This window comes from Choloepus didactylus, chromosome 6 (assembly GCF_015220235.1).
Source record: "Choloepus didactylus isolate mChoDid1 chromosome 6, mChoDid1.pri, whole genome shotgun sequence".
NCBI lineage: Eukaryota > Metazoa > Chordata > Mammalia > Pilosa > Megalonychidae > Choloepus > Choloepus didactylus.
The window spans coordinates 16,577,071-16,649,159 of NC_051312.1; the positions used below are offsets into that span (position 1 = coordinate 16,577,071).

The following is a 72,089-nucleotide window of genomic DNA, read 5'->3' on the forward strand; positions in this document are numbered from 1 at the left end:
CAATCAATCCTCTAGAACATTCTATACACCTTCAACATCAAATGTCCAATCTCTACCCTCTTTCTATCTCCTGATATCTTCATGCCTACACTCTTCTCCAAACCTCTCACTCTTGTCTTCCTATCTGTCTGTAGCACTCCCTTTAGTATTTCCTGAGGAGGAGGTCTGTTGTTCATGAACTCTTTCAGTGACTGTTTATGTGTAAATATTTTAAACTCTCCCTCATTTTTGAAGGACAGTTTTGCTGGATATAGGATTTTTGGTTGGCAGTTTTTCTCTTTCATTATCTTGAATATATCATACCACTGCCTTCTCCCCTCCACTTAGTCTTATTGAGTTTCCCCTGTATGTGATGGATCACTTTTCTCTTGCTGCTTTCAGAATTTTTCATCTTTGACATTTGAAAATCTGGTTAGTAAGAGTCTTGGAGTAAGTCTATTTGGATAAATTCTGTTTGGGGTACTCTGTGCTTCTTGGGCCTATAATTTTATGTCTTTCATAAGAGTTGGGAAATTTTCATTGATTATTTCCTCTATTATCCCTTCTGCCACTCTTCCCTTCTCTTCTCCTTCTGGGACACCTATAACATGTATATTTGTGCACTTCATGTTGTCCTTTAGTTCCCTGAAACAGTGCTCATATTTTTCCATTCTTTCCCAATTTGTTCCTCTGTTTGCAGGATTTCAGATATACTGTCCTCCATCTCACTGATTCTTTCTTCTGCCTCTCCAAGTCTGCTGTTGTATGTCACCATTGGGTTTTTCATCTCTTCTATTGTGACTTTCATTCCTTTTTGTCCTTTATGCCTTTTGTCATATTCTCTTTCATGTCATTAATTCAGTTTAAAATATTTGTTTGAATATCTGAAATAAGTTGTTTCAACTCCTGAATCTCATTTGAAATGTTATTTTCTTCCTTTGAATGGGCCATGCCTTCCCATTTCCTGATGTGGCTCATGATTTTCTGCTGTCTTGGCATGTGGTTTTCTTGACTGGTTTCTTCTGGAGTTTGTTTTCTCTCTTTTGCCTAAGGTATTCTTGTTGATTGACTCTGATCTCTATCTTTTCTTTGTTTCTTTCCCTGGCCAGTTGTCAGATAGGCTTTGCCCTGCCCCCCCATCTTCTCCCTAAAGTCAGGCACCCACCGTGGCCTGCCACAGGGTTGGAGGTAGGCACTGGGTACCCCAGCAAGTTCACTGTGTGTGGTAATATACATCTGCTGGCTTCCAGTGGTGCTCTGTTTTCCACTGGCTAGCAAGACCAGGGTTTGTTTTGGGGCTGTGCTTTAACAGTTGAGTCTTCCCTATTTCTAGCCAAGACAGGGCCCAGTTTCCATACAGCATATATAGACCAGCTCCTATGTTCCTAAGAAAGTGTCCTTTCACTTTCAGGACTGCCCAGCAGACTGTTCTGTAACTTAATCATCCTCAGAGGCTGTTCTGCCTTGGAGCACAGAGCACAGCCTGGGAGAAACTGTGGGACCCCTATGCCCTCACTTGAAGTGAATCCAAGTCAGCACTCCAGCTATCCCCAAGGCAAGGAAATGGCTACCAGCTGCCGCCTCTCTGTGGCAAAGTATGCCTTCAGCTGATCCAGCACTCCAGCTGTTTCCAAGGCAAGGAAACGGCAGCTGCCTCTTGCTGCCTCTCTTGAGGTAGAGGGAAGGGCTTTCAGACCCAGAGCTGGGAATGTGCCTCTGTCTGCATTGTCTCAGTCTCTTGCCCTTCAGTGATCTGAGCCTTGAAATGGCCTCCCCTGTCCACAGGGTCTTCAAACAGTGAGGGTATTTTTCACTGCTGTGAGGTTTTAAAATCTGTGTCCCAGGTGGGAGGGGTCCTGTCTGTTGCTTCTGTGCCTTTCCTGCATGGAGACCAAGTGAGGGGAGGGGAGATGATCAGCTGATCTGGGATGGGAAATTCCTACCTGGTATTTCTTTTCTTTCTTCAGTTCGGCATCTGCAGGGTCTTACTCCAGTATATATCCTCCTTCAGAGTTCTAAATAATTCAGAATTGTCCTTTATTGTGGAATCTCTGGAGAGAATTTTTCAGTAGCTGTTTACGTTGCCATGTTGATGATATCACCCATCTTCCTCTTTTTAAACAGAAAGCTGGAATCACAAGTTTTATTTCATCTTAAGATTTCAGTTATGGGTAACTGGCCAGAGTTGAGAATCCCATTTCTCCCATTATCTATATATCTTTTCACTGAGCTTCCTGGAAAATATCAGCATTAAGTAAAAGTCACTTCATTAAATTCATTGCATCAGCCCATATACCCACAAATCTCCAGGACACAGAACCTGGAATACAGACAATAAAAGAGATATATGCAATTTTTTTTACACTGGATCTTAGTCCTTGCAGCATTGAGTAATCAGTAAATCTATTCAGTGACTTGATTGCAAATAAGCCTAAATTTCATCATTGTAATGGAGACAGAAATAGAAGTTAGAGTGCCAAAATATCAGATATTACTGTAAGATGTGACACAAACTTTGAATAACAACTTCCATCATAATTCCCACTGAACTATAGATGTACAGATTATATTATCAGATTAGGAAGCCAATGATACTCAGGGATCACACTTCACTTTCCATCCTATTTCATGATTTAAATCATATTCCCCTCCCTAGACCATGACTTATGGAATTATAGCAATGACCAAAAACATATTAGATGATTAGCACTGAGAGAATCTTAGGCAAACCTTAACTATTGAAGACAGGTCTTTCCAGGAAGCACAAACAGTCCAATTGTATAACTGTATTCTGTCAAAAGGTACATCCCGTCTGTTCATCCTCATCTGGTCACAAACACAGAATAATCAACAATAACTCCCATGTCTGGATTATGGTGCATCAGAATATTTAGGTGAGAAGGTTTCTGGACTCCTAGGGGACTCTGGAATTACCAACCCATAGATAAAGACACATGAGATTGAAAGGGCCCTAATCTCAGAAGCAAAAATATTCTATACCTTCTGTTTCACAATAAATAGGCTTAGATTAACAAGTAAAGTGGCTACCCCAGAAGCACGGTGAACACGAACCTCCAAGATATGAACATAAGGTATTTCAGTGGCACTGCTTCAGCTTTTGGTCCATAATGACATATTAGCTAATGGAAATTATGTCCTTATACATGCAAAGTTAAATTTTATTAATTTCCGTTTGTGTACCTATTTTCATGGGTTATGTTGATTGGTTCTGACTTGCCAAATATATCACTTATCTCACAATCTGTGACCTTAGCAGTGCCCTCTCTTTTTTTTCAACCTCATCAAGGCATCTTTAATCTCTCTGTTCCTCAGGCTGTAAATCACTGGATTCAACATGGGAATGAACACATTATAAAAGACTGAGGCAAATCTATCTAAGCTGGAGGAACCACCAGAGCTGGAGCTCAAATAGACATAGACAACTGATGTATAGAACAGGGAAACAGTGGTCATGTGAGAAGCACAGGTGTTGAAAGCCTTGGATCTGCCTTTAGCTGAAGTGATCTTCATAATGGAGATGACAATATAACCATAGGATAGCATGATGATTACAGCATTTGCTATCCCATAGGTCACTGTTAATATAGCAAGAATAACTTTCACAAAGAAAGTGTCAGTGCAGGACAAGTTCAACAACTGAGGCATGTCACAGAAGAAGTGGTTGATAACATTAGGCCCACAGAAGTGTAGCTGAAGCAAGGCATACAGTTGGGATAAAGAACCAAAGATTCCAGCCATATAGGTTCCCAGTGCCATCTGACCACAGAGGCTGGGAGACATGATGGATGAATAGAGCAGTGGTTTACAAATGGCAGCATATCGGTCATAAGCCATGGCTGTCAGGAGACAAGAATCACTCAGACCCGTGGTTGAAAAGATGAAGTATTGGACAATGCAGCCCCAATAGGTGATTGTTTGCTGCTTCTGAAAGAAGTTGGAGAGCATCTTTGGGACCGTGGAAGTAACATAGCAGATATCTATGAACGACAGGTTACTGAGGAAGAAGTACATGGGTGTGTGGAGGTGGGAATCCATCCTTATTAAGATGATGAGGCACAGGTTCCAGGTCACAGTTGTAATGTAGATCAGCAGGAATATAACAAAGAGCACTGCTAAGATCCTGGGAAAATCTGAGAATCCCAAGAGGATGAAGTGGGTGATCTCTGTAATATTTCCTCCTATAGTCATTGCCTCGGTGCTTCTGAAATCAGAAAGAAGGCAAGGGAACAATTGCTGAGCCAGGAGAAATGATGTCATTATTACCTTCATATGTGTGATTCTTTTCCTCCAAAGATCACTTGAAAATAAATACTTAGATACCCTTCTGGTGAAAACAATCCATCTTTTCACCTCAAAGTAGTTAAAAAGTTGCTATTCAGTGTTGAAGTGCCAATTAATTTATGTGCTCTCATGAGAATCACTACTGATATATAAAAATTTGAGTGATAGCTCTAAAAACTGTAATATGAGATATGTTATGATTATTAAATATAGAGATCAACAGTTATATTAATAGTTCTTTAATGTCCTCTATTAATTCAATATATAACTATTATTTTATAATAGTAAAAGTTTAAGTGGCATCTTTCTAGAATTATTTTGAAATAGACTTTCTGCTCTATATTGAAAATGAGATTTTTTAAAATATATTTTTTAATTAACTTTTTTTTTAAATTAACTAAAACATTAAAAAAAAACAAACAATAAAAAACATTTCAAATAAACCTTAACAGGGGAGTAAGAAAAGACAACTAACCTAAAATAACTACTTTACTTCCAACATGTTCCTATTCTACCCCAAGAAAATACCCTAATATAGCAACATTTCTGTGAACTTGTTCCTACCATACCCATCAGAAATTAACAAACCATATTCATTCCTGGGCATCCCCAGAACGTTAAATTTACCCATGACAGCTTATCTGTTCTTATTGGGTTATTGTTCTCCCTTCATTAATTTTACTTTTAAGCACTGTTGCGCCTTTTCATGACACTTTACAACATATGCCTCATAATACATAATATGTGTAAAACATTGTATATGTATTAAACATATACTATATTCAACATCTACAAACTGGACTGAAAAATAACATCAAAATTTCAATTTTGATAAATTTGGTAGGATAGTAGCTTACATACCCAATAAATTTATGGAATAAGTTCTCTATGAAAACTTTCATTTTAAGCATCCTATAGTTGGGTGAGTTCAGTTCAATATAGACCTGAGCTATTTTCTCAATGTTAGGGTATTTTGGAAACAGCTTAGTATTGTGGTTAAGGGTTTGGGCTTTGAAGTTTGGGTTTGGATATGATTTTGTTTTTATGAATATGTCCCAGTGCCTTAAACACACTAAATCCAGATTAATTCCTACTAAGGTAAGAGCTCATGAACTTCAAGGTTATGGGAGAGTTATAAGAGGAAATGATTCAAGTGCTCAAAACAGTTCAATACATCATAACTGTTCACTTGTAGTTGGCTATAATTATCACTGGTTGCTTCAAGATGCCCACATGACTCATAATTCCTACTGTTGATAGGAATTTTAGTCATTCCTGAGTTTAATGGATTACTTTTTGAAAACTCCTGAGACATCATCATCCCTGTAGACAGTTTGGTGTTGCTTCCAGGCAGGTGTAGATTTGGACCCAGTGTTCTTGCAAGACAAAACACCTAGCATAATGAAGCATTTGCTATTCAGTTTGATTGAGTTCAGGTAAATGGGGTCAATGAATGAAAAACATCAAGCTATGATAGGCACTGAGATACATAAAAGGTCGAAGATAAGATTCATTTCCCAAATAGTAAAGAGTATAATTCTTACTTTTTGTATATATGGTCACCATGGTTTGGTCACTAAGAGAATCATAATAGATAATACCTGTTGGTCTTGATCCATTCAAAACTCTCATTTCTTGGCAAAAAGTCAAGATTTTTTTCTTAAAAAATTCATAATTATGGGGGAGTTGAATTTTTAGGTATTCAAAAGATTATTTCTGCAAACCTACAATTGCTCTGACAATACATGTATTCTTAAAAGTATTATAAATTTGAATAACTCATTTTTATTTTAAGAATAGATGTTAGAACATTTAGAGAATTAATGAATAATTTCTAGATTTGGCAATAATTTAACATACAATATTATTGACTTACATTGGAGGAAATAGCATAAACTCTTTCATTATTGGTGGGAGACCTGGCTTACTATGGATGAGAGAAAAAAATAGATGTGCATTTATATAATCTCTGGGTGGGAAAGTTATTTCTGATGTATAATTCCAGAAAGACAAACTTTTAAAGAAGAAAATGCTATAACAATTTACACCTTGGTAACGACATAAAAAAAGCTTATAGAAAACATTTGAAATATAATTGATGAACTGGAATAAAACACGTAAAAATTTAAAAGACAATATGGAGTTGCCTTTAGTATGTAAAAAATCATGTAATTAAAAAATAATCAGAGAACTTTCAGGGAGATGGTGGAATAGGAGAGGCAGGGCAAACTTCTCCACCATGGAACAACTAGAGAAAAGGCAGAAAATGGTTCCAGGGTATGAGTGGCCAAAGAGGAACTTCTACATTATACTGAGAGGACCTGGATGAAAAAGCTGGGAATTTATGACTGATAGGACTGGGTGAGTTTACTCAATTGTGAACACTGTTGGGACCAGCTGCTACATATTGGTTGCAGCAGTGAGGAAAGAATTATGCAATTCCACACTCCCATCTCTGCAACCAGCTGGGACATAACCTGTCTCAGCCCTGCAGCTGGGAGTTCCCATGTGGGAACTTTGGAATCAACAAAATTGTGTTAACCACACACTGAGACCTTACTGTGGCTCAAAGTGCTTACCTCCCAGCCCTGAGACAAGATCCTGCAGGTGCCTGATTTGAAGGGTGAGTGAGGGGGGCATCCCATCAAGAGAAAAGGTGGTGCATAGCTGAGCAGGAGCTGCTCTGGCAATTAGCAGGTGAGAGAGACATTCTATGTCCTGCTGCCTTTATTCCTTCTCCATGGAGGACTGTAGTGCCCAAGGCTTGCACTAGCAGAGAAGTAGGGACTAGGGAGAGAGCTTCACAGAAACACCAAGAGCCCCTCCATAACCACAGAGACCCACGGGTGTATGGTGGGCGGGGATCATGTAGGTTGCCCAAAAGCAGAGCCCTTTCAAGCTGGCTAAGGGTTGGGGAAGGTGAATACCTCAGCCCCACAGACTGAGGATAATACACTCAGAAGCCTGAAAATCATCAGACCCATCAAGATCTCAAGTGGCTTCTCTGCTAAGGTGCATAGTTCCCACCTCCCACACCCAGGGCTGGACTTTAATCTGGTCTGGAACCCACACAGCAGGCTGCCACATTCAGGGAAAAACAGACTTGAGAGGAAGTGGTGGCCCAAGAACTCTATCTGCTGGGAAGACAGGAAAAGTGCAGTCTGCCAAATTCCTGTTCTGACAAGTTCTCTACAGGTATCCAAATAGACGTGCATCTCCCACAAAAATGTTATCAAAATTGTGAAATGCAGAGAAATCAGGAGAAAACCACAAAGCACATGATGATGCAAGAAGATATGGCCAAGCCAAATGATCAAATTAAAAAGCCAGAGGAGACACAAAACTTGGAACAACTAATCAAAGAAGTGCATACAAATCTCTGAACCAACTTCAGTGGGTTGACTAAAGACATAAAGGATATCAAGATGACACTAGAAGAGCATAAGGAAGATTTTGAAAGAGTAAATAGAAAACTAGCAGATCATGGAAATGAAAGATACTGTAGATCAAATTAAAAATTACTAAAAACACACAAGGGCAGATTTGAAGAAGCAAAAGAAAGAATAAGTGAACTAGAAAACAGTGTAATTGAATGCAAAAACACCAAAGAACAAATGGTGAAAAGGATGGAAAAATTTGAATTGGATCATAGGGAAATAATGGACAATACGAAACATGCAAGTATAAGAATCATTGGTGTTTCAGAAGGAAAAGAGAAGAGTAAAGGCCTGAGAAGAGTATCTGAGGAGTTAAATGGGGAAAACTTCCCAACCCTTATAAAAGATATGTAAGTCAAAGAAGCTGATGAACTCCAAATAGAATAAATCCAAATAGACCCACTCCCAGACACATGCTAAGCAGACTGTCAAATGTTGAAGAGGAAGATAAAGTCCCGAAAGCAGCAAGAGAAAAGTGATTCACCACATACAAGGGTAACCACATGTGACTAAGTACTGACTACTCAATAGGCACCATGGAGGTGAGAAGGCAGTGGTAAGATGTATTTGGGGTTCTGGAAAGGGTGATTTTGCCCCAGAGGCAGAGGGCAGGCCTTCCACCTCAATACTCAGGAAGAGTGCTGCTGTCCCAGGCCTGGAGTAGAGCACATTCCCAGGGGTTTGGGGAGAGCCTAGCCACCACTCCACTATTCTGAAGGGGTTGAGCATGTGCCCCAGGGATGGAAAAAGTCTGGCTGCTGCCCCAATGTTTGAGGAGGGTGAGGCTGAGAAGAAGGTGGTCTCCCCAGTGTGTACATATGTTGGAGCACTCACCCAGGATTTGAGGGCTGCCATGAAGGCCTTTGGAAAGGTTGTACTCCTGTTCTCTGAAGTCCCAAGGTAAAAATGTTATTCTATAAATAACTCTTAGACTTTGAAATATATTGAAGTATGCCCTGCAGGTTTTAGGAACTGTTTTGGTCCTGTGAACCTTGTTTTCCTTTCCATTTCTCTTTATTGAAATGGGAACATTTAACCTATGAGAGTCTTTCCTTTGTATATTGGCAGCAGATAACTTGTTCTGAGTTTCACTGGTCCATAGTCAGGGGGGAATTTTACCTTAGGACAGACCACACCTGTAACTGATTTTGATAAGGTCTGGTACATACCTATTGTTACTCAAATGATTTAAATTTTTGTGATATTGTGAAGGGATGAGTGTATTTTGTGTTTGGAAAGAATATGTCTTTTTGGGGTCCAAGGGTTGGAATGTACTGGCTTGGATATATTATGTCCCACTAAAAGAGCCATGATCTTTTAACCCAATTTTGTTGGGTAGAAACTTTTGGTTGAGTGTTTCCATGGAGATGTGACTCACCAACTGTGGGCAATACCTTTGATTAGATTATTTCCATGGAGGTGTTGCCCTGCCCATTCAGTGTGGGTCTTAATTAAATCACTGGAGTCCTGTAAGAGCTCACAGACAGAAGGAGGTCAGTGCTGCAGCTGAAAGAGACTTTTGGAGAGATGCTTGGGTGCTGATGCTTAGAGATGCTTGGAAACATTTGGAAATGCTAGCCAAGAGTTCACTCTGGAGAAACTGAAAGAGTCAAGCCCAGAGACATTTTGGAGAAAGCCACTGAGAAACCACAAACCCGGAGCAAGGGAAAGCAGAAGCCAGCCATGTGACTTCCCAGCTGACTGAGGTGCTCCAGAGGCCTCGGCCATTCTTCAGTGAAGGTATCATCTTGTTGATGGCTTATTTTTGACACTTTTATGGCCACAGAACTGTGAATTTGTAACAAATAAACCCCCTCTATAAAAGCCAATCCATTTCTAGTATTTTGTTTAATGGCAACATTAGAAAACTGGAACAGCTTTTTACAAGAGACTCATCAATACAACCAATTATACAAATAAATTGAAAGTGAAATGATGGAAAAAAATATTACATGCAAGCTGTAACCAAAAAAAAGGGCAGGGATAGCCATAGTGATATCAGGAAAAATAGACTTTAAATGCAATGATATCATAACAGACAAGGAAGGGCACTATATGTTAATAAAAGGGACTATTAACCAAGAAGAAATCAGTTGTAAATGTTTGTACACCCAATTAAGGAGCTCTAAAGTACATGAGGCAAACACTGGCAAAAATGAAGGGAGCAATAGATGTTTCTACAATAATAGTGGGAAACATCAATACAGAACTCTCTTTTATAGATAGAAAACCAGACAGAGGATCAATAAGGAAATAGAGAACCTAAACAATGTGACAAATGAATTATACCTAACATATATATATATATCTGCATCCCCAAACACCAGGATAGTCATTCTTTTCTAGTGCTCATGCAATATTCTCCAGGAGAGATCATATATTTGGGAACAAAACAGTTTTAAATAAATTCAAAAAGTTTGAAATTATTCAAAGCACTTTCTTGGACCATGATGGAATGAAACGAAGCTGGAAATCATTAATAACCAAAGAACCAGATTGTTCAAAAATATATTGAGGTTAAACAAACCATTCTTAAATAATCATTGTGTCAAAGAAGAAACTGCAAGAGAAATCAGTAAATATCCAGAGATGAATGAAACCAAGAGTACAACATATCAAAACCTTTGGGATACAATGAAGGTAGATGGAAATTTATAGCTCTAAATGCATACATTAAAAAGGAAGAAAGAGCTAAAACTGGAGACCTAACTGAACGACCAAAGAAGCTAGAGAAAGAACAGCAAACTAACCTTAAAGCAAGTATAAGGAAAGAAATATCAAAGACTAAAGCAGAAATAAATGAACTGGAGAACAAAAAACAATAGAGAGAATCAATAAAATATAAAGTTTGCTCTTTGAGAACCAACATGCCTTCACAGGAGGATTTTACCAAGCTTTCCAAAAAGATGCAAATAAAATTATAAACGAGAGGGGGATCATTACCATGGATCCCAAAGAAATAAAAAAAGAGGCAAAAGAAGATACTATGAACAACTGTAAGCCAACAAACTAGACAATTTAGAGGAAACTTGCAATTTTCTGGAAACATATTGTCAACCTATACTAACTCGAAAACAAGTAAATGACCTCAACAAACCAATCAAAAGTAAAGAGACAAAATCAGTCATCAAAAACCTTCCTGCAAAGAAAAGCCCAGGTCCACATGTCTTCACAGGGAAATTTTACCAAACTTTCCAAAAAGATTTGACACAAATTCCTGCTCAAATTCTTCCAAAAATTTGAAGAAAAAGAAACATAACCTAACACATTTTATGAAGTTAACATCACTCTAATACCAAAACCATATAAAGAAACTACAAGAAAGGAAAACTACAGGCCAATCTTCCTAATGAGTGTACATGCAAAAGTTCTCAAAAAATACTTGCAAATGAATCCAAAGGCACATTAAACAAACGATAAATGATGACCAAGTGGGGTTCTTTCCAGGCATGCAAGGGTGGTTAAACATAAGAAAAATCAATCAATGTAATACAGCATATTAACAAATCAAAATGGAAAAATCACATGATCATCTCAATTGATGCTGAAAAGGCTTTCAACAAAATTCAACATCCTTTTCTAATAAAAATGTGACTGGGAAAGCCATGTGGATCACACTTCCCTTTGTCCAGTGTATGGATGGATGAGTAAAAAAATGGGGCCAAAAAAAAAAAAAAAAAAAAAAAAGAAAAGAAAAAAGGCACTCAGTGTTCTTTTTTTTTTACTTTAATTGTTCTTTTGCACTTTAATTTTTATTCTTATTATTTTTGTGTGTGTGGGAATGAAAATGTTCAAAAATTAATTTTGGTGTTGAGCACACAATTATAAAATGGCACTGTGAACAGCTGATTGTACGCTTTGTATGACTGCATGGTATGTGAATATATCTCAATAAAATTGAATTAAAAAATAATACTTTACAATGTTAAATTGGATACTAAAGAGAATCTTTTAAATGGCTGCTGGTTTTAAATCCACTCTTAGATTTTCATTTGACATGCTTCATTTTAAGAGAATTTGAGAGCATAACTTTAGGCAAAGTAATGTAATACATTTTGATTACAGCATAATAAATGTTTTTGTCCCAAAACCAAAACAACAACAAAAAAGGATGAATAATAGTTACCACCTCATATGGCTATTGCAGGATTAAAAGGCCTAAAGGGCTTTAAACAATGAAAACCCAGTAAGTGTTAGCAATTATCTTTCTCATCAACATTCTTCTCTGAAATAAAAGGAAAAACAAAGAAATGCTCCTGAAGTATCAAGGAGCTTTTCATAAAGATGTACTGTTAGCCATAGGAATATTAATGAATTATATTATTTATTTTTATCTTGTATTGTTTTATCTACCACCTAGTAGAATTGTAAATTCATGAAGCAACATTTTAATCATCACCAATAAATACCTTCTCACTGTTAAAACTAACTATAAACAATTCATGAAATTATTGAGATATTTTACTATTAAATGGTAAGAATACTAAAAACCAATATGTATAAAACTCAAGAAGAATATAGTTTATGCATTAATAAATGATTCACACCACTTTGGGCATGAAATTAAGAATAATTCATTTTGGTATCATTTTAATTCCAACTTTAGAAATTTTGGAAATCATTCTCCCTATTCACATTAAAAATACAATACTGCCAATACAAGTTCTCAGTTATGTTAACCAACATAAGTCAGATTCCTGGTAAATGTCTTGAAAATATAAGCTCTCCCAGACATTGTTCTCCAAACACACCATAATAGGTCAAAAAGGTGAGGATAAGTCAAACTGGAGACCAATCAGTTGCACTAAAGTCCTTCATTTATTAATAAAATTCAGTGAGAGATTCACCCATTATTAAATGAAGTTTATCTAATCAACCATACCCAGAAGAGTGAAGAGTTGTGCATTGCTTATCTTATTCATGATAAAATTATCCTAAAACCCTCTGTTAAAATTTGGTAGACAAGAAGAAAATTTCAAAAAGCATCTCATACACACTAACTCTCTTTGATTAATTCCTTTGAAGTTTTCACAACACAGTTTTGAGAAGAAAAGGTGACATAAATAAAAAGTGGATGGAAATTTTGCTACCTGGATCTAGTTAATCAAAACTCCTTGAAAGCCTTATCTAATGAGGATGTTGTCAATTTCCTAGGTTGTGCCTCATATAAAATGTGGTTCTTATTCTGAAGGAATAACAAGGTAAGTAAAGGAAGGTACAAAGGGACAGTTAGACCAACCCTACCTGTGCTTGGAGTGGGTGTTTCTGACATCTGTGTTCCCCAGTCTATTATCTCCAGGTACTCAGGGTCCTCAAAGATGACACTGAAGAGGTATTTGTAGAATTTTAGAAGACCTAGTGGAGTCATACAAGAGGACTTTGTCATATCATTACATAAGATTATGTGAACAGTGACTCCATTTGTTGCAATGCAGAAATTTTGAATCAATGCTGCATGCTTAAATGGAAAGCAAATAATTATTATTTGAAAAACAAAATCCTCAAGGACCAGATTGCATTAAAAGAGTCCTTGGAGTAGAAGAAGTTGGGAAACATGGACATGCAGTTTTTGATCTTGGGAAATTCCCTTGAAACCCATTAAAGTATTTTTTTATTTAGTTCAATTTTTGAGATATTTCAGGCACAGTCTCATATAATTCTAGATGCTTCCAACACCATTTCACAGGTTAAAAAGCAGATGGTAACAAAGTCCAAGGTCACATCCTTAAGAAATTGCAGAACTAGAATTCCAACCCCCACCTGACCCCAGGATATTACCTGAAATTTTTATTTGGGATTATTATTTTCATCAAAGTTTAGAAAGCTAAAAAAATTCTTTGAGAATTTAATTAAGGTGGTTAATTGAACCTGAGAAAGACTCCTAAGTGGTGTGTAGAAGTGATGGTTTCATGAAAATATTTTTACAGCAGAAAAAGGGCTGTAATACTTGCTCCACGTAGGTCCTACAGGTAGAAATACTCAGATATTGATGTAGCCTAGAATCCAGTGGCCTCACTAGTTACTGCCTTCTGAATATCACCCAGATCTTTCAGGGTTCTTTGCAAGTTGCAATTGCTTCATTCTTTTCCATAGGAATTTTTCAGATGGCCTTATTGCACCCCATTATCAGCCAGTTAGGCCATGAAAAAAAGCTGTCCACTAATAGCAAGAGAGATTTGCACAACTGGATATCCTCTTAAATGCATGGATAAGGGCAGAGGTGAAAGGAGAAAAAGCAATTAGAGGGAGCAAACTCCCCAGGTAATTGCTTTCTGGTGTCATGGTTGTCGTGGGGCTTTTATCCCTACAGGTTTCATGCCCCGTTTGGCCTTGTCCCTGCTGGTTTCCTTCCTCACTTCCCCATGCTCCTTTCATGATCTCATGATTGTGGGCTGTTCTTTTTGTCTCTGAAGTCATTTGAGCTGGAAAGGACCCAGAGATCATCTAGTCCAATAACTTCAATTTTCAGTTGAAGAAGCTGAAGCCAGAGAAGCTAAGGGGGATTTTCTTGGGATGGCACCACTAGCTAGCAATGTAGGTTGATAATAATAAATTATATATAAAACTACCTCTTTGTTCAAAAAAATTAAATTCTCTTTTTTTAGCCTCTGAATCTCTATTTTATCCTTATGGTTTCTCTGTAGGTCTCTTCTCAGTCTTAAGGCAATGGAATTTCTAGAGTGTTCACAACTCTGGGGTCTCCAAGTCCTGTCTCATTAGACACACTTCAACATTCTTCATTCTTGAGTCTGGGGCAATCTCAAGGGTGCTACACTGGAGATCCTTTCTCTCCTTTACATTGACACCAGGCTAGGGAATGCAAAGCACTAAGTACTCAAGCTAAATGTTAACCAACCAAATGAGTACTGTATGCTCTTTGCAAGCAGCTATAGCTGTTATTCTCTAGACAATCATACAATATTCCCCACAAAACACATCTTTTTGAGAAGGATGCAATTAGAAAGAAATCACAGGTAGCCTTATAAAGCAGAAATCACAGGTAGCCTTATAAAGCAGAAATAAATTTGACAAAAATATTTATTTTATTTATTTTATTTATTTTGACAAATAAATTGTCAAAAATAGCCTGTGATTTGTATATAAAGGTATGGAGTAGAAGACTCAGAGATTTTTCTAGATAAAATCTGAGTCAATAATGGAGTAAAATATGTCTGTGAACTAAAGGTATTTCTCAAATTAGCCATCCAAAACACCTTCTTTCTCCCTAATCATTTCTCAGTCTCCTTGTTCAAAAAATGAAGAAAAAGAAAATCCCAAGGAAGCATAAGGTCCTATACAAGAAAGTAAGGTCAAGTATTTCATTTCCTTAAATTTAGTCATTGCATCCTGGTGTATCTTTTGAAGAAAGATTCTGAAGGAATGAGGGGACTAATTGAAAAGAGAGTCAAGAAGTCTGCTACCAGTTTGGAGGGGATAATTGAAGGAGGCAGACAATGTATTTATTATCCTGGACTCAGCAGTGGTCCTGCCCATGGTGGGACTGAATGGAGAGAGAATCTTGTGTGAAGAGAGCAGAACATTGCATCCATCCTCATTATCGTCTTCATCATCATCACCAACAATGATCACAAAAAGATTTAATGAGCAGCTCCATTACATATTTCCCCCTGATATCATGAAGATCTGTACAGCCTTCTCCCTGTCTGTTCATTCAATATGGTAACCTTAGGCCTCATGTGTTGTATGCAAGACACAAAGAGTATTATGAAAATTGCCTCTAACTTATTTTTTCTATCATATATCCCTTAACCCCAATTGGATATATATTGGATCTTCTTACCATTTTCCACATCACTGAAATGTCCATTTTGGGTATTTCTCTAAAGCATTCTTTTTAATTTTTGTGGATCTTCCTTGCAGTTAATTAATTCTTTCATAAGTTGAGATTCCTGGCTGCTCATTCTATCCATTGTGTTGTTCAGAGCAATGGGCTAACACAGAAGCTAATACAATGACAACAGGATTATAAGAAAAGAAACAGCTACATTGCAAGGCTGACTAGCAAGGAGACAGGAGGCAAGCTCAAATCTGCTTCCCTGATCCAAGAACTAAGGGAGATTTATAGGATGGAAACTAAGGGCAGTGGGGACAGTCAGAGGGATAAAAGTGGCCTCTTCTGATTGATTGCCTCTAATTCTGTTTATATATTGTAGAAATATGCCAGCAGACCATATCTTATCTTCCTTTTGAGGGACCCTTCATATTTTATTTGTGTCTGATGACTCTTCATCCCCATGAAAATTGTTCCAAGGAATGTGATTTTTGTCCTAGTGTCTCAGGGGCCATTCAGGGAACAGGTGTTTCTACATATGCTCTGCTCTCCCACATACAGCTAAGTTTGGCTGCCACTAAAATGACCTCAGAGAGAATTTTAGATATGAGAGAGGAAGAAATCCTGATAAGCAGGTTCTGGGTTGAATCTTCAATTTTAGTTGTGATTCCTCACTATCTCACCAATGGTTTCAGAGTTTCAAATTTCAATCATAATATTTTGGATTTTTTTTGGGGGGGGTTCCCTTTTCTTTCACCTATTTTGATAGTCTCTTTTTCCTTCATCATGCTTTCAATATAATCCTTTTTTTTTTTTTTTGAAGATATCAAGTGTATTTATGTACAATTATTCTCTGGTAATTTAAATAACTGTAGATTTACAGATAGGATTCTACAGTTTGATGTTGTTGCTGACCTTCTCCATGGTAATTTGCTTACTGTTTGTTCACTCATTTTTGAGGTGAGTTCATGTGCCTTTGAACTATATCTGATGGAATCATTGAGGCCTGAGTTTAAAATATGTTCCTTCAGATATGAGTTACCTTATTTCTTTCCAGTGACTTGGAGGCAATACCAACCCAGAAACCCTTTAAACAAAATTTTTGACTTGCAGTTTTGGTGGGCCATAAGAGTAACAAGATTTAGGCTCATATCTACATGAGTACAAATTTTAGGTTAGGAATTTTCAGGGGCAAATTTTTAACCTTTTCTCTGCCCCTCCCAGTAAAGGCTAAGAGAGGTGTGTATGTCACTGTCTCATTCTGTGGGATAGGTTTTTGTCTCATTTGCTCTCTGAGTGTGTCACCCTTTGGCTGTCCCTGCTTTACGTAGGGTGTGAAGTTGTTCTAATCCAACCTCACATGCTCTTTTTCTCCTGCAATTTACATCCATACACATTAAAATCCAAGGCTTACACCACCACAGTTAGTAGATTGCTCCTAGGCAAATGTTGCACCCAGTCCCATATGCTCTTAGGTTCATTTAATGTCATTTCTTTTCTCTGGGGAATTTCTTTGTGTTCTCAGTGGATCAGTCAAGAAAAAAATAGATGTGTTTTAGATTTCACCTTGCATTTTTAGTGATATCTCTGAACATTTGTCCACAATATTGCCAGAAACATATTTTTTTTCTAAAACACTAAGCAAGTTATTTGATATGCTTACAATATTTTTGGTATCAAAAATATGATTGAATTTTCCTTGAAAACAAGGCATGGTATTAAATTATTCACATTTATTGAGTGCTTATTCTGCTCCCAGTGTGATTCTGAATCCTTTTATATTTATCACATTTTAATTTTTTTAATAGCCCTAGGAGATATAAACACATATTATTAGCATCTTACAGATGAGGAGACTGTGGCTCAGAGTGGTAATCAACTCAAGGTCACTCCATCTACCAAGGGCAGAACTAGGATTTAAATCAAAATACTCTAGCTCCAGAGCCATATAATTAGCAGCTGCACACTAATGCTTCTCTAAAATATATTGATTGCTGCATTAATCATATTTCTGAATAACTATCAAGGGCAAAGCAGTGTACTTCATTGTTTGACAGATGCAAAGTTGACCTTAAGGGTCTGTATCCCAATAGAAAGATGAGAAGTGTGTCCACAGAGGTTTATTACAAGACAAGAGAAGATATATGGCATGAGAGAAACAGAAGTAAAATCCTGTGGGTGATTAGCACCTGAATGTGGGCAGGAAATTAGCAATCAGGATTATTTGAACAAGATTTTCTCACAAAAAGTCTCTAAAATAGTGAAGCTTATTTTTAAGGTATTACTGTAAACATGGACAGGGCAATGGAAACGTACTTGAGCTTGCTGTCAACGATACAACTGCCATGTCTCTTCACGTATACACTTTTACAGGAAATGAACAAAAAACCTGTAATGCTGCCTACTTACCAAGGAAATGAATCAAGATGGAAGAGAATTTAGTCTTTTCTCGGGAAGAAGAAATGAAGAGATATTAATTGTTTTGTAATATGTGCTGGTTTAACTGAGGGACAGGGAAATCTCAGTCATTAGATGGTAACCATTGCAAAGCTTGTGTCCACAGATACCTAAAAGGTAAAATCACCATGGCAACTCTTATCTACGTAGAGAACCGGGTTAAACCAGTGGCACCGTTATTGATCTTACAGGCATCTCTTAATTGCCACATTGTTTTCCTCAACCTTCCCAGATTCTGTCATTTCTAACCAAGCCATATTTTTTAGTTGCCTTTCCATTTATCAGGAATTCCTAAGCTTTCTTCTTTCCCTTTCAATAAAGTTTATCTTGCAATAAAGTTCATTTTGACTCTTTTTCTTTGTTCAACTATTTCTCACAGCATTGTTGACATATATATTCCTTCTCCTCTTGTTTACCTCCATTTACAAATCAAAAACAGAAAATGGAAAGAGATAATGAAGTGCCCTCTTTGAAATGTATTTTTTAATGTTCCTAAGGCCTTATACCAAAAATATGTTGCAGAAATACACATAGGAGAAAATCACATTTTCCTTTCATCCCCAAACTATAATTAGATCATAGATTTAAAATTTAAATTGCAATAGGTCAGATTTGATGGAAAAGCTGAGAAATTATGTATCCCAAAATGTGAAATCCAACATAAATAAATTAACTCACACATTTTAATAGACCTGAAGAATAATGTAGTTGCCTGAAGCCCAGTGACATTCAATTTTAATTATTTTCTCAATAAAAGATCAATTAAAAATAAATAAATACATGTTTCAATACAATGGAGACTAAACTTTTAACAGGTCATGTAACTATATTTCCACCAGAAAAATTCTACTTAAATCTTAAATACCATATGAATCATTCATTTTATTTTTCTTAGCCTTCAGAAACATTGTTGAATATAAGTTACTTGATGATTTCAACTTAGGAAGAGTCAAAATACGATTATGTTTACTAAAATCCTAAGGTGAACATATTTATTCAGCTAATATTGATTAAGTGCGTGCTATGTGCTAGGCACTGCTCAGATGCTGGAACATGGAGGATCTTGTTAGGAAAAGTGATGGATGCCAAGGTGACCCAGAGTGTGTGCTGTGAAACAATCTCCACTTCCCTCTACAGAACCCAAGCAGACAGGTGTGAATGTCACAGAAACAGAGACTCCTCAACCCACCCTAACCTGGGCCAGAACTCCTACAAGAGGAAGGGCCACCTTTGAGGATGAGGAAGGACACTTCCAAAGTCAGCTTTAGGAGCACACACTGAATACCAACAGGAAAAAAAAAGATAGGAAAGTGTAACATGCATTACACCTAATTGTAATGTTAACAATAAACTTAAAGTAAATTAAATGAATAAAGAGGGGAAAAGTCCTCATAAAAGGTGTTTTACTGGCTAAAGCAGGAATATTTCATCCATGGCCTTCTGCTGGAAAGCAACCACAGATGGTTTGCCTGATGAAAAACAGAGCCTTCAGAGATCTGAAAGCTACACAGACTGAGAGTGTTAAATGGAGAAGGAATTCTTGCTTTGCCATCTGGTAAAAAGCAGGACTACACAAAAAGTGACATCTAGAAATAGTACAGAAAATGCAGGAAATTATACATAAGCCTCTGTAACAGAATACATGAAATAATTAGAGGCAAATTTGGCTGGTTGGTGTGGTGAGATGAGGGACTTCTCAGAACCCATCTCTTCTTTATTGGAATTACAGGACACCCCCCAGCTTCATCTCAGTGCCAGTTGGAGTCTCAATAACAATTATATGCCAAACAGTGCATCATCTTGGGGGATGAAATGATGCCTGACAAGCTACTTCCTTAGCGAATAGTTGCTGGATAAATAACTATGAGCCTCAGTGTGTGTCCAATCCATGAACTGCCCCCTTCTGAATTTGTGGATCAGTTTTGCTCTTAAAGGATTTCCTAAGAAGAAAACAATTGTCTTTTCTTGCATAAGAAAGAGGTTTTACTAAAACACACAAGAATATACCAAGTAATATCATGGTGATAATTTATGTATGTCAATTGTTGTATTAAAGCTGACATTCAATTCTTATCTGATATTGTCATTCTATTTCAGGAGAAATTTATTCTAAAGACATCTGTACTTGCTTTGAGAGTGATTGATTTAGGACTGGACATGAGGCCCAATGGTACTACTGTGGACGTCTGCTGGGTGGGGGTGGGTAGAGTATCTGGAAAATACTTCTCCATTTTTAAGAGGGTCCAAGAGAGATGATCTCTCTTTTCCTCTGGACATTTTCTGGTCTGGAAATAACTTCTAGAATAACTGCAGCCAACCTGCTAGCAGTCTGAGAATGAAGCCAACACCAGAAGGCAGAATGAGCACATGGAATGAACTGAGGTTCTTGATTACATCATTGAGCACCTGAATCAACAGAACTACTCCCTATTATGGAAGGTGTGCCAGTTTGAATGTATTGTGTCCCCCAAATGCCATTATCTTTGTGGTCTTGTTGGACAGACGTTTTTGGTGCTGGTTAGATTTGCTTGGAATGTGCCCCACTCAGCTGTGGGTAATAATTTTGATGAGATGTTCCCATGGAGGTGTGGCCCCGCCCATTCGGGGTGGGCCTTGATCAGTGGAGCCATATAAATGAACTGACTGAGAGCGAGAAAACTCAGTGAGTGCAGCTGGGAGTGATGTTTTGAAGAGGAGCAAGCTTGCTAGAGAGGAACGTCCTGGGAGAAAGCCGTTTTGAGGCCAGAGCTTTGGAGCAGATGCCAGCTGCGTTCCTAGCTAGCAGAGGTTTTCCAGACTACCATTGGCCGTCCTACGGTGAAGGTACCTGATTGCTGGTGTGTTACCTTGGACGCTTTGTGGCCTTAAGACTGTAACTGTGTAGCAAAATAAACCCCCATTTTATAAAAGCCTATCCATCTCTGGTGTTTTGCATTCTGCAGCATTAGCAAACTAGGACAGAAGGTAAATTTCAGTTACTTCTGTCTCAAAGTATCCTAAGTGATACATGTGTTATTTACTGAGAATTTTTTAAATTAATTTTTTAAATTAACAGTGTAGTATCCTCTCATTATTTAGTGAGCATGAGTATGTGAAACCTCGAACTAAGGTGTATTACAATTCTTGCAAAATTGCTACCTTCCAGGGAAGAGGGAAGCAAGTTCTCTGTGCCCTAGCATCCCCCAGATTTTGTGGTCACAACCCCCAGAATGGGAGAAAATATTTTCAAATCTTATATCTAATAAGGGATTTGTACCTAGGATACAAAAAGAACTCTTACAACAAAATAATAAAAGAGACAGCACAATTTAAGAATGGGCAAAGATCTGAATAGATATTTTCCCAAAGAAGATATATATGTGGCAAATAAGCACAAGGAAAGATTTTCAATATCATCAGTTATCAGAGAAATGGAAATAAAAAAACATAATGAAATACTACTTCACACCCACTAAGATGGTTAGAACAAAAAAGACAGGAAATATCAAGTGTTGGTGACAATGGAGAGAAATTGGAACCCTCATGCACTGCTGGTGGGAATACAAAATGGTGCAGCCAATTTAGGAAAAACTATCTATTTTCTCTCCTGGTCCTTGGAAATTCCTGGAAAATAACAGCATTAAAATAACAGTTGTGCTACTACATTCATTGTATCAACTCATGCAACCAAAGAGCTGAAGGACACAAAATGTTGAATGACAATAGGAAATAATGTATACCATCTTTTAATACTTTTTCTTTGTCTCTACAACATTGAATATTCAATAACCTCATTAGTACAATGAATTTTCATGCAAGACTTTTCCCAGAAAATTAAACAGATGCTTGAAATATCATAAATGACTTCATTGGGTGATCCCATTGACTTTGTCAATCAAGGGTAAATTTTCTGGATATGGTAGGAAAAGAAGTTTGAATTCAACAATATGAGCTGTTGCTGTTGGCAGTGACATGGACTTTGAATATCACACCCAATCAGAAATCCCCACCAAATTCTAAATATGAGTAATCAAATCATCATATTCTGAAGTAAATGATACTGAAGGGACTACATGCTTCTTTCCATCCCTCTTACTGATTCATAACATCTTCTCCTTCCATAGACTACAGTTCCTGGAAATAATAAAATTACCAACAATCTCCAAAATGATTAGCACTGAAGCAGGCCTTAGACAAATTTTAGGGCTGATTAATACAGAAAGCACATCCAGAACAATCACAACTGGGATAAAGAAGCAGAAAAGCAGAAAGTCCTGTGATCTAGGCTCCCAGTATCATCTGAACACAGAGGATGGGTGATGTAATTTATGAATATGTCAGTGTGTCAGTCAGAGCCCATGGCATCAGGAGACAAGGCTCATTTAGTCACATGGGTGAAAAGATGAATATTTGAATTGTGCAGCCCAGAAAGGTGATCATTTGCTGCTCCTGAAAGAAGTTGAAGAGCATCTTGGGGGTTGTGGGGGTAACATAGCACATCCATGAAGGACAAGTTACTAAGGAATAAGTACATGAATTTGCAGAGGTGGGAATCCATCCTTATTAAGATGATGAGAGACAGGTTCCAGGTCAGAGTCATAATGAAGATCACCAGAAATATAAGAAAGAGAACAGGTAAGATACTGGGAAAATCTGAGAATCCCAAGAGGATGAACTAGGTGATCTCTTTAATATTTTCTACCTCAATCATTGGCTCTGTGCTCCTGAAACTGGAAAGTAGACAAGAAAATGCATTGCTTATTCAGGTAAATTATGAAATCCTTTTCATATGTGCCAATCTTTTTCTGCAAGAGTGCTGGAGAAGGAGAAATGCTTCACTGTCCTTCTGGTAGAAAGAACCCAGCTTTTCACCTCGAATTATTCAAAAAGTGGCTACTACATGCTTCAGGTTCCCAATTAATTCATGAGGCTCATAAGAGTTAAAAGAGATATATAAAATTGAGTGGCAACTTTAAAAATGCTACAGATAGCATGATTCTTGTACATAAGGTAGAGATCATTGATGAAAGTAAAAGTTATCTAAGAACTTTGAGAATTCATTATGTAATTGCTGTTTTATAATTTATTTAAAAAAATCTAAATAATTTTTAAAATTTCTTTTTTCCCCTTAAGAAAAATGATTTTCCCTGTTTATGACACTGTATCAGACTTTTCTACAAATATATTCAATACAGCATCTCCAACCTGGCCTGAAAATTAACATCATAATTTGTGATTATGATTTTCTAATAATTTTTTTTTGGTGGAGCAGAAGCATGTGTATGGAATAATGCTATGGAATCAGTCCTCTCAGAGAAGCCAAAAAGAGGTGAGTACAGTTCACAAATGACCCTAACTATTGTCTTAACTTTAGTCTATTCTACCTCCTGGGAAACAGCATGGTAGTGTGGTTAAGGGTTTGACTTTTGGAATTTAGGTTCTGTTACCAAATCACTTTACGAAATTGTCTCAGTGGTTTAAACACATCAAACCTCATTTTATCCATAACAAAGTAAGAACAATAAGAGATCTTGAACTTCAAGATTACTGGGAGAATTGTGAGGAAATCCAAGCAAGTGCTCAGCACACAGTCCAGTGTATAGCAATTGTTTAATAGATGTTAGCAATCATTACCACTGGTTGCTTGGAGATGCCCATTCTGGCATCAATTGCCTTCAGTCAGGTATAGCTTTAGACCTAGTGTTCACGTGAGACAAACCACCAGGGGCTACCCAGATACAAGCCACATAAACCATTTTCATTTAGTTTGATTGAGTTTAGATACCTTAGGTCAATAGGCAACAACTATGATGGGCTTTGATATCCAGAAGGACCAAAGAAAATATTTCATTTACTAATTGTAAAAATAAAATCTTATTTTTTGTAGATATACTCAACATGTTTGAGCTCACTATCAGATTCATAATAGATGTTCCTACCCAAAGTGTCCTTCCCTGAGGCAAAAGAACAATTCTATAATAAAAATACAAGCCAAGAAAATTTAATAACAGAGGGGTCTTTCACATATAAAAAGTGTTAGATACTTTAATAATTCATTATTCTTGTAATAATAAGCACATGTCATATGAACACATAGGGAACACTGGAATAAATCCAAGTATTGATATAAATCTAATAAATGATAAAATTAGTATTCACACTGATGAGGAATGGATAAGCAATCTATAAACAATGGAAGATATGTCTCACAAAGGATAAGAAAAAAATAGATACACATTTATGTAGTCTTAGGATGGGAAAGCTATTTCTGAAATATCATACCAAAAAGAGAAAGTAAAAGAGAGGGAAAAAATTATGCAACATTTTAAAACCTAGTTGTGACAAAAACACCCACTTCTATAAAACATATTTAAAACACAGTTGATAAACTGGGGGGAGGGGCGAGTCAGAAAATATAGAAAATAGGACAATGTAACTTTAATATGAAAAGCATCTTATAAATAAATAAGAAATGAGCATTCACATATACTACTGATGAGTACTCAGAATGATTCTACTTTTCTAGAATAAAACATGCTTTATTATCTTTACGTTTTCATATGTTTATACCACGTATTCACATATCCCACATATGAGCCATTTATACTGTAAATGTTAAAATAAGGGGTGGTATGATTTTTATTTTCTACTTCATATATACCATTATTTTGTCCATTTTCTACAACTCCTGCATCCATACTAAGTAAAAGGTATTTAAAAATATAATTCATTGAGAGAGAATAGACTTTCCTGACTTGTACTAACTAGACATGTGACATTGAATGAGTTATTAATCTCTCTGAGCCTCAGTTGCTTCATCTATAAAATAAAGCTAATAATCATTACCAACTCATAGGGCTGTTGCAGGGATTGAATGACATAAAGAGCTTGACAAGTCAGTAAGAGCTCAATAAATGTTAGCAATAATCATTGCTTTATGACACCTCTCTGAAAAAGAAAAAAAGGAAAAGCTAATGCTGAGCTTCAAGGAGTTCTTCATCAAGTGATTTCCTAAAAAGGATGGTCACTAAGACTAGGCTGAAGAATATTGTTAATGATTGTATTTACTTTTATCTCTTAATATTCTGCTATTTCCTACCAGACTGACTATAAATTCCTGATGTCAATATTTATGCACCGCAACCAAGTATCATAGAGCTGATGAAATTGACTATATATACTACATGAACTAGTTAAGATGTTTTACTATTTAGTGGTAAACATATTGAAAACTAATCTGTGCACTCCTCAAAAAATATATCTTGAATACATTAACAAACAGTTCTTTCACACAGTTGTGAATATGCGATTAAGAATACTTATTTTTATATCATTCAAATTATGGTTTTATAAATTGAAAATAATCCTTTCTATTTCTGCTGAGTATGTAGTATGCCAGTACAAATTTCTCAGGTATGTTAACCAAGATGAGTTAGATTCAGTGAAAATATTTACAAAATAGAAACTCTCTCAGATATTCCCAAAACACCATCATATGTCAAACTGTTGACCAATCAGTTGCATGAAACAATGTCATTTTTTGTAACATTTCAGTAACAGAGGAATCCACAATTATCCGTAATCTATATAAACAACCATTCAGAGAAAGGGAATTTTGTAGTTTCTTAATTCAATATAATTTTAACCTGAATTTTTTTCTTTTTAAAATTTGGTAAGCTGAAGCAAAGAGAAGAATTCTGAATACACTCTCTTTTTGGTTAATGTCATTGCATGATTCAGGATTCCCCAAGACAATTTGGAGAAAATAAATGATGGATGTAGATGGCAGATGGAGATTTAACTACATGGGTCTAGCTAGTTGAATCTGCTTGCAACAGTGATGGACTAAGGAGGTGGTCAGTTTCCTAGTTTGCGCTGGGTACAAAATCAGGTTAGAAAGCCAGGAATGTTTCTGAATGAAGAACAAGATAAGAGCTTAAAAAGGACAATTAGATCAACTCCACTTATGCTTGAAATGGGCGTCTCTGATATTTGTGTTCCCCAAAGTATTGTTGGCAGACCCCTAGGGTCTCCAAGGATGATGATGTAGAGACATTTGAAGAATTTTTAAATATCTTATGGAAGTGTCCATGGGTACTTAGTCATATCATTATGTATTCACTCAGTTTGTCTCTCAATAGTCAAAAATTATGAATCAAATATCTATATTTACTTGGAATTCAAATTATTATTTCAAAAACAAAGTCCTCAATGGCAAAAAATAAATGCAGAAGTTAGTTGGGTGGGGAAAAGACAGTGAGAATCATAGACATGCATGTTTTGAACTTAAGAAATTCCCCAGAAATCAGTAATGTATAATTTTTGTTTGAACTCAAATATGTAGGCTTTTACAGTGTGTCAGGTTTTGCATTGCGACACATTGCTTCATTGAATTTTACACACTTTTATTATCCATGTTTACAGGTGAAAAAAAAAGTCAAGGCAACAGAGTTCAAGGTCATATCCTTGAGAAATTGCAGAACTAGAAACCAAACCACTACCCAAACCCAAACTATTACACAAAAATTTACATTTGATGCTATTAGATTTCTCCAGTGTTAGAAACCTAACAAAAATTCTTAGAGAATTTGAGTAAGGAGTATAAGAGAATGTGAAGAAAATCCCGTAGTGGAGAGTGTGGAAGTGAGGGTTCTACAAAAACAGATGTAAAGGGGGAGACTGGGGACCATAAACCTTGCTCCACCGAGCTCCTACTGGAAGAAACACGTGGATGTTGAGACAGCACAGAATCACTGGTTTCTCCAGGATCTGCTCTCTAAACTTGACTCAGATTCCCTAAGAACATGGGGTTTTTGCCAGAGGTAGAAATTGCTTATTTCTTTTCCAAAGAATTGTCCAAGTGGCCCCTATTGCACCACAAGATCTACACTTTTAAGAAACCAAGAATTTTGCTGTCAACTCCCAGCAAGAAAGCTGCCCAACTGAGGATCTTCTTAAATGCATAGTTAAGGGCAGAAGCAAAAAGAGAGAAGGCAATTAGAGGAAGGAAACTTGCCAGATAATTGCTTTCTGGTGTCATGGTTGTCATGGAGATTTTGTCCCTATCGATTCATGCCCCACTTTACCTTGTCCCTGATGGATTCTTGCCCCATTTCCCCCTGGTCCTATCATGATCTCATGATTGTAGGCTTTTCTTTATCATCCTTGAAGTCATTTGTGTTGGAAAGGACCTAGAGATCACCTAGTTCATACTCTCAGGGTTCAGGAGGGGAACCTGAGGCTCACTTGCTTTACCAAGAAGCTGAGATTTAGCCAATTATTAAGCTGGTAATATAGCTCAATAATTGTTTATAAAGCACTTTTATTTTATATATGTATGTACATTTCCTAAAATACCTTCTTTTATTTAATCATCACAGTAGCTTGTAAGGCAGACATTGCACATTTTCCTATGCTTAAGTGAGGAAATTAAGACAATAAAGGAATACAATAATCCTAATTCATGTTAGACCCTTGACTTTGGAATCAGCCAATCCATGCACTTTGGAATCAGCCAATCTGGAATGAATTCTGGCTCTGACACTTGCTGTTTGTGTCACCTGGAGCAAATTAACTGATTTCTCCAAGCCTGAGTTGTTTTTTTTTAACCTATAAAGTGGGGCTAATGATAGTAGCTACTAACAGAGTGCTGATATTTAAATCAGATAATGTTTTTGTGCTTATCAGAATGTGCAATGTATATGTAACATGCCCTCTGTTAAGAGTAGGCAAAATTTCTGTCTTGTAACTTTAAATTCTTTCCAATAAATAATGCTGCATTTCTAATCTGCATGTAAAAACCTATGCATAAGATGATTCCCACAAACATTTTTTGAGGAAGGAGCTCACTTACTTTACTGGTTATTTGTAAAAGAGATATGTTTTAGACAAGGTCTCATTTTTTGCTTGATCTGCTCCAGACAATGTTACTACTAGGAAGAAAGGTCATGGAGAATGGGAGAATATAGGAAGTTATTAGATTTACCTCTTGATGATAGATTAGTACTTGTATTTTTCTCTTTATAAGTACTATAAAGACTTAATCCTTAATCTTAGCACCTTCTTAAGACATGTTTAAAAAATGGCACTGAGAGTATGAAATTTAAGCACACTGGCAGACCAAGGGAAGAAACATTTTTGGTTAGTAAGAACCACTTATGTTCCACAAATGACACTCAGTGAGATTCAACATGGATCACTGGCTACTCTGGAAGAGCATGGGAGTCCAAACATTGCATCTTGAAAATAAGGATAATTTCTCACCTCCCAACATCACATGGGGATAAAAAATAATTGCATATTCTGTAGATCCAAATTAATTAAAAAGTATTGTATAACTGATAAGTAATATGTATGAAACTTTGTCTATAAAATCCAAGTGAAAGCATTCTCCCAATGTTCTCCAAATTCTCTTTGTTGGACTTGAGTCTCCATGGTGCACCCAGTTCTGGTACCTATGGTGCTCCCTTCTCAAATTTAAGAACCTGGGATCTCTTAAAGTCTCAGATTCTAGGGCAAGTTTCTGCCTCACCATACACACCATCACAATCATCATTCCTTGGCTCTGGCACAGTCTCCATCATGCTAACAAGGCATGGTGCACCTACACCCAGATACTTTAGACCTTTGACTTCCTTCTAACCTCCAGGAATCTCCCTATTCCTTGACCTCAAAGATGTCCCCTTCCTTCTTTTCTTTCTTTCTCCAATCTCTTTTTCAGAATTGCTTCCTCCAGAGGCTCAAGGAATAAGGAAGAGGGAACACGGTTCCCTGGGTGTAAGCACAGCAAAATCTCCCTTTCTTTCCCTTTCTCATTTTGGGACCAAAGTATAAAGTGTTCCTTTTTAAATTATTTTCAGTTTTTCATATGTTATCTTCTAAATTATTTTATTTTTATTGGCATATAAATAAAGATTTCACAATTTTTTATAAAGGGAAGAAAATCAGTAAAAGAAAGGTTGATGAAGTCCTGGGTTTCCATCATTTCTCTCTATTTAATATCTATCAATACCTGCTTCTAAAAGCATAAGCACCTTTTAGGGTTTCTCTATTCTAATCATGGAAAGTGTCTTTTTAAATTGTATTCCACATCAGGGTCACTGCCTCAATCAGCTTCCTAGTTGATGGCATGATGACACCAGGAATCAAGGAAGCCAGGTGTTCACTTCTCTCTGCCTAGATATTCCTGTAACCTGCAAAGGTTATGTACAAACTCTTACTTCCATCTTGCTTATAGGAACAATAATGCCCACTCAATATTATTCTTACTAAGGTAAACCAGCTGCCCTCTTTATTACCCTCTTGAGGGCTTCTTTGATCTCCTTGTTCCTCAGACTATAGATCAGAGGGTTTAACATGGGGATAAGGATGACATAGAACACTCACAGCACATTGTCCTGCTCCAGGGAGTGGTTAGAGCTGGGGTACACAGACACAGAGAGGGCTGTGCCATAGAAAAGTGTCACAGTCACCAGGTGGGAGGCACAGGTATTGAAGGCCTTGGACCTGCCCTTGACTGAGGGCATTTTCAGGATGGAAGCTTCAATGAAACCATAGGACAGGAGGATAAGGAGTAAAGTTCCAAACACAACAAAAGCAGCTACCAGAGAAGAATTATTTGGCTGGAGAAGGAGTTGGTACAAGACAAAGGAACAATCTGAGGCATGTCACAGAAGAAATGTTGAATAGTATTTGGTCCACAGTAGTAGAGATGAAAGCAAGACACTGTTTGAACTAAGCTACAAAGGAAACTGCTCAAACTGGCCCAAGCCACTAATTTTGCACAGAGGCTGGGGGCCATGATGACTGAGTACTGCAGAAGGCTACTGATGGCAACATATCGGTCAAATGCCATGGTGGCCAAGAGGCAGCACTCAGCCAGCCCCATCCACACCACAATGAAATACTGAGTGGCACAGGCAAGGAAGGAAATCTCTTTTTTGTCTTTTAAGAAGTCTAAAAGCATCTTTGGGCTAATGGAAGAAGAATAGCAAATGTCTATAAATGACAGGAAACTGAGAAAAAAGTACATGGGTGTGTGCAGCCTGGAGCTCATGCTAATTAGGATAATGAGACCCAGGTTCCAGGTCAGAGTCACAAGGTAGATTCCTAGGAAGATTGGGAAGAGGAGGAGCTCTAGCTCTCTTTCATCCGAGAGTCCCAGGAGAACAAACACGGCCACAGTGGTGTGGTTTCCTTTCCATTCCATGGGTTTCCTTGCTGTCATCTGCTGAAAAGAAGATGAGAGAAGAAAATAGTTTTATTTTCCCATAAAAAGAAAGAAACACTCTTCATTTCTTTCAGGTGCATAGATGGATATTTGTCCTGCCTTAAATTATCAGTTTTTATTTAATCTGTACCTTCTCTCTACAATGAGCAAACTTATCTGAAAAATTCTCTTGGATACATATGATCATTATATCTTTGGGGACAAAAGACAGTAAATGAACATCATGAGTATATTATCTACTAAAATGTTTCAGTTTCACTTTTTTTCATGCCAGGTTCTGCAAATACGTGAGACTCGGATATAGGCCAAATTAAGAAAACACTGCCATGACTCTGTATGGTGAAGCAGACAGTTTCTGCTCAGGCTGGCTCTGCTATTTATTGATGTTTGGAAAAGCCCCTGAATCATGCTGGGCCCCCTGCATGAAATGAGGAGGATGGAGCGTATCTCTTTCAAATCTCCATGAAAACCAGTATTCAATAAATCTGTAATCTGGAGTGTTGATCATCTGTAATTGTTTTTCTGCTCTAATAGACCTAGAGAGATGTAACAATAATGTAGCAGGATGGCAGTACAGGTCACAAACTAAGAAGCAACAGTTTGAAACTGGATGTGCCTTAACCAACTTTAATGACTCTAATGAAGTTCCTGGGAAGGGAAATAAGAAGGTTGAAAAGTGCATAAGGGTTTTTTCCTTGCAGGTGTCAGTTGTCAGTGTTTCCATTAAAAATCTGATGGAAACTGTGGATACTCTACTTACAGAAAGCAATTATCACCTTTACATTTAGTTTTATTGGATACTCAGTAATCCAAACGTGCACTCATGGTTTCCAGGTTAAAGATTTCTACAGGGGACATAAGTGACTTAGACTTATGTAAAGACAGAATGATTAGGCAATGGACTTGGGGACTGGGAAACTGGGACAAGAGCTGAGCAAGTTCTTTTCTCTCCTTCAAATTGGTGTCAGTTCGAGGAAGCAAAGTACCAAATCTTCCAGCCAAATGGTAACTAATCAAAAAAATAGTTTTGCATTGGGCATTCCCTGCTCCCTTCAAGAGGATAGAGCTGTGATTCTCTCTAGGCAGTCATTATAACATCCCGCCCCCAAGGAAAAAAACATGTATTTATTTAAATGAACCAAATTGCAATAAAAATAATGGAAATCTTGAAAGTTACAAAATGGCAGTCAAATATAGCCTTGGAGTTGTGTAAAGGGGTCAAAAGCAGTTTTCTTGGGGATTCCTAGAGAAAGACTTGGGCATAAGTAGAACAAAATATTTCTAGAAGTACATGTACTTAACAGTAGCCACCCAAAATGACTTCCTTCACCCCCCACATTTCCCAATCACCTAGGACCAAAAGCATAATACAAGAAAAGAGATGCTGTGTGGTGGGAGAGAAACAGAGGTAAAATCCTGTGGGAGCTATCAACTGGAGGTGGGCAGGAAGATAGAGCTCTGGAAAGACACTTGAATATTCTTTGCTGGAATTTCTCACAAAAGATCTCTAGAATGGCACAGCCTATTTCAGAGAAATAATTGTACAAGTAGACAGAGCAATGATGATGTAGTTGAGCACTCTGTCAATAACAATCACTACATCACTTCACATAGACATTCTTACAGGTAATGAACAGAAAAGCTGTAACTGGGACTGTTTGCACAGGAAATTATAAAAATCAGGAGAATTTATTCTTTTTTCATGAAGAAGAAATGAGGGAGTATTAAAATGTGAATATCTCAGCCTTTAGATGATAACCATTGCAAAACTTCTATCCACAGATGCATCCAAGGTAAAATTACTTTACCTTATATAAAATAATTACATATAAACTCTACCTTATATAAAGAATCATGTTAAATGAGTGATGCCACTGTTAATCTTTGAGGCATCTTAGTATTGGCACCTTGTTTTTCTCAGCCACTTCAAATTCTATCACTTCTAATCAAAGCATATTTTCTATTGCCTCTTATTTATCAGGGACTCCTAGGCTTTCTCTTTTTTTCCATTGGATAAAATTTATTTTAGGATACAATTTGTTTTCCACTCTTCCTTCAGTTTTTCTAAAACCACTCTTGGCAAAATTTATTCCTTCTCTGCAGGGTTACCTCTTATTGATCCTTCTTACCAAAGGAGAAAAGAAAGAAATGGAAAGGGAAAATGAAAAAGAAATTTCAGCAACATATATATTTCTGATATAGTGTGCTAGCTCTAATAGGGATTAATGGTTTTTAAAAAGTCCATATCTATGAAGGATATGATGGATACAAAATCTGAAGAGATTTATCTTCCAGGAACCATGAGGACAGGATTACTCTCAGAACAAGCATTACATTTATTCTTGTCCAGTGGTTCTTTCCCTCAGTTAAAACTTACCGTGTTATTGAAGAAGGGCTTTGGATTCACTCAACCTAGGAATCCCACACCACCCCCACTCCCATCCCCACCCCCGCACAAAATGTCACCTGTCGACTGCTCAAGTATGGCTCTTAATAAAACAAAATCAGGTTGAATAGGCCCCCACGAAAATAACCCACAATGCGTCTTCTGGATCTCTCTTCTCCCATTTATTTTAAGACTAATTAAGTGAGTCGGAGTCTTTCCAGCCAGGAACTTTATGGTAAAGTGTGTTGCAATAGACTACATATTTAGACTTTGTTGCGCTAGACTACATATTTAGACTTTCTTTCTACAGATTTGTTTTCATCTTAAAAGGGAAGGTACCCTTTTACACTCCAGGGACAATGATACTGAGTTATTTGTAAATCTGTGAAATTCTGCCTGCATTCTAAGTCCTTGATGTTTCTTAGAACAGAGTCCCTAAATGACTCACCTAAGAATCCCTGAAATCTTTCTTTTCCTGTGATTCAAAAAGTTTTACTTTGTGGTATATCCAGGTACTTAGAAACATCCAAAAATACTTCAGCTTCTGACTTCTGTCCCCTGAGATGAACACATAGAGTATTGTTCACCTTGTTTGAGCCACCCAACCTCCTTTAGAAATGACCCAGCTCTGGAAGAAGACAGGCTTAAATACTTATGAGTCTTCCCCATCACATCCAGGGGAAAACTTGAGAATAGAGTCCATACCAAAGGAAAACAATATATGAAAACCAGACTGGCTGTAAATAATGTCCTCTTGGGAGCTAGAGGAGAGACCAACCCTGTTAATTGGTCCCTTGTTTAGGTCCTAAAATCATGTAAATGAGACATTAAGAATTAAGAAATGATTATGATTACTGAATCATTATTAGGTATTTTTTCTTACTTTCTAGTATATCCTGGAAGAGCCAAAAGGAAATAGTTGAAATTACTGAAACCCACTGACTTGCAAGTTGTAAAAAATACCTTGGGACTTGTCCCACATCCTAACCCTTACAGACTTAAAATCACAAAGGTAATCCCCTGATGTTAAGGAAGGGATTTGAGTCAGCTCGGAACTTACCATTGGCTTGTTATTGTAATGGTTATTCTAGCTTAGATCTAGCCTAGCTCTACTCTTTTACATATGTAAATTGTAGCTGCTTATACTTGTTATTGTAATAGTAATAATTCCATCCCCCCTTGTTTGAGTCCATGAAAAAATCCCTGAACTCCTTAAACTCCAGGGGATAGATTTTTAGGTTGAGAAGCTATCTAAATGCTTTGTGCTTAGCAATACATTCTTTCTTTCTTTGAAAGGCTGGTGTCAACTGGCTTTTACGCAGTATGGCAGAGAACCACACATTTGAACAGTGTCAATTTGCTTCAGGGTTTTAAGCTTCTGAGACATTTTGATATCAGGCATCCTTCTTTTCACCCTGTCTCTTTGTTTCCAGCTTTCCTCATTGACTTTGATGTTAGTTCTGAGTTCTTTTATGCCTTTTATCATGTTGAGTAAGTTTCTTTCTATTCCTAGTTTTCTAAGTGTTTTTATCAAGATGTAGTGCTGGATTTTATCAATTGACTTTTGTGCAACAACTGAGATGATTGTGTGTAGTTTTTTCCCCTTTGTTCTGTTATTGTGGAGTATTACATTAATTGATTTTCTTATGTTGAACTACCCTTATATTCTTGGGAGAATTCCCACTTGATCTTTTAATTCTCTTGGATTTGGCTTCTTACTATTTTTTGAGGATTTTTGCATCTATATTCATAATGGATCTATTGGTTTGTAATTTTCATTTTTATGATACCTTAAACTGGTTTTTGTATGAGGTTATTTTGATCTCATGGAATGAGTTAGGGACTGTTCCTTCCTCTACAACTTTTTGGAAGAATGTGAGCAGAATTGGTGTTAATTCTTTTTGGAATGTTTGGTAAGATTCCTTTTTGAAGCTATCTGGTCCTGGGCATTTCTTTTTGGGAGGTTTTTTATTACTGATTCAATCTCTTTACTACTTGTTGGTCTGTTGAGAACTTCTATTTCTTCTTTACTCCATGTAGGTAGTATTAAAGTGGGTTCCCTCCCCTTAATCTGTAACAAGAGAGTCCCTTCCCTCTCAACCGGTAATGACTGCAAAGTAAACATTAAAGCCCTGAGAGGAAGGGAGTGAAACTGTGCCATTTTAGGGAGTGAAACTGTGCCGTTTTAGGGAGTGGACTTGCGAATGTATGCATTAGCCAAGCGTAACCATTCCAATAATTTACCATTGCACCAGCCTTGAGAAAATTTCTCAAGGTTGCTAAAGATCTTAAGCACCCATTAATTAACTGCCAACTCTGCTTTTGTCAAAGCAGCTTGCTTGCATTTTCAGGATGTGATTTCTGCCTGTATAAGTCTCAAGCACTCTCCGGTCGGGCTGCTGCTGCTTACTAAACTCCCTGCGCAGAGTGACAGGCGGCAGCCGCCAGCTGGCTGACTAATAAAGGCTCTTTAAATTCTGTTTGGCTGTCTCATACCTTAACTCACAGGCACCGTAACATTTGGAGGCCCCAGTGAGATATTTTAATCCTCGGCATATTCCAAGGCTTATCCGTCGAGACAAGGTCCAACCACTGGTCTTCCCCCAGGGGGGCGTGCATGAGAGATGTTCCTCAGCCCCGGCGGAGAACTGAGTGGTCGGGCCTTGAGATTCGAAAATCTGCCTCTGGAGCCATCTGGATGTGGGCCCACAATGGTAAGAGATCTCTAATCTGGTCTGGTGGGGTACCCCTTTAGGGTCTTTAGGAGGGCTGGACGCAGCCATAACTCCAAGACCCAGCCCCGGACCAAGACGGTGGCTGGTGGCCTCAGGTTTTAGGTTCTGGTACAGGTTCGGAATTGGTCTCTTAGCGCAGACCTAGTCTCTGTTTTGTGTTGTGTTGTCAGTGTCTTTGTTCTGTTCTGTTTCTGTTTTGTCAACCATCAGTCTTGCAATGGGTCAGTCTCTGTCTGCTTCTGCTTGTTCTCCATTGCAGTGTTTCTTAAAAAATTTTCAGGACTTCCGCCGATGAGCTGCTGGGTCGGGTGCCACGGTCAACCCAGAAACTCTTAGGGCCCTTTGTGAGCTTGAATGGCCAACTTTTCCAGACTCTAATTGGCCCCCCGAGGGCACCCTAAATTTGACGATTGCTTTTCAAGTTCAAAGAGTAATTTATAGAAGACCAAGACATCCGGATCAGATTCCCTATATTGAAACCTGGATCGATGTCCTCGCTGACCGCCCCAAATGGCTGAAAAACTGCTCACCACCTAAATTGTCTAAAGCGCGAAATGTGCTTGTTCTAAAGGGGCCACCCAAAAGGTCCCTGGTCCTCGACTCCCCACAGGAAAGTCCCCCCTTGTCATGGCCCCCACCGTATTCTGTAGGGCCCTCCACCTCCGGTCCAGAGCTCTCCGCTTCTGGCTCGGGGCCCTCCGCCTCCAGCCCGGGACCCTCTTCCTCTGGTCTGGAGCTTTCCGCCTCCGGCTCGGGGACTTCCACCTCTAGTCCGGGGCCTTTTGCCTCTGGCCCAGAGCTCTCCTCCTCCAGCTCGGGGCCCTCCACCCCTAGCCTGGGGCCCTCCACCTCCGGCCCGGGACCCTCTGCCTCTGGTCTGGAGCTCTCTGCCTCCAGCTTGGGGCCCTCCGCCTCCAGCCCAGGGCCCTCTGCTTCCAGTTTGGGCCCCCCTACCCTAAGTACAGAAGGACCCCTCTTTCCCACTCCGGATTCTACCATGCCCCCAACAACTCTCTCCAGCCCCCCCCACACCTGTTCCGGGAGTTCATATGGACCACAGGGTCAGGTCTTTGTCCCCGCCCAATTACCCCTGAGACAAGTCAATCAAGGCCCACCTGAAAACCCAAAACCTTTTATGGTCTATGTTCCTTTTTCCACCAGCAACCTGTACAATTGGAAAAATCAAAACCCCTCTTTCTCTCAAAACCCCCAAGGACTAATCTCTTTGTTAGAATCTGTTTTCTTTACCCATCAACCCACATGGGATGACTGTCAACAACTTCTGCAGACCCTTTTTACATCAGAGGAGAGAGAAAGAATCCATGCCCAGGGACAAAAATTAGTCATGGGGCCAGACGGTCTGCCAACCATGGAAGTAGACTGCCTCGAGGCTGTTTTTCCCTTCACCCAACCCCGGTGGGACCCTAACACTGACCAAGGTAAGGGGGCTCTCGAACGGTACTGCCAGACTCTAATGGGGGCTCTCCGAGCAGCAGCACAGAGGTCTATGAATATGTCCAAGGTAACTGAGGTGACTCAGGGGGCCACTGAGTCCCCCGCTGCTTTTCTAGAACGCCTCCAGGAGGCTTACCAGTTATATACCCCTATAGATCCAGAGGCACCAGAAAACAGGTGAGCAATTAATATTGCCTTCATCTCCCAGTCGGCCCCAGATATAAGAAAAAAGTTACAAAAGTTAGAAGGCTTTGAGGGAAAAGTACTGAGCGAGTTGGTGGAGGTTGCTCAATGAGTTTTCAATAATAGAGAAAGTTCCAAAGACTTAAACAAAAAAATGGTGAAGGTTTTACTTGCTATGAGTGAAGACCAAATGCAGAATAAAAACCGAGGAGAGGGTCAGAATTTCGGAGGAAAGTCTGGGGGAGGAAATAGGCCATATGGTGGGAGAGGAGGGCGAAAGGGGCCCTCTCTAGGCCAAAACCAGTGTGCTTTCTGTAAGGAAGAGGGGCATTGGAAGAACGAGTGCCCAAAAAAATCCTACCCAGGGCCGCCAAAGGTTCTCCTTGAGAAGGAAGATTGACAAGGCCAGGGCTCCGCCCTTGGCCCCCAGGAGCCCAGGGTCACTCTTATAGTAGGGGGCTGAAATGTTGACTTTTTAGTGGACACTGGGGTGACTTTCTCTGTACTCCAAGAGGCAGAAGGCTCTTTATTGCAAAAATGGACCCCGATGCATGGGGCCACTGAAGGAATCAAGTCCTATCCATGGACACAGGCCCAAATAAGTAACTTAGGGGAGAAAACCATTACTCACTCTTTCTTAGTTATGCCTGAGTGCCCCTACCCTCTAGTTGGCCACGACTTGCTCTGCAAACTGCGAGCAACCATCTCCTTCTGAGACGAAGGGCCAGAAGTAAACTTCCCAAAGCAACCAAGTTCCATCTTAATTACCTGCCCTCTGTCTGAAGAGTACCTCCTCCTAGCCGGGGAGGATACTAATAAACAAAATGCTGAACTCTTAGTGAAGTGGCAGAAAGAAATACCGGAGGTGTGGGCAGAGACAAACCCCCCAGGGCTGGCTGGCCACCAACCCCCCATTGTTGTTCAGCTCCTAAGCAGTGCCATACCTGTCTGGGTCTGGCAGTACCCAATGAGCTACTGAGCTAAGAAAGGAATAGCTATCCATATTAGAAGACTAAGGGAAGTGGGGATTCTTGTGCCCTGCAAGTCCCCTTGGAACGCCCCGCTCCTACCAGTCCAGAAACCAGGGACTGAGGACTTCAGGCCAGTACAAGACCTATGAGAGGTCAACAAAAGAGTTGAAACCATCCATCCAATGGTCCCTAACCCATATACCCTGCTCAGCCTACTCCCTCCCGATCGAAAGTGTATACCATACTAGACCTAAAAGATGCTTTCTTCTCACTACCCCTGGCCCCCATCAGCCAGCCCCTCTTTGCCTTTGAGTGGACAGACACTGAAGTAGGGGATTCAGGACAATTAACTTGGACTAGACTGCCCCACGGTTTTAAAAACTCCCCCACTCTTTTTGATGAGGCCCTAAGACGGGACCTACTAGAATTCTGAGAAAAACACCCCGAAGTTACTGTCTTCCAATATGTGGATGACATCCTCCTTGTGGCAGAATCTCCTGAAGAGTGCCAGAAAGCAACAGAGGGGTTATTGAAAACCCTCAGGCTGTTAGGATACCGGGTGTCAGCAAAGAAGGCACAGCTTTGCATTTCACAAGCCTCTTATCTTGGGTATAATATAATTGAAGGAAAGAGAACGTTGTCTGATAAACGTATTCAAGCCATTCTCCAAATTCCAGCACCCCAGACAAAGCAACAAGTCAGGGAGTTTTTAGGAGCAGTTGGGCATTGCCGGCTATGGATCCTTGGGTTTGCCGAAATAACCTGCCCTCTTTATGCCAGTACTGGGGGGAAGGGCGCAGAACTAACTTGGACTGACAAGGAGGAAGGGGCTTTCCAGACCTTAAAAAAGGCACTTACCCAAGCCCCAGCTTTAGCACTCCCAGATTTCAGAAAACCATTTCAGCTCCATGCAGCTGAAGGGCAAGGGATAGAAAAGGGAGTGCTAACACAGCGCTTAGGGCCATGGAAATGGGTCATGGCTTATCTTTCAAAGTGCCTCGATCCAGTTGTGGCAGGCTGGCCTAACTGCCTCCGGGCCATTGCGGCCACTGCCTTATTAGTTAAAGAAGCCCCTAAACTCACCTTTGGGCAAGAACTGCAAATCATTGCCCCCCATGCGGTCGAAACCCTTCTCAAAAGCCCCCCGGACAGGTGGCTTTCTAATGCAAGAATTACTCAATACCAAGTTCTTCTCCTTGATCCATCCAGAATAAAGTTTCTTCAAATCTCAGCTTTAAACCCAGCTACTTTGCTGCCAGAGAATAATCCCAGCCAACCCATTCATAACTGTGTCGAAACCTTAGCTGCAACCACCAACCTACGTGAAGACCTAACTGACCTGCCACTTCAAAACCCAGACTAAACTCTCTATACTGACGGGAGCAGTTTCATTCAAGATGGGACTAGGGTCGCTGGAGTGGCAGTAGTAGCGGCCTCTAAGGTAATATGGGCCCAAGCCCTAAGCCATGAGATGTCTGCACAAAAAGCTGAGCTAATAGCCCTCACCCAAGCTCTTTGATGGGCCAAGGAAAAGGCAGTGAACATCTGCACAGACAGCCGATACACGTTCGCCACTGCACATGCGCATGGGGCCATCTATCAGGAACGCAGCCTCCTAACCAGTGGGGGAAAAGACATTAAAAATGCCTCAGAAATACTAAAGCTTTTAACAGCCCTTTGGTTTCCCAGAGCAGTAGCCATAATCCACTGCAGAGGACATCAAACTTCAAACACACCCGAAGCAAAAGGAAATGCTTTCGCCGACCAGACAGCCAAAGAAGCAGCCCTAAAACCAGTGGGGCCCCTCCAAATCTTGCCCCTCCTACCATCTCGGGTACTAAAAGCTGTTCAACTTACTCAGACTCTGGCATTCATCTAGGTCAAGGACTCCAAGTTAGAGAAAATCCAGAGGGGTGGAAAGTCCTCCCCGACTCTAGAATTCTCCTACCAGAGGCACTGGGAAGAGACTTAATTTTAAAAATGCATCAGAGTACACACCTGGGAGGGACAAAATTAGCTGAATTGCTAAAAACTGACTTCTACATACCTAAGCTTTTTCAGGTTGCAAAAGAGATAAGCAGAAGATGTCACGTCTGCGCCCAAGTTAACCCAAGCCATGTAAGTACCCATGCTACCCCCATTCACCGCCTAAGAGGTCAGCTCCCAGGAAAGCAATGGGAAATACACTTTATGGAACTGCCTCCTGGACCAGGGGGATATAAGTACTTACTTGAGTTGGTGGACACCTTCTCAGGATGGGTTGAGGCCTACCCAACTCGGTCAGAGTCAACTCAGGTAGTAGCTAAGAAATTATTGGCTGAAATTGTCCCTCAGTTTGGCATACTGGTAGCAGTGGGGTCTGACAATGGTCCAGCTTTTATAGCCCAAGTTACCCAAAACTTGGTAAAAGCATTAGGAATCAAGTGGAAGCTACACTGCATCTACAGACCTCAAAGCTCAGGACAGGTAGAAAGAATGAATCGGACACTTAAGGAAACCCTCACCAAACTTAAATTAGAGACTGGCAGAAATTGGGTGAGCCTCCTTCTGTTTGCCTTACTTAAAGCTAGGTGTACTCCTTATGTGAAAGGTATTACTCCATATGAAGCCATGTTCAGCAGGCCACCCCCACTCCTCCCCAAGTTAGGGGAGGAGCAGCTTGCCTCCCTGTCTAACTCTGAACTTCTCAAATCCTTACAGGCTTTACACTACAGCTCCAAAAACATCCATCACGTCGTCCGTGCCCACCGTCCGAAACCTGACACCGTGGAAGAAGAAACCCCTACTGCTGAACCTGGTGATTTAGTATGGATCAGAAAAAGGAATCCCTCCTCCCTCGAGGCACTCTGGGCTGGGCCTTATCAGGTGATTCTAAGTACACCAACTGCCATGACAGTCACAGGTAAAAGATTTTTGATACATCTCTCACAAATTAAAAAGGCAGACTCCGACCAGAACGCAGAATGGTCCATACAAAAAAACATCAGATCCCCTAAAACTTTGGCTGCAGTGACGTACGCCATTATGCTGACTCTAGTAACAATGCTAGCTGCTGAGAACCCCCATTAAGCCACTAATTATATGTGGCAGTTAACTCACACCATTGATGGAACAGTGGTCAGCCAGATTAGCACCCCTGGCAGCCCTAAATTTGTTTTTGACCTATGTAAACTCTTTGGGAGACTCTGGAATCTACCATAAGCTGTAAATACCTATTTGAGAGGGGGAAGGGTAGAGCTTAGGGGCTTCAGTTGTGGTAAATTAGAACTGGAATGAGGGCTATGGCATAGTCAACATTACTTCTGTCTGCAAAGAGGTGCCTCAAAGTGTGGGGGAGAGGATGATTATTTCTGTTATAATTGGGGCTGTGAAACCATAGCCCCATGGAAAAATGTAGATCATTTATTAAAGGTCACCAGGGAGATGAGGCCAGAAGCTCCTATTAAAAATTGTGTAATTGGGAACTGTAACCCTGTTACTGTTGAACCACAGCAGTATTGGGAAGATTCCCAGTGGTTTGGGGGGAAAAACGTGGGGATTGTGCCTATATGTATCAGGATATGACCCCAGAGTGTTTTTCACTATTCAAAAAAGGAAAATTCCTAAGCCCTTAAATCCAATAGGCCCCCTGGACCCCATCAACATCAAAATACCTGTAACAACTACTCCTTTCCCACTTACCTGTCCTTACTCCACCATAAAAAGCCACCCCTTATCTCCAAAAGCAACTCCCCTCCCTCCACCTCCAAACTCCTGACAAGAGTCTCTATTCAATACACTTACTCATGTTTAAATTCTTAAAGCAAACTTCCCCCAACTTAACTGAAGATTGCTGGCTATGTCTAAACCCCGAACCACCCTATTATACAGGCCTGGGAGCTAACCGGAGTATAGGAGTAACTAACAACGACATTCAAAATATCTCCCTATCAAATATTCACCAAAATTCACACTATTGGCCCTGGGGCACTACCCCTAAGCTTACTTTAGGTGACTTTCAAGGACAAGGAACATGCTTCCAGTCCCCTCAATTCCCTCTATCTACTTCTCCTTACATTAATTCTTGCACCTCTGTAACCATTTTTAGCAACAGCCCAGCAGGTCATACTGGATACTACTTAGTAGTGCCCAGAGGAACATGGTTTGCCTGTACAATGGGGTTAATGCCGTGTTTATACCCCCCCCCCACCCTCATACAACCTAAGGCTCCAGGACTATGCATTCTCACCCATGTCCTTCCCCAAGTATATTACTACTCTGTTGAGGGAGGTAGAGAGCACTTCGGGCTAACTAACCTCAAACGAGTCAAGCGAGGGGGACCAATACTAGTGCCAGTGCTCCTGGGACTTGGGGTAGCTGGGGCAATCACAGTAGGAACCACAGCACTTGTCACAGGGGACCAAAATTTTAAAAGCCTTAGTACTCAGATCGACCAGGATCTAAAAACCTTAGAAGAGAGTGCTACTAAATTTGAGGAGTCCTTAAGCTCATTAGCAGAAGTAGTGCTCCAGAATTGGAGGGGACTCGACCTTGTATTCTTAAAGCAGGGAGGGCTTTGTCTAGCCTTGGGGTAAGCATGCTGTTTTTATACTAACCACTCAGGTGTAATTAAAGAAAGTTTAAGCCAACTCTGAAAGAGAATACAGGATAGAGAAGAGCAAAGGAAAAATGAGGCAAATTCGTTTGAAGGTATATTTTCTCAATCTCCATGGTTAACTACCTTAATATCAGCAGTTGCCAGACCCCTGGCTCTTATTATGTTAGCCTTAATCATAGGCCCCTGTGTTATAAACAGTTTAGTTAAATTTGTCCAATGGCATATTCAAAGTGTGAAGCTTATGGTTTTGCAGTCCCAATGTCAATATCAATACTTACCCTCAGAAGAAACAATGATTTGATTCTCCCTAAAAACCAGTGGGGAATGAAGTGGGCTCCCTCCCCTTAATCTATAACAAGAGAGTCCCCTTCCCCCTCAACCAGTAATGACTGCAAAGTAAACATTAAAGCCCTGAGAGGAAGGGAGTGAAACTGTGCCATTTTAGGGAGTGAAACTGTGCCGTTTTAGGGAGTGAGACTTGTGGATGTATGCATTAGCCAAGCGTAACCGTTCCAATAATTAACCAGTGCACCAGCCTTGAGAAAATTTCTCAAGGTTGCTAAAGATCTTAAGCACCCATTAATTAACCGCCAACTCTGCTTTTGTCAAAGTAGCTTGCTTGCATTTTCAGGATGTGATTTCTGCCTATGTAAGTCTCAAGCACTCTCCGGTCGGGCTGCTGCTGCTTACTAAACTTCCTGCGTGGAGTGACAGGCGGCAGCCGCCAGCTGGCTGACTAATAAAGGCTCTTTAAATTCTGTTTGGCTGTCTCATACCTTAAGTTGTGGGCACCATAACAGTATGTGTCTTTCCAGGAAATTGTCCATCTCATTTAATTTGCTGGTGGGCAATTGTTCATAGTATCCTCTTATAGTCTTTTTATATCTGTGGAGTAAGTTGTAATGTACTCTTTTGTTTTGATTATAGATGTGCCTCTTTTATCTTTCTCAGTCTAGTTAAAGGTTTGTCAATTTCACTGATCTTTTCAAAGAACCAATTTTGTTTTTGTTGATCCTCTATTTTTTTATTCCATATTTCATTTATCTCACTCTAGTCTCTATTATTTCCTTCTTTCTACAAGCCTTAGGTTTAATTTGTTCTTTTTTTTTTAGATTCTCTAGTTTTGAGGTGAGATCTCAAATTTGAGATCTTTCACTTTTTTTAAATGTAAGCAAACATTTAGAGCTATACATTTCCCTCAGCACTGCTGCATCCCATAAGTTAAGGTTTGTTATGTTTTCATATTCATTCACTGTGAGATATTTCCTAATGACCCTTTTGATCTCTTCTTTGATCCATTAGTTGTTTAAGATACATTATTTAATTCACATATTTATGAATTTTCTATATCTCCCACATTTATTGATTTTTGGCCTCATTCCATTGTGGTTAGAGAAGATATATTGCATGATTTCAGTATTTTTTAGTGTATTGAGACTTGTTTTGTTTCTTCATATATGGTCTATCCTGGAGAATGATTCACTTGTGGTCAAGAAGAATGTGTATTCTGTTGATACTGGGCAAAGTGTTTTATATATGTCTGATATGTCTTGTTGGTTTAGACTATCATTCAGGTCTTCTGTTTGCTTATTAGTCTTTTGTCTAGATGTTCTATTCATTGTTGAAAGCGATGTATTGAAATCTCCTACGTATTAATCTAGAACTATTTCTCCCTTCAGGTCTGCCAATGTTTACTTCATATATTTTGGTGCTCTGCTGTTAAGTACATATATATTTAAAAATTGTTATGTCTTCTTGATTTGAACCCTTTACCAGTATATTATGACCTTCTTTGTTCCTCATGGCAGTTTTTACTCAAGGTCTATTTTATCTGATACTAATATAGCCACCCAGCTCTATTTTAGTTATTACTTTTGTGATATATTTTCCATACTTTTAGTTTCAACCAACTTAATTCTTTGAATTTAAAGTGTGTCTCTTGTAAAAAGCATACACTTAGGTTATGTTTTGTTGTCCATTCTGTCAGTCTCTGCCTTTTGACTGGAGAGTTTAATCCATTTACATTTAAAACAACTACTAATTATGCAGAGCTCTCTTCTACCATTTTCCATTTGGTCTTCGTAAGTCTTATACCTTTTGTGACCCTCGATTCTTCCATTAATGCCTACTTTCATACTTATTTGATTTTTTTTTTGTTGTTTTGTAGCATATTGAGTCCTTTCCCATTTCTTTCTGAGTATATTTTTCATATATTTTCTTGGTGTTTACCATTGGGCTAAAATTTAGCATTCTAAACATATAAAAATTATATTCGATTTTATACCAGCTTAAATTCTATAGCATACACATACCCCTCCACAACCACCCCCCATATTTTTATACATGTTATAAATTATATCTTTGTATACACAGATCCATCTTTGGTGGATCTCTGTGCATACAAAGATCTTTGTATATCAGAGAATCCACCATCTTTGTCCAGTAACATATTCATATCTTATGTTATATTTGGGGAGTTTTCTGCCATTATTTCTTTGAATATTCCTTTCAGTACATTCTCTCTTTCTTCTCCCTCTGGAACTAAGTTAATGCCTATATTGGTATACCTGATGGTTTTCCACAGGTCTCTTAGGCTCTGTTTGCTCTTTTTTATTCTTCTTCTCACTGCTCCTCAGTATGAACATTTCAATTGTCATGTCTTCCTGATTACTGATTCTTTCTTCTGCTACCTCTAATCTGCTCTTAAAATACTTTAGGAAATTTTTCATTTCAGTTATTTTGTTTTCTAACTCCCAGATTTCTGTTCTGTTCCTGCTGTGAAACTCCAGGCTATTCATCCATTGTTTTCTTCCATTGTTTTCCTCATATCCTTTACTTCTTTCTCTTTGTTTTCTTTTAACACCATAAGCATATTGAGGATTGTGGTTACTTGAAGCTGGATGTATCCTCAGAAATATATGTTCTGAAATTTAACCCATTCCTGTGCATATGAACCCATTGTAAGTGGGACCTTTTGATGAGGCTGCTTCAGTTAAGGTGTGACCCACCTCAGTCACAATGGATTTTAACCTGGACTCCTTTATAAAGAATGAAAGGTGAGAGAGAAAGCCATGGAAGCAAAATGCTGAATAAACAAAACCCTAAGAGAGGGGAAAGTAGAGCAGACACTGCCATGTTCCTTGCCATGTAACAGACGGAGGAACCAAGGACTACAAGCAGCTAGTCTTTGGGAAGAATTCATGGCCTTGATGACAACTTGATTTGACATTTTCCCTGCCTCAAAACCATGAGTAAATAAAACACCACTGTTTTACCTGAGCCATTTTGTGGTATTTACTTTGAGCATACTAGTAACTAAAACAAAGCTCTTTTCAAAAAATTCTTTGTCCAGTAATTCCAAAGTCTGATCCTCTTTGTTGATGGTTTCTGGATTTTTTAGCTTGTTTCTGTGGATGTGCCATCATTCCTTGTTTCCTTTTTATTTTAAAATTTTTGTTTCACACTGTACATTTTTAGTGTTAATTCTGGGATTTAGTCCCTGAAATTTCTGTTCTGTAAGTTTATATCCATCTTGTGATATGACAGAAATTTTCTTGAATGCCAGGAGCTGATCAAAACAAGCAAAGCAAAGCAAAAAGCTTCTTTCACAGTCTTTCCAAATTGTGCTTTGGCTGTGGTCTCGTTCAGAGCTTAGCTCTCCTAACAGGAAGATCAGCCTGAAGTAAATGCAAAGTCTTATCTGAGCCTGCATGGTGTCATGGAACCTACTTATATCCCCTGGGCTTCTGCTTCTAATGGTCTTAAGAATCTCCTTTTTACACTTTTCAGGAGTTCAAATGAACATCACCTCTGGTCCCTTTCAAATTAACTTTCACCTTTTCCTAGGTTCTCTCTTGCATGACAATACAGTTTGTCCTTTGTCCCAGGCCATTTCAACTTGATTATTTCTTATGCTCTTTTAATGTACTACAATGTACTTCTCTGCCCTCTGTTAGGTTTTTCAATTGGGAAGAGAAGAGACCAAAACTCGATCAAAGGAGCTTTATTGTCCGGCCATGCACAGGTGTGCTGAAGCCTAAGATGGTGACAGCCCCAAGAGAGGGGAGCAGTAGGGCTTATATAGGATGGTTGGTGAGAAGATCTTTGTCCAGGGATGGGGGGCTGGCAGGTCTAGGTTGGCAGTTTCTCAGTGGCTAATTTGGGGAATTGGGGTAGCTGGCAGATTTCCATTGGCTGGTTTGAGGGCAGGAGTTTGGGAGCAGGAACTGGGGAGTGGGGGCTTGGGAGTACAAACGTTTAAAGTTTTAAATGGTATTGCAGACTTGCAGAATTCCTAAGAGTGAGGAGCAGTGGCTCATTGCTGACTTGCAGAATTTCTAAGGGTGGTCTTGGGGTGAGGTCCCATGGCCTAGACCGAACATTCCATACTCCTTGTATTATAGTTTGCTGGGGGTCTGGGGTGAGGATCCATTTTCTGTATCTGCTTCCTGTGGACCAGGGGCACAGAGATGCCCCTAGAGTTGATCCTGTGGCAGAGTCTGGTAGTGATGAGCTTGTTGCATGAGAAGCGTATCACTGACAGCTTGGTTGGTTGTGGCCTGGACAGTTCTGCAAATGAAATTTATTAGGAGCCATACAAAGCAATACCTCAGAAGCAAAAAGAACAAGATTAGTATTAAGGGGGTTAAAAGGGATAGAAGGATATAGGTAGCTTTCCAGCTTTGGGGGCAGATACAGCAGCTGTCTTAATTGGTAAGAGAAGCAATTGTCTAGATTGCTGGTGTTAAAGGATGGTGTAGAAGAGTTAAAACCAAGAAAAGCTTTTAATTGTTTAGAAGTAAGCAGTGTGGGATAACCTTGTATTTTAATAACAACTGATGAAGAAATAGCTTTAGTGTTACCCAACCAGACAAAATCTAAGAACTTGATAGAGTAGCCAGGCACTGCTGGAGATCTGTAAATTTCTAAATCTTGAAGCACAGCAAATGTACATTGTGGTCTTTCCTGTGTGAAGGTGGTCACAGTTTGGCTTGAGGGATTTAAAGATATGCTAGCAAGGTTTAACACAAAGTTAAATTGGCTTAACTGAGTACTTATATCCTGCAACAAGTTAAGTATATTTGGCACAGCTGCAAACAAAGGAAGAGTTACTATATTGTGTTCACCAGAATAAACAGTTATTTGCCAGGTGCAATTAGGTTTTCTCATTGGCAAGACATGGCTATTAAATGGCCCCAGTAGATTATAATGATATATTTCCGCAGTAATTCTGGGGGAAGGCACCTTTTGATCAGGAGCTAGGGCAGTGGACAAACATTGCATCCATAATCCATAGCAACAATACACTAAACAACATAGCACTAATATTCCAGTATAAAGGGATAATAGGCCTATTAACAGATGATGCTGTGGCCAAGTTAGCAAGTTCCACTATTTAGATAAAGGATCATTGGGTAACTGATCAATACTTTGTATATGATTTTGCATGTGATCACATTTGGTGAATTGTCAGGTATAGATATGTAACACTGAGTGTTAATTAGAGCACAGGCTTCACCCTGAGCAACAGTTAAAATATCTAGAGCCATTTTATTTTGTAAGATTACTTTTTTACATTGTGAGGTTTCATTTTCAAACAATGATATCCCTAGTTTTTACCATTTTTCAACTTTAACCATAGAAAGAAATTTCCCTTTCCACAAACTTTTTGCAACTTTCTGTATTCATTCAGATTTTGTTCACATTTTCTCTTCCTTCTTCATTTTGAAATGAAGTTATTCAGGACAAAAGTACTTTCCTTTTCCCTTAATAAGACATCCCTTATACACTTACATTTAAGTTATCAAAGCAATCCTGGAAACTCTTCTTAAGCTAACATACTATTACAACTAGAATTAAACTTGTTAGAATAATGCTAAATACTTAAAACACTTTAGTTAATGCATTATTGAAACAGAAATATGCAGTCCTTCACAAGAATTTTTAGAATAGGGGTGGGACATTTTGGGATTAAGAAGGAGCGAGAAAAAGGTATGCTATGGAGGGCACAAGGCAGTGAAGGGGTTTGCAGCGGCCTAGAGATTATACCATCTATTCTCATAATAGAGATTGAGGAACTGGTTAGCAGCCCAGAGAACTTAGGCATAGCAGAGAAAGTGGCTCCCATATTTAAAAGGAATGAAATGCTCTTACCTGAGAGTGTTACCCATGGTTCCGCCAACATGATGGTGGTGACTGGAGCCTTTTTGGTACTCGGGCATCCTCAGTTGTCCATGGTGAGCCCAGGAAATTGGGCAGCTTGAGCAGAGGATTGGATTGGCTTTGAGAGTATGATGTCCTCCAGCTTGGAGGGTCCTGGGCAGTCAGACTTCAAGTGGCCTTGCTGTTTGCACAGCAGACAGGGCCCAGGAGGAAGTCAGGGTTGCAGGCAAGCTTTTGCCTAGTGGCCTTCCTGGCTACACTTGAGGCAAGCTCCAGGTGGGCTCCACTCTTTTGGCAGGAACTGAAGGGTTTTTCCTTCCTTTAAGTCTTCTGCTAGTAATTGATATGTTTGCCTGTTAGAGTCTGCCTTGGTTTTTGCATTTTCTGCTCCTGCTGTGTGCACTCCAATTCTCTGTTATTAAACGCCTTGAAGGCTAGGTTTTCAAGGTCTGCTTGTGGAGTTTGGGGGCCAGATTTTAGTTTTTGGAGTTTTTGGAGTTTGTGGCATATATCAGAAGTGGCCTGAGAAATGAAGTGCATATTTAGGAGTAAGGTAGCCTCCAGCGTGTCAGGCAAGATTTTAGTATAGTGCAAGAGGGCATCTCTGAGATGGGAGAGAAAAAGGGCAGGGTTTTTATCTGGCCCTTGGGTGACTTTTTTAAGCCTTTCATAGTTGACTGTTTGTGTCCTGAAGCTTTAAGCCCTTTAATGAGTCACATAATCATGTAATTATGGCTCACTCACCCTGGCTGTTCTTCCTGATAATCCCAAGCAGTTCCTCATGGGGAACTGCTGGGGCTCCCACTGGACTGTTATTATTGTCCTGTCTATTTAAGGTGTCTGCATGAATCTGTGCTGCCAGCCATACTTGTTTCTTCTCCTCAGGGGTGAGGCAGGTAGAGAGAATGACATAGAGATCTCACCAGGTGAGGTCATAGGACACAGTAAGTTATTGAAACTCTTTAGGAAATTGGGCAGGGACAGTAGAGTATGAACTTAGGCACTTTTCATTTTGGGAAAGATCAGAGAGAGAGAGAAGGGAACACAGATGTGGATGGGCCCCTCCAGTCCAGACACTTCTCACAAGGGAGGATAGGCTGGGGTCAGAAGGAGCAGGTTCTTTGTGGGGAAGGAAAGGATGGTTGAGATTCTGAGGTGGAATCTGGAGATGGGGGAGGTTTGTTTCCTGGCTGTGTTTCAGCTTGCCCAGGAGGGACTGTGTAAGGAGGAGGAGGAGAAGAATTGAGAAGAAGGTCTTTGGCAGGATCGAAGAAAGAGCCAGGAGGAGGAGGAAGAGAGGAAGGGTCAGGAGGAGGTGGGGGAAAGAAGAACTGGAAGGAGGGGGAGGAGAAGAAGAGTCAGGAAGAAGAGGAAGAAAAGGAGTGCTTGTCTCAGAGGTAGGTGGTTTTGTGATAGGGGAATGGAGAAGGATTTGATAAGTGGAAGAAGTTTGGAAGAGAAAGGGCCACCTGTGCAAGTCAAAGAAGGACTGGGCATATGGGACTTCATTCCACTTGCCAAGATGTCAACAGTAATTGTCAAGGTTTAGAATTTGGGGATCAAGGGTTCTGTTTTCTGGCCAGGTTGATCCATTGTCTAATTTGTATTGTGGCCATGTGGAATTGCAATAGAAAATGAGCCTCTTAGGTTTTAAATTCATTCTGAGGCTGAGTTTTTTTGAGGTTTTGAAGTAAGCACCCAAGAGGGGTATCACTGGGAGGACAGGATTGCTCATTTCCCATTATTAGAATGAGTGTGTTTTCAGTAAGGAGAAACCCAGCTCTTAAGTTTAGGAGCAATCCAGAGGGTGCCCCCTTGAGAGTTCCTAAGCCCTGAGGCAGAAGTATGGAGGAGTGGATAGAGGCATCCCACCATCCTACTTTCTCATAAGGTCCAGGACCTGGCAGAGGCAGCTCTCATCTTGTGCTAGGATATCGGTGAGACTTGTCCCAGACAACAAAGAAAGAGAGTGCCAGAGGGAAAAGAGAGGGCACTTTCTCCTTACCTGGAAATAATCCACCGGTGCTGGCACTGAAGTCAGGGAAGTGGGTTCTGACCCTACAATGGAGATTTCATCTCTTTTTTGATTCCTGGGTTTCAGCACCAAAATGCTAGGCTTTTTGATTAGGAAGAGAAGAGACCAAAACTTGATCAAAGCAGCTTTATTTTCCAGCCCTGTGCAGGTGGGCTGAAGCCTAAGATGGTGAGAGCCCCAAGCCAGGGGAACAGCAAGGCTTATATAGGATGGTTGGTAGGAAGTTCTTTGTCTAGGGACAGCAGGCTGGCAGGTCTAGGTTGACAGTTTCTCAGTGGCTACTTTGGGGAAGGTGATAGCTGGCAGGTTTCCATTGGCTGGTTTTAGAGTGGGAGCTTGGGAGTGAGAGCTGGGGAATGGGGAATTGGCAGCAGGAAAGTTTAAAATTTTAAACATTATTGTGGCCTTGCAGAATTCCTGAATGAGGGATGGTGGCTCATCGTGGACTTGCAGAATTTCAAAGGGTGGGAGTGGAGGGAGGGCCCAGGGTCTAGACCTAATACCTTTAAGTCAAATTCTGGGATAGTGAGCCCAAGACAACTTTCCTATTTCAGTTTTCTGGACTTCCTCCCAATAGATTGGCACTCACATAACAGTCATCCCAGTATGCATGTAGGGGTTATTCTGTTCCCTCTACAACAGGGTTAGGGACCAACAATAGGAGTTCAAGCTGGCTCCACCCCCCAATGGGGTGGAATTAGGGGAGGGTTTAGCAAGAGCTTTTACTATTTCTTTGGAAGCTACGTTTTCTTGATTTAGCACTTGCCCAGTTAATGCAGCCTTTTAACTGTCTCCCATAGTTTTGAGGAAGGTTACTGTCTTTGAGATTCCTTGCCACTTTGCCTGAGGGAGATTGGAACAATGGTCACTTTCAGAGCCACTCCAGCATTATGAAGAATCTGATCAAAAGCAGTGAACTGTGATCAAACCACACAACCCCAGAGTTTGGAGGACTCGTTGTTCATCTCCCATCCTGGCACCAGAAAGTTGCACCAGGAGCCCACAGTTCAATCCCCACTGCTGCCTGCAAAAGTTGGTGGAATTGGGAATGGTAGAAGATTTAGGAAGAGAGAAACTTATCAGCCTTTTCCTCCTGCTCTTCTGCTAGACTTCAGAGATTCAAAATAATTGATTCAGACAGTTCCTGCCAGTTCAGTTGTTTTGATGGAGTGTCTGATTCCTGGAACTTCCTACTCTGCCATCTTCCCACAATCCTCTCATTAATTTCATAACAAGAAAGTAACTCAAACTGGCTGAGATATAAAATCTATTAACTCATGAAACTGAGATAGTTGGTGAAAAATTGATCCAGTGACTCAAACAGTATTACCAACTTATCCAGTTTCATTATTTTCTTTAGTAAATATATCAGTTTGCATATATTATGTACCCCAGAAAAAAGCCATGTTCTTTGATGCAATCTTGTGGGGGCAGACATACTAGTGTTGATTAAATTGGAACATTTGGATTAGGTTGATTTCATGGAGATGTGCCCCACCCAACTGTGGGTGATAACTCTGATTGGATAATTTCCATGGAGGTGTGGTCCCACCCATTCAGTGTGGGCCTTGATTAGTTTACTGGAGCACTATATAAGCTCAGGCAGAAATAGCAAGCTTGCTACAGCCAAGAGGGAAACTTTGAAGAATGTACAGGAGCTGAGAGATGAGCTGTATCTTACAGAGACATTTTGGAGGTGGGCTTTGAAAGCAGTCTTTTGCTCCTGAGAAGCTAAGACAGGACAAATGCTCCAAGAGCAACTAAGAGTGACATTTTTGAGGAACTGCAGCCTAAAGAGGAATGTCATGAGAGAAAGCCATTTGTGCCAGTTTGAATGTATTGTGTCCCCCAAATGCCATTATCTTTTATGTAGTCTTGTGGGGCAGATGTTTTGGTGATGATTAGATTTGCTTGGAATGTGCCCCACCCAGCTGTGGGTGATGACTCTGATGAGATATTCACATGGAGGAATGGCTCCACCCATTCAGGGTGGGACTTGATCAGTGGAGCCATATAAGTGAGCTGACTCAAAGAGAAAGAACTCAGTGCAGCTGTGAGTGACATTTTGAAGAGGAGCAAGCTTGCTAGAGAGGAACATCCTGGGAGAAATGTCCGGCGCTTTCTCCGCCCCGCCTCGAGTCCTCGGTCGGCCGGCGATGGGGACCAGAGAGATAAGGGGAGAGAGGGTGCGGACAATGTCTTACCCGACGCACTCGTGATCACTCTGGACTCGCAGCAGTGAAGCATGTAGGCTTTTAATGGAACTAGGCAATCATCCTCTTTACAGGTTCCGCCCGGGGCAAAACGCCTCGGGGGAGAACAACCTCGATGCGGCCGTCAGGCGCGGCTCCTTGTGGGCTGTCTCTCCGAGCTCTGCCCGGGAACTTTCTTATAAACCTTACGTATATCCAATGGGCAAACGCCACGCATACAAACATGATTGGTGAATACAGAGGGTTGTCACATACATCACAAAGCGGAAGCAGGATGTGGGCGCCATCTTTGCACCACTCGATGGGCGGGGGGAACTCAAGGGCAGGCTGCAGCTTGTCTACTAGGCCTAATCCGGAATGTGGCTGCTCACATCTCCCCCTTTTTGTTTTTATTTTGATGCCCCAGTGTCTCCAGTGATGAATGTGCTCCCGTGGACCTAGATGGCCCACAACGTATGTTTTGGTGCTTTGGGGAGTCTGGACTAGGTCCCGGCCATACTGCGGCGGGGCCTCTGGCACCGACCAGAATGCTCACTTCATATAGAGACCGGAGAGCCCATGAGCTGGAAACCATGTGGCTCTCCTTGCAGTACTCAGTCTCGCAACTGGGGGACAAGAGGGTTAGGAGAACGGTAGCCAGTGTCGAGGGCGTCACTAGGTGTCTCTGTGCAATGGCAGGGGTCCCGTCTGGCCACAACTAGGACTCTGCCCAAGAGATCTACCTGAGACAAAAATAGGACCACTGGTGCCGATATTTATATCCGGGATTTTGCCAAATACTTAGCTGCGAACCTTGCCCCCAAATGCCCCGCTTCGAGTGGTTGGGATGGGTGCTGGGCAGAGGGACTATAGTCATCAGGAGGGTTACAGGCAGAGGACATGGCCATCATGGCGGTAACACGTAATTGCTGTTGTCTTTGAAACAAACGCTCCAGCAAACTCTTAACAATGATCAAACCTACTAATAACCCCACAGCAAGAAGAACCCAGTTGGTCAGATTAGGCCAAGAGAACCAGGAGGGAAAAAAGGTCAATATTCCTGGCCCTCTTCCCGGTCTGCTGGGGAGTGGTCGACACCGTCGACATCATTTGACCGCTCATCACGCGAGTTGAGGACTGGATCCAACAGGTCACGTTGGGGGTTTAACGACCCGTCAGGCTGCAGTTCTTTGGTGTTCTCAGGCGACTGCACGGTTCTCACCAATCTCTCCGGTACCCACACTGGTTGGCGTCCTGGTTCCTGGGGAAAGACACAAACAGAGCCTCTGGCCCAGCTGAGCACTGGGTCAGGACCTTTCCATTGCCCCGACAGAACATCCCTCCAACGGACCAGGCCTCTATGCGGAGGACCTGGGGTGGTATGTTGTAGGGCAGGCGTCATGGTTGATGCGTTTTCATTTAAATAATTGTATGTAAATAGGGCGGCAGACAATTGGGCCCTGGGGGACAGACCATGACCTATTCCCCCCTTTTGCTTTTGTAATAATTCTTTAATGGTTCTATGCGCTCTCTCGATGATACCCTGCCCCTGAGGGTTGTATGGGATGCCATGTTTTAGGTGAACTTCCATAACATCACAAATTTTTGGAAAGCCTTGCTGACGTAAGCCGGTCCATTGTCTGTTTTCAAAGTTTTTGGCTTGCCCCACGTTGCCCAAGCTGCAAGGCAATGCGCAATAACCTGATGGACCTTTCCCCTGTCTCGGCAGAGGCAAACATCACCTGAGAACAGGTATCAATTGACACATGCAAGTACTTGACCCTACCAAACTCGGCAAAATGAGTAACATCCATCTGCCAAATGTCTCCCGGGATGAGACCCCTAGGGTTTACTCCTATTGAGGGGATAGCTTTTCGAGTGACACAATTTCCACAGGCTCGGACTATGTCTCTAGCTATTGCTCGTGGTATCTTAAACCGCCTAGCCAGGGGTACCCCGCGTTTGATGTGGAACCTGTGATGGAATTCTCGGGCTAGTTGGCAAGGCGTCAGTGCAGGAAAGACATGTGGCTGCCGAGTAGCCATATCTACTAAATGGTTACCGCGTGCCATGGGGCCAGGTAAGCCCGTATGAGCCCTAATATGAACTATGTGAAAGGGATGCCGTCTCGCGAGAATCACCGTTTGAAGCTCGTGAAAGAGGGTGCTCACTGTGGAGGAACCCTTTATAATGCCCACAGCTTCCAAAATTCGCAGAGGAGTTAACAACGTAGATGGAATCAGAGATTAATATTCAGAGGGTCTGGAAACTCTTTCAAGACCGTGGTGACGACCTGCAGCTCGACCCACTGAGGTTTGAGTGGCTGAAAGAGAACAGTTTTGGGAGCATCTCCTTCCACACAATATGCTCCTATACCCGAGCTGGAACCATCAGTGTACACAGTGAGAGTGCCTTTAATTGGTCTAGGCGACGTGACCCTGGGAAAAATCACCGGGTGTCGGGTGACAAACTGTAGGAGGGGGTCTTTGGGGTACTGATTGTTGATACATCCCGAAAAGGTGCATCGGAGAATGGCCCATTGATCTATACACCCAGTAAGCACCTCAAGCTGCTGAGAAGAATAAGGCACCCTGAGGTTTTTGGGCTGCAGACCAAAATGTTGTACTGCCTGTTTAATGGCCTGTAGGGCCAGTTCAGCGGACTGCAGTGGGATAATGTTCTAAAATCCTTTTAGGGGAAACTCCGGGGTGAATCCAGAGTAATGGTCCCCGTTGCCATAGCACTGCGGTGGGCTGTGATTCTGTCGGTAGAAGACAGGCATCAAAGGGCTCACTGGGGTTCACTCTTTTCAATGCAGCACTACTGAGCGCTTGCTCTACTTGGTACAGTGACTGCCTCGCTGCAGGGGTAAGGTATCTTGGTGAAGCCAGATCCGAGTCCCCTTTCAGCAACTCGAATAAGGGCATTAAATCTGCATTGGGTAATTTCAAATATGGGCGGATCCAGTTTATGTCCCCCATAAGCCTCTGCATGTCATTTAGGGTATGAATCCTGTCTAGTCTGAGTGTAACCCTCTGGGGTGAGATGTGGGTAGGCGTGAGCCTTGCTCCCAAAAAGGTGACAAGCTCGGTCATCTGTATTTTTTCCGGGGCCACTTCTAAGTTGGCTTCTCGGAGTGTTAGAACTAAATGTGCTAATGTGGTCCTAAGGAGGTCTACTTGTCCATGGGTCAACAGGATGTCATCCATGTAATGGAGGATCCTTACTTGGGGAAAAAGCTGGCGGGTACTGGCTAATTTTTCAGCCACGTACAACTGGCACATGGTAGGGCTATAGCCATGCCCTGAGGCAAAACCGTCCATTCAAAACGACGACAGGGCTCCTCCTGATTAGGAGGGCACAGTGAAGCAAATTTTGGGGTATCCTCGGGGTGAAGTGGGATAGAAAAGAAACAATCTCTAATATCTATAATAAAGACAGGCCACCGCTCTGGCAGAGTTGAGAGAAGGGGCGTCCCATCTGGACAGGCCCTAGGGGCTCCATGCAATTATGATGGCCCTTAAATCATGTAATAGCCTCCACGTGCCTGATTTTTTCTTGATGACGAAGATAGGGGTGTTCCAGGGTGACGTGGAGGGAACGATGTGCCCCCTCTCCAGCTGATCTGACACTAAGGCGTGCAATGCTGAAAGTTTCTCCTGAGGCAAGGGCCCACTGAGGTACCCAGACTGGAACCTTAGCTTTCCAGGTTAACTTTATAGGTGTAGGTGGGTATTTACCCTCAGTGGCCCCTAGGAAAAACCCAGGCCTTGTCTGCCAGGGTTTGAGTCAGCCTGAATGGGCTTCACGCGCCCTTGCAAGGAGGCTCCCAGCCCCCTGCCCGGGACATATCCCATTCTATTCAGCAACTGTTTAGAAGTTGGAGAGTAGCCTGTGGTTAGGGTTACATCCATTTGAGCTAGAATAATCTCTTCCCCATAATGAAACAGGCAGGGCCAGCACATAAGGCTGGAAACTGCCCTGATGTCCTTCCTCATCCTCCAATGGAGAGTAGTGGCACTCACCATGGGCGCTGAGATTTGGCCGATCCCTCTGAGGGTGTCTTCCGCTTGGTTCGTTGGCCAAGCGGGGGGCCAATCTTGCTGTCTTATAATCGACCTATCTGCTCCGGTATCTAACAGACCTAGGAAGGCTCGGCCTTGCACTTTAAGAGTCAGCATGGGTCGAGACTCCAGGGACATTTGAAGACCCTCAAAAACCTCTCCGGAGGATCCAAATCCTTTATTCCCCCTCTGTCCTGGCCTGCTTGGAAAGACTGAATGCAGGCTGGGCAAAAGCAGAAGCTGCGGCCAACTTATCACCCTCTGCAATGACCAGAGTACCCTGCAGAGACTGTACCATAATCTGGACATGGCCTGTGAAATCTGAGTCTACAATACCTGGTATAACTGTTAACCTTTAGGGCTGTGGATGCTCTCCCTATTAAGAGCCCCACCGTTCCTGCTGGTAAGGGCCCCTTGAAGGAGGTCCCCCACTAATTGGACTCCCATGGCGGGGGTTAGTACGAGTCTGGAGGTGGCCACAGAGGTCCAATCCTGCTGATCCGGGAGATGCGCGGGTCTGGATGGGAGCCGCATCGCCCGCTGGTGTGTTTGGGGGGCCCACCGCAAGGGTGGACCCCCTCTGCCCGTTTTTTGAATCCTGTTCGGGCGGCCAGAAAGGCGTACTCCCTGTGCGCTGAAGACTGACTTACAGTCCTCTGCGCGATGAGGCCCCTTGTAGCAGCGGCCGCACAGCTTAATGGCCGCACGCGGTCCGCGGAGGTGCTGAACGGCGGGCGGTTGATCTTTATTAGGCAATCTCTCCTAAAATGTCCTGACTGGCCACAGCCATAGCACCTTTTTGGCCTTGCCCCAAGGCTCCGGGGTCCTTTGCGGTTACCTGTAGGGAGCTGGCTAGCATAGCAGCCAACCCTGCATTAGTTAACGGGCTACCAGCGTCTCTGCAAAGCCGAACCCATTCTGTCAAGCTCTTCCCCTTATTCTGTGCCAGGATAACCTTACATTCCCTATTGCATTGCTCAAAAATCATCTGCTTAACTACAGTTTCCGCTACCCCTGGATCTGAGAAGATTCTTTCAGCCGCAGTCTGCATCTTTGCCACAAAATCCACAAAAGGTTCTGTGGGACCCTGGTGAATGCCGCTGAGTGAGGCCTGGGCTTCTCCCTCTCCTGTCAACTTTTTCCATGCCCCTATGAAACAGCGGAAAATTTGGGCGTAAACTTCCTGGGGGTATCCTGTCTGATTTTGGGCGTGAGCACCTTTCCCTAACAACATATCTACATTCCACCCGCCGTGCCTCCCCGCCGCATTCCTCGCTGCCTGCTCCTCAGCTAACTCCTCAAACCACGCTTTCCAATCGATAAACCGGCCGGGTGGCAAGCAGGAGCGAGCCAGCTGAAGGATATCAGCAGGTGTATGATTTAGGGTGGAGAGGTTCTCAACCATGTTCAGGGTTGTAAGGGGCGTTGGGGCCGTACTGATGTACGGCTTGCCTCAGCTCCTTCAAGAGCTTGTAATCATAGGATTCATGCAGATTACGACCTTGGTGATTGATGATGACTGGGAACATTTCGGAGACCAGTTCGGGCTCGAGCGGTTGATAGCCGCCCAAAATGCCAAAAGGTCTGAATGTGGTAAGGGGCTCCACTTCCAAAAATGCCTCCTATTGTCATTTGAGGGTGAAGGGCCCGGAGGGTCCACGTAGTCGGGCGGGGGTTCTGGGTGTTGCGAGGGGGGGGTCATGGTCTCTACTCGTCATGGCCACTAGAGGGAGTCCTGTACAAGGGCCCCTTGCGGAGTCGGTTAAACCGTCCACCGGATGCAGGTGCTTCCTTAGGGGCGCAACGGTCGTTGCCGGTGGGGCAGAGGGCCGCGTGGGTGAGATAGGGGGTGCCTCTAGATCAATCAGCGGAGGCGCTTCCGGTCCCTCGTCTGCCTCGCTTTCAGAATCTGAGTCAGAACTATCAGAACTAGTACTCGACTCTGGCGGCTTGCCCTTATGGGTGCCCTCCGCGGATGAAACGGACTGAGTTTCTTGGAGCGCATGTCGCACCTGCAACAAGGCAGCAGGCGTGGTCAGGCCCATGGCCGATTCCAGCTCAAGTACAGCACGAACAGTCTCCCATATAAGGACCAGGACTGGGTCCAGACAAATGCCCGTTTGGCGCGCTCGGTCTATATCACGGCCAAGTTTCATCCAAGAGGGCAGGTTGAGGCTGCCAGAGCAGGGAAACCAGGGGGCAAAAGTGGCCACATCATCAAGGAATCGTTGGAGAGAACTTTTCTTAACTGAGATACCCCGCTGCTTCAAAAGGGTCTTTAAGGGGGTTAATAGGGGTGAGCTTTCAGACTGCCCCATGCTTGCAGTCGGCACTATCTCTTAATCACTCGAAGAGCTCTTCCGAGTCCCCGGGGCTACCTGAACGCCCACGGGCCCTAGTCCTCGCACGAAAAAAAAGGGGTGCTTACCTTCTCACGGTGATCAGTCGCGGAAGTCAAGCCACGGATCCCGGGAGCACGTCTCCGTCGGGTCGAGGGGAACGCGAATGAGGTTCCCCGTACGAGCCACCACTTGTCCGGCGCTTTCTCCGCCCCGCCTCGAGTCCTCAGTCGGCCGGCGATGGGGACCAGAGAGATAAGGGGAGAGAGGGTGCGGACAATGTCTTACCCGACGCACTCGTGATCACTCTGGACTCGCAGCAGTGAAGCATGTAGGCTTTTAATGGAACTAGGCAATCATCCTCTTTACAGGTTCCGCCCGGGGCAAAACGCCTCGGGGGAGAACAACCTCGATGCGGCCGTCAGGCGCGGCTCCTTGTGGGCTGTCTCTCCGAGCTCTGCCCGGGAACTTTCTTATAAACCTTACGTATATCCAATGGGCAAACGCCACGCATACAAACATGATTGGTGAATACAGAGGGTTGTCACATACATCACAAAGCGGAAGCAGGATGTGGGCACCATCTTTGCACCACTCGATGGGCGGGGGGAACTCAAGGGCAGGCTGCAGCTTGTCTACTAGGCCTAATCCGGAATGTGGCTGCTCACAGAGAAAGCCATTTTGAAGCCAGAACTTTGGAGCAGACACCAGCCACGTGCCTTCCCAGCTAACAGAGGTTTTCTGGATGCCATTGGCCATCCTCCAGTGAAGGTACCCGATTACTAATGTGTTACCTTGGACACTTTATGGCCTTAAGATTGCAACTGTGTAGCCAAATAAACCCCCTTTTTATGAAAGCCAATCCATCTCTGGTGTTTTGCATTGTGCAGCATTAGCAAAATAGAACAGCTAATAAACTTTTTTAAAGAATTTGAGAAAAGAGCATAAGACAACAAGAAGAGTCCTAAGTGGAGAGTGTGGAATTGAGGGTTCAACAAAAATAGATGAACAAAGTTTGCATTCCATAAAAAGTTGTCTAGTTAATTCCTGCTGAACAGATTATGCTGATATTGAGATAGTGCAGAATCCACTGGTCTCTCTAGGACCTGCCTTTTACCTGTATCCCACAACTTACAGAGTTCTTGCCAAGGTATAATTACTTATTTCTTCTCCAAAGAAATTTTCCAGGTGGGCCATATTAAACCACGTGATTTGCCCATTTGGCTTAATAAATGGCTATCAACCAATGGAAAGAGTTTCCCATGTCTGGGAATCTTATTAAATGCTAGTTTAAGGGCAGAGGTGAAAGAGAAAAGCAATTAGAGGGGGAGAACACTCAAGGTAATTGCTTTCTGGTGCCATGGTTGTCATGGAGTTTTTGTCCCTGCTAATTACATGCCACATTTTGCCATGTCCCTGCTGAATTCTTTTATCACTACTCCTGCTCCTATCATGATCTCATGATTTAGACATTTTGCTTTTGGCCTTGGAGGCATTTGAGCTGGAAATACCTAGAGTTCTTCCACTCCAGTACCCTCAATTTTCAGGTGAGGAACCTGAAGACAGAGAGGCTAAGGGATTTACCTAAGATGAAACTGCTAGCTGGTGATTTAGATTGATAATAAATTATGTATATGTACACTTCCCAGCTTACAAAACACTTTCATTTTAGATAGATACATGCAAATATTTTCTCAAATACCTTATTTGATTCAATCCCCACATCAGGCTGTATAGCAGATATGGCATTATTTCCTTTGCATAAGTGAGGAAATTGAGGTACTAAGGAATACAATAAACTAATTCATGACAGAGACACAACAACACAGCTTCGACTTTGGACTTTGCAGTCAGCCAATCTTGGTTGAATTCCTGGTTCTGCCACTTTGTTTGTGTGACCTTCAACAATGTAGCATCTCCATATGACATCTATTTAAGTCAGTAGGTAATTCATAGAGTAGCACACATAGAATTAAGTTGGCTATCACTTATAAAGCACTTATGCATAGTATCACCGGATAATATCTCTACTGAGGAATCTGAGAATGAGGATGCTGAGTCCTCTCTATGCTACTCTCATATACCACATGATGTTTTCTGTTCTGATAGTGGAGAACCAGTTATTCCTTCTGATATAAAAGCATATTTAACAGAACATTTACCTAAAAGCACTCACCTACAATTTCCAAATTTAGCAATTTCCAAATGGTAAAAAGTGGAAAGGCCTTATTAAAATAACGGTGGCAGATTATTCATATCCTTCAAGTCTTATATTAGAAAATTATACTTAAGGAGAAGCTAAACAGTTTAAAGAGCTGTGAATATTTTCAGGAAAGTAAAAAGGTGCTCTCAACTTTCTTGGACACAGATAGCATGTAAGATTCTAGTCCTCTGTGAAAACAGGATGTGTCTGCAGCTGTTACTTTAATCATAGATAAGTCATAAATAATGTAGCAAGGTTGCATACTGTCCTAATCAAATGTATGTTTATCAATATAATGGCTAAACTAATCATAAAATAAAGTGAGAAAATTATATTAGCAAGCTAGAGACAAGTAATAGTAATCTCTTTTCTAGTGTTTAGACTTTATATAAGTAAAAGTATGTGATATTGCTCTTGCAGAAGTCATAGCTTAATTAGTAAAATTATCAGTCGAGTTTTACAGGCTTTCAAAGCTAAGTCTCTAAAAATGTTGTGGATCTTGAACCACTCATGGATCAAGATGCTTTGCTTTTTGAGTCATTCATGTTCACAAAGCATCATTTAGTGTAAAAATAGACTGACTTAATTAAAGGTACTCCAAATCAAGTTGCTATAAATTTTCTGTAACTCAGACAAGGGGGAGCTTCTTGACCTCATGTCCAGCTGTGTCTGTAGCAGTGGGGACTCCCATGCTTGGTAATGTATCAATTAATTTTTATATTGTAAACTTGTTCCTTTTACCTTAAGTGCTCCTTAGTAAAATGTGTTGAAGTTGAATTCTTGTCTTGAGTGCTCTTTACTTTTAAAATATTGTTTTTCCCTATACATTTTTTTAAATTCAATGTTATTTAAATTGTTCACATACCATATAATCATCCAAAGTGCACAATCAATTGCCCATGGTGCCATCATACAGCTATGCATCCATCACCACAACTAATTTTTTTTCAATTTTTGAACATTTTCATATCTCTGGAAAAGAAATAAAAACAAAAATGAAAACTCAAATTCTCCATTCCCCTAAGCATTCCCTCTCCATTATTTACTGATAGTATTGGAATAGTACACTTGTTACTGTTGATGAAAGAATGTTAAAATACTACTAACTGTGATACATCATGTGCAATAGTTATATTTTTTCCCTGTATGCCCCTTTATTATTAACTTCTACTTATAGTGTCATACATTTGTTCTAGTTCATGAAAGAGATTTCTAATATTTGTACAGTTAATCATGGACATTGTCTACCACAAGATTCACTGTGTTACACATTCCCCTATTTTAACCTCCAAATTTCCTTCTGGTGACATGCATGACTCTAAGCTTCCCCTTTCCACTACATTCACACATCATTCAGCACTATTATTTTCACAATAACATGCTAACATCACTTCTCTCCATTTCCAAACACTTAAGTTAACCTAGTTAAACATTCTGCTCATAATAAGCAACTGCTTTTCATTCTTTAGCCTCATTCTGGGTACTGGAAACTTATATTTCATGTCTCTAAGTTAACATATCATAATTATTTCATATTAATGAGACCATAAAATATTTGTCCTTTTGCATCTGACTTACTTCACTCAATATAGTGCCCTCAAGATTTCATCATTAACCCACTTTTTAAAGATAGTTCACCCACCATGCATTCCATCCTAAATGAACAATCCAAGGTTTCCTGCATAATCACATATTTATGCATTCACCACTGTCACCAGTATCTATATAAGGACATATCCATTTCTTTCACAAAGAAGGAGGAAGAGTCAAATAAGGTAGGGAGACAAAATAAAAAAGAAAAAGAAAGAAAAAATGACAACTAAAAAGCAAAAAAAGGAAAGGTAGAAATAAACTAATGTACAATAACAGTCGTACGACATCATCATTGCCAAGAGTCCCAAACCCCTCCCTATATCCCTCTCTTATAGGCATTTAGCTTTGGTATATTGTCTTTGTTAAAATTAATGGAAGCATATTACAATGTTATTGTTAACTGTAGTCTCTAGCTTGCATTGATTGTATTTTTATCCCAATACCACCCCATTTTTAACACCTTGCAAGGTTGACATTCATTTTTTCTCCCTCATATAAAAGCATATTTGTACATTTTGTCACAATTGTTGAGCACTCTAGGTTTCACTGAATTATACAGTCCCAGTCTTTATCTATCCTCTTTCCTTCTGGTGTCCCACATGCTCCTAACCTTCCTCTTTCAACCATACTCACAGTCAAATTTGTTCAGTGTACTTACATTATTGTGGTACTATCACCCAAAATTGTGCTCCAAACCTCTCACTCCTCTCTTTTCCTATTTGTCTGTAGTGCTCCCTTTAGTGTTTCCTGTAGATCAGGCAACTTGTTCACAAACTCTCTCATTGTCTGTTTGTCAGAGAATATTTTAAGCTTTCCCTCATATCTGAAGGATAGTTTTGCCAGATATAGGATTATTGGTTGGTGGTTTTTCTCTTTCAGAATCTTAAATACATCACCCCACTTCCTTCTTGCCTCCATGGTTTCTACTGAGAAATCTGCACATAGTCTTATCAAGCTTCCTTTGTATGTGATGGATTGATTTTCTCTTGCTGCTTTCAGGATTCTCTCTTATCTTTGGCATTTGATAATCTGATTATTAAGTGTCTTGGCATAGGCCTATTCAGATCTCTTCTGTTTGGAGTATGCTGTGCTTCTTGGATCTGTAATATTATGTGTCTCATAAGAGATCAGAAATTTCCATTGCTTACTTCCTCTATTACTGCTTTTGCTCCCTTTCCCTTCTCTTCTCCTTCTGGGACACCCATGACATATACATACATTCATGCACTTCATGTTGTCCTGAAGTTCATGTTGTCATTCAATTCCCTGAGACATTGCTCATTTATTGAAGTGGCTGCTCTGTCCCAGTTGATTTGGCTTGACTGCCTTATCAAAGATCAATTGTCTGTAGTTGTGAGAGGCTATTTCTGAACACTCAATTCAATTCCATTGGTCAGTGTCTCTGTCCTTATGCCAGTACCATGCTGTTTTGAGCACTGTAGCTTTGTAATATGCTTCAAAGTGAGGTCATGTGAGACCTCCCATTTTGTTCCCCTTTCTCAAGATATTTTTGCCATTCCAAATAAATTTGGCTATTGGTTTTTCATTTCTGCAAAGTAAGTTGTTGGGATTTTAATTGGTATTTCATTGAATCTATACATCAGTTTAGGTAGAGTTGACATCTTATTTATATTTAGTCTTCCAATCCATGAACACTATATGTTCTTCCATGTTTTTAGGTCCTGTTTGATTTCTTTTAGCAGTTTCTTGTAATTTTCTTTGTATAGGTCTTTTATGGCCTTCATTAAGTTTTTTCCTAAATACTTAATTCTTTTGGTTGCTGTTGTAAATGGATTTTTAAAAAATTTATTCCTCTTGTTGCACAATACTTGTGTATAAGAATGCTACGGATTTTTGCTTGTTGATCTTGTAGCCTGCCACTTTGCTGTATTCATTGATTAGCTCTAATAGTTTTGCTGTAGATTTTTATGGATTTTCTACATATAGAATCACGTCATCTGCAAACAGTGAAAGTTTTACTTCCTCCTCTACAGTTTGTATGCCTTTTATTTCCTTTTCTTGCCTGATTGCTCTAGCTAGAACTTCCAGCACAATGTTGAATAACAATGGTGACAGCGGGGAACTCTGTTTTTCCCCAGATCTTAGAAGGAAAGCTTCCCTTGTATGTAATGGATTGCTTTTCTGTTGCTGCTTTCAGAATTCTCTTTTTGTCTTTGACATTGGACAATCTGATCAGTAAGTGTCTTGGAGTACATCTATTGAGGTCTATTCTGTGTGGGGTGTGCTGTACTTCTTGAATCTATAATTTTCTCTTTCATAAGAGTTGGCAAATTTTCAGTGATTATTTCTTCTGTTATTCTTTCTAACCCCTTTCGCCCTCTCTTCTCCCTCTGGGACACCTGTAACATGTATGTTTGTGCATTTCATGTTGTCACTCAGCTCACTAAGACCCTGTTCATATTTTTCCATTCTTTTCATCATCTCTTCTTTCATGTGTGAGAATTCAGATGTCTTGTCTTCCAATTCACTGATCCTCTCTTCTGTCTGTTGAAATCTACTATTGTATCCCTCCATTGTCTTTTTCATCTCCTCTATTATGCCCTTCATTCCCATAAGTTCTGTCATTTGTTAATTCAACTTTATGATTTCTTCCTTATGGTCATCCAATGTCCTTCTTATATTCTTCATCTCTTTTGCTACGTCTTCCCTCAGATCATTGACTTGATTTTTGAATTGATTTAGGTTTGTGTGAGTATCTCCAATTACTTCTTCCTTCAGTTCATTGAATTGATTTAACAATAACTACTTCATCTCCTGTATCTCAGTTGAATTATTAGTTTGTTCCTTTGACTGATCCATATTTTTGTGTTTCCTAGTATGGCTCATTATCTTAAGCTGTCTAGGTATCTGACTTTCTTGATTAGTTTATTCTGGAGCTAGTTTTCACTCTTTTACTTAGGATTTTCTTGTTGGTTGGCTTCATTCTCTAACATTTGGTGTTTAGTTCAGCTTATTCTAGAACTTTAATTTAGATTTTGTTTGGTTGATCAGAGTTTTTCACCTCTTGTTTTCTGTTTCTTGCCCTGCCTCTATGTAGACTTTTTTATGTGGTGATCTCCTCAGATATTGTCAGCCCCAGTCAGGTTTTCCTAATCCAGGGAGGCCCAGGTCTTGGGAGGAGGGTATTGAGTTTCCTTGTAAATGAGACCCTCCTGTGAGACTTTTAGACTCTGTGTTTCTCCTATGCTGTCCTGCAGGTTGTGCTCACCAGTCTGCAGTTCCCCCACCAGTGTAAAGAGGCAGGGAGCCTTTAGTTCTCCAGGTGACCCTAACCCAGTCTGGGATGTGGCTGACTGAAGTTAGTAAATGAATTCCAAACCCCGGTATCTGAGCCCCCAAAAGGGCTGGGAAGTTATGGTGTTTAGTGTAATTTCTCCGCCATCAGACTTATTGCTTTGTCTCTCAGGGCTATCTTAGCTCTGCTCTTGCCTGGCCCAAAGTTGTAAGTCTTTGTGGCTTTCTGTAGTGGGCTCCTTAGAGTAATTGATTTAGGAAAAAAGAAACAAAAATTTTAAAAAAAGGGCTTCATGTTGTCACCTGTAAGAAGGAAGGAAGTTCTGAAACATGTGACAACATGGATGAACCTTGAGGATATTATGTTGAGTGAAATGCCAGACAGAAAAGGACAAATATTGTATGGTCTCACTAATATGAACTAATTATGCTATGTAAACTCACAGACATAGAATCTAGAATGTAGATTACTGGGGGATAGATTGAGGCTAGAGAATGTCAAGCAGGCATTTAAGATGTTCAGAATTTTCAACTAGGATGTACTTTAATGACTGAAAATGAATAGAGGTGATGATAGCACATTATTGTGAGTATAATTAGCAGTTCTGAATTGTGTGTGAGTGTGGTAGATAGGGGAAGTTTAGACTCATATATATCAACAGAAGGAAAGGCAGAGATTAACACATGGGAATGTATAACTCAGTAAATCTTGTGGTGAACAATGACTGTGATTAAAAGTATGAATATAAAAAGTTTTCTCCTTGAGCTAGGACAAATGTACAAAGCTATTACAAGGAATTAACAATAAGAGTGGCATGTGGGAATAAATGCACCTACCACAAACTATGAGGCATCATTAACAGTAATATCTTTGTAATCTTTCTTCAACAGTAACAAATGTACTGCACCAATGCTAAAGATTGATAATGGGGGGATATGGGTTACAGGATTGTGCTGGTTTGGATGCATTATGTCTCCCAAATCACCATTATTTTTGATGTAATCTTCTCTGGGCAGACCTATTACTGTTGATTAGATTGTAATTCTATTGATTACTTATTTCCGACAACTTAGGGGCTCGTCCGGGATCTGAAGCTTCAGAGGGGGACCCCTGAGGTGGACAAAGGGAAGGTGCACCCCGCTGATTGAGCAGTCTCGGACTCTGCCATTGGGGGCACATCTCCGGCAGCTAAAGGGCCTGAGACCAGACGCTTGGATCTGCTGGTTGTGGATGAGAAAAGGGGGAAAAGAAAGGCCTGCCTCTGGTTGACCAGGGAACTCTGTGCACGGACCAAGGTAAGGAAAGAAATATATTGCCTTGGTGGTCGGGAATTCCTGATGAGTCTGGAGCTGCTTGTGTGTGACTGAGATGTGCAACATACTGCATGAAGCGAGTGCAGAGTCCCAATCTGCGGTTCCCTTCTCCCGCAAGGGAAAGGGCCAGAGACGGACGAAGTGAAAGGAACTGAGAGAAAGAAGCCCAGACAAGACTCAGGATGGGAAATAGAGGCAGTTGGCCAGGCAGGGAAGAAGAAAAGGGGACACCTATAGAGTCCCTCGGGGACATCCATCCAGATAGCCCACTAGGTAGGATGTTAAAATATTGGACCAATAGCGATTGGACCAAGGGAAAGGACAAAAAGAAAATGATTAAATACTGTTGTTGCATTTGGACTGAAGAAAGCATTTCACTGCCAGATGTATTCTGGCCAAAGTATGGGACAGAGGAGGACTGGCTCTGTGCCAACCTTGTAATTTGTGTTAATGAGAAGAAATCCTTTTCTTAGTAGGAGTCTGATTATGCCACGTGCTGGCTAAAGAACAAAAAACCTCCCCTCTACCCTGTGAAAGATAAAAACCCAAACTCGGAAGATGAGTTGGTAGAATCTAAACCCTGGGACCCCTTATTAAGCCTTCCTCCTCCCTACTATTCCCCTCCTCCCCCAGGGCAGAGATTGTTAGAGTCTGAGGACCTAATAAAGTCTGCACAGGTTCCAGGGGTATCAGGAGGCCCATTGGCACCAACTGCCCCATGAGATATGATCCATCAATGGTTGAGGAAAGAATTAACACAGTGCAAAAAGGATGTACAGAATTTTCCATTTCCAAAAACTCTTGAAGGAAAGAGAGTAAGGGAACATCACCCCATTAAATCCCTTTACCCTTTGAGGGAGGTGCCTATAGGGCCAAAGGAAGTCAGGTATGTAAATGCCCCATTAACAGGTGCAGAAGTAAGAAATTTTAAGAAGGAGATGAAATCACTAATAGAGGATCCAATGGGGCTGGCTGAGCAAATAGATCAGTTCCTAGGCTCTAGCCTATACACATGGTCTGAACTTATGTCCATATTAAACATCCTCTTTATGAAAGAGGAGAGAGGAATGATAAGAGGGGCTGCTATGAAAGAATGGGAAAGGCAACACCCGCCAGGGCTAGGGGTGATGGCAGCAGAGCAAAAATTTCCAAGTACTGACCCTGATTGGGATAATAATGATAAAGAGGATAGGGCACAAATGAAGGATCTCAGAGACCTCATTGTAGAGGGAGTAAAATTGGCAGTACCCAAATCTCAAAATTTGTATAAGGCCTTTGAGGTAAATCAAGAGAAAGATGAGTCTCCCTCTGCTTATCTACAAAGATTGAGAGAACAAGTAAGGAAATATTCAGGTATGATGATGACCCTGATGACCCTGTAGCCCAGGGAATGTTAAAGGTCAGTTATGTGAAGGGATCTTGGCCTGATATTCAGAAAAAAGATCTAGAAAATAGATGGATGGATGAATAAGCCATTGGAGGAGTTATTAAAGGAAGCACAGAAAGTATTTGTAAGAAGGGAGGATGAAAAACAAAAGCAGCAGGCTAAAGTCATGATAGCCACTGTTGACCACTTGGTCAAGAAAAGATTAGAAACAGGAAATGGAGGATGCAGACAGAGGCGAGATAGGGGAGGGGGCTGGGCTGATTTAAATAAAGGAGCAAGGAAAATGCAGAACTCTGCAGGGTGTTATTGTTGTGAAAAACCTGTCCATTTCAAAAGGGAGTGCCCAGACTTACAGAAGTAGGGTCAAGTTATACCGCTAATGAGTTTTGAAGACTAGGAGAGTCAGAGGCTCTTCATCTCAGAAGCCCACTGGGAGCCTTTAGTAAATTTAAAGGTGGGCCCATATCAAGAGGAAATTACATTCTTGGTAGACACTGGAGCAGCTTGCTCCTCTGTAAATCATCTTCCAAAGGGGACCAGGCTCTCTGGCAGTTCCCTCACCATCACAGGGGTAAAAGGGGAAGGATTTAAAGTTCCCATTCTTGAACCTACTAACATTTGTTGGGAAAATAATCAAATCATAGCTCCCTTGTTGCACATCCGAGAAGCTGGGAGTAATTTATTAGGAAGAGACCTAATAATACCTATGGGATTGGATTTAGAGGTAAAGACTGGACGGATTGAGGTTTTGGCCCTGCTCACTGAAGAAGATGAAAAAGACATTAAGGAAAAGGTATGGGTAAAAGAAGGAAATGGGAGGGTTGCAAATTCCCCCAATTAAAATCAAGTTAAAAAAGGAAGGGAAGGTCGTGTGCCAGAAACAATATCCTATTCCTCTTAAAGGAAGACAGGGACTCCAACCCATCATTGAGGGTCTCCTTCGAGATGGTCCCTTGGAAACCTGTATGTCCTCTTTTAATACTCCCATTCTCCCCATTCAGAAACCAGATGGTAGCTGGAGAATGGTGCAGGATCTAAGGGCCATTAATAAAATTGTCCAGGTTCAACACCCTGTAGTTTCTAATCCTTACACTCTCCTGAGTAAAATTCCCTTCCATCATAAGCAGTTTAGTGTAGCAGATTTAAAGGATGCCTTCTGGGCCTGTCCTCTTGATCCAGAAAGTAGAGACCTGTTTGCCTTTGAGTGGGAAGATCCCTTCAATGGGTGAAAGCAGCAATACAGATGGACGGTCTTACCTCAGGGTTTCATGGAGTCCCCCAATCTCTTTGGGCAAGAGTTAGAGAGGGTACTGGAAAACTTTCCAGTCCCACCTGAAATCACCCTTCTGCAATATGTAGATGATCTATTAATATCAGGTAAAGAAAGGCAAGTGGTGGCTCAAGCTACAAAAAATCTACTAAACTTTTTAGGGGAACAAGGATTAAGGGTATCTAAAAGTAAACTGCAATTTGTAGCAAGGGAAGTTAAGTACCTAGGCCACCTCATAAGTAAAGGAAAAAGAAAAATCCATCCAGAAAGAATCCAGGCCATAGTAGAGTTGCCTCTTCCTCAAACAAAAAGAGAGCTAAGAAAATTCCTGAGATTGGTAGGGTACTGTAGATTGTGGATAGATTCTTTTGCATCTCGAACTAAAGGGCTATACCAAAAATTACTAGAGGAAGAGCCTGACAAGATAGAATGGGAGGAAGTGGAAATAAAGGCTTTAAATGAACTCAAGCAGGCACTGATACAAGCTCCTGTTCTAGCACTTCCTTCCCTTGAAAAACCCTTTCACCTGTTTGTTACAATAGATAAGGGAACAGCTTTGGGGGTCCTAACCCAAATCTGGGGAGGCCAAAGAAAGCCGGTGGCTTTCCTTTCAAAGGTTTTAGATCTAGTCTCTAGGGGGTGGCCTGGGTGTGTTCAAGCCATTGCAGCAACTGCCCTTTTAGTAGAAGAAAGCAGGAAATTAACCTTTGGAGGGGCATTAGTAGTTAGTACTCCTTATCAAGTGAGAACTATTGTGTCTCAAAGGGCAGGGAAATGGTTAACTGATTCCTGAATCTTAAAATATGAGGCAATCCTAATGGAAAAAGATGATTTGGTCTTAACAACAGATCATAGCCTAAACCCGGCCTCCTTCCTCTGGAAGGGGCCTGAGCAAGTAGAGACCCCTGAGCATGACTGTTTAGACCTAATTGAATACCAAACTCAAGTCTGACCTGACCTAAGGGATCTTTCCCTGCACTCGGGGGAAAGATTGTTCACAGATGGATCCTCCAAAGTCCTAGAAGGAGAAAGGCACAATGGCTATGCAGTTGTAGATGGGGTAACTTGCGAAGTAAAAGAAGCTAGCCGATTGCCCAATAAGTGGTCAGCTCAAACTTGTGAGTTGTATGCACTAAATCAAGCCCTCAAATTATTAGAAGGAAAGGATGGTACAATATACACTGACTCTAAGTACGCCTTTGGGGTAGTCCACACCTTTGGAAAGATCTGGGAAGAAAGGGGATTAATCAATAGCAAAGGAAAAGAACTGGTTCATGGGGAATTGGTGAAACAAGTATTAACCAATCTACTCTTACCTAGAGAAATATCAGTGGTGCATATAAATGGACATCAAAAGAGACCTACTTTTGAGGCAAAAGGCAATAGGTTGGCTGATGAAAAGGCTAAGGAGGCCTCTCTCTACCCCCCTTTAAAAATAATGGTCCTAATAACCTCTAATCCCTAAAGAATTTGAGGTCCCTACATTCTCTGCCAAAGAAGTAAAAGAGTTGAAACAGTTAGGAGCAACCTTAAATGATCAGGGGAAATGGTTTCTCCCAGATGGCAGACAAATGTTAAATAAACAAACAATGAGGGAGATATTAGCAGTCCTACACCAGGGGAGTCATTGGGGGGTACAAGCCATGTGTGATGTAGTACTTAAACAATTTGGATGTGTGAGCCTTTACACAGTTGCTAAAGAAATCTGTGAGCGGTGCATAATTTGTCAAAAAATTAATAAAAAGGTTTTAAGAAAACAGGTACAAGGGGGAA

The 72,089-nt window shown here is 40.8% G+C and overlaps 1 protein-coding gene and 1 pseudogene across 1 annotated transcript; both read right to left on the reverse strand.

Annotated features, from left to right (window-relative positions):
* Positions 1 to 3,249: 3,249 nt before the first annotated feature.
* Positions 3,250 to 4,188, reverse strand: LOC119538124 (olfactory receptor 5AN1-like). The gene has a single exon (XM_037840863.1). It carries the CDS (start codon positions 4,186 to 4,188, stop codon positions 3,250 to 3,252), a length of 939 nt encoding a protein of 312 aa, XP_037696791.1.
* A 25,025-nt stretch (positions 4,189 to 29,213) lies between these two features.
* On the reverse strand, positions 29,214 to 30,172 carry LOC119536621 (annotated as a pseudogene).
* Positions 30,173 to 72,089: the final 41,917 nt, after the last annotated feature.

Coding starts and splice junctions, on each gene's coding strand:
- LOC119538124 (XM_037840863.1), bottom strand. CDS start 4,188: ATGACTATAGGAGGAAATATTACAGAGATCACCCACTTCATCCTCTTG.